Source organism: Centropristis striata, chromosome 14 (assembly GCF_030273125.1).
Source record: "Centropristis striata isolate RG_2023a ecotype Rhode Island chromosome 14, C.striata_1.0, whole genome shotgun sequence".
Classification (NCBI taxonomy): Eukaryota; Metazoa; Chordata; class Actinopteri; order Perciformes; family Serranidae; genus Centropristis; species Centropristis striata.
In genome coordinates, this window is record NC_081530.1 from 10,433,073 (window position 1) to 10,505,161 (window position 72,089).

At 38.3% G+C, this 72,089-nt stretch overlaps 1 protein-coding gene across 1 annotated transcript; it reads left to right on the forward strand.

Moving 5' to 3' along the window:
- The first annotated feature begins 459 nt into the window (after positions 1 to 459).
- Positions 460 to 38,315, forward strand: pkib (protein kinase (cAMP-dependent, catalytic) inhibitor beta). The gene is made up of 3 exons (XM_059349621.1): positions 460 to 836; positions 35,657 to 35,808; positions 38,216 to 38,315. Exons 2-3 carry the CDS (start codon positions 35,667 to 35,669, stop codon positions 38,296 to 38,298), a joined length of 225 nt encoding a protein of 74 aa, XP_059205604.1. The 5' UTR covers positions 460 to 836; positions 35,657 to 35,666; the 3' UTR covers positions 38,299 to 38,315.
- Positions 38,316 to 72,089: the final 33,774 nt, after the last annotated feature.

Here is a 72,089-nt window from a genome sequence, read left to right on the forward strand (position 1 = left end):
CTATAATTAAGTTTTTTGTTGGTATATTTTATTTCTTAATTCATCTCATGCTACCAGCTGTTTTTCCTCCTAGGTCAGGGATGGGCAACTTTAATGCTGGAGGGGGCCACAATTTTTGATCGACACTACCACAGGGCCACATATAGCACTGTGCACTTAACAAGATATGATGAAACTGCACACAAAATATGTTTACAGTGCAGTAACTTAACAAATCCCAAGCTTAAATGCATGTATAACAGTATAAATAGGAATACAAAAGGAAGCAAATAAAAAATAACCACTGACTGTGATTTATTTATTTTTTCAGTGCAAGAACAGCAGACCAACATTAATTGCAAGAAGTAATTTTGTGCATTTTTACTCTGCATTTTTAAGATTTCATGCTCAAATGCATGTAGTTGTACTGAGGGCTACTTCAAGTGAGGGTGTGGGCCCTATGCGGCCCCCGGGCCTCCATTTGCCCACCCCTGTCCTAGGCATATTCAGTCGTTTCCGTCTTCTCTGTTTCCACAGCTGTCGTGCTTTTACTCTGAAGGTCCCATCCCTTCTCTTTCCTGTGTGCTCCGGGCTAAGAGTCGTCGCCTTGACGCTCCTCCCTGTTGCTGCTGGGAATGAGCGCACAGTGAAGTGTTGGTCTGTCCGTGTGTCGTCCACTATGCCACGGGTCCAGCGGTGTCAGCTGTAATGAAGCAGTGTAATGTACCGGACCGGACGGACCCCCTGACACTCCGCACTTATTCCTCTTCGTCCCTGCAGAAGATGGTCGCTGGCGGCTAGTTCCAACTTCGGACTCCGTGGCTTTTTTCCTCGGCGAAGCGCACTGAAATCAGTTGGTGAGTGTCCGTCGTTGCGCACATTCACTGTCACCTGTTCTGCTCCACAGGTAGGACACGGGACTGGCTTATGTCGCTGTGTGCAAAGACCTCGACAAGCCTCCAAAACTGGAGGAGAAGCTAGAAGATAATAGGCATGCAGGGAGGAATGAATGAGCCAGTAGCTGCTCTGAAACTGACAAAACATTTAAATAACAGGAACTGAAACAACATATTATTATCAACGTATCTGCCATCAGCAGACGTATTTGTTCAACTGTAACTCTTTTAGTGTAGCAAACAGGCCCACAGTCCACTCCAGCAGCCTACCTGTCTCCTCCATATGGGCTCAGAGCATTGTGTGGATCAGCTGTTCACATGGAAATGCCACTGGCTCCCCACAGAGAGCTCTATGGCAGCTGGATTATCTGTGTACAAACGGTGACCTTAATGTAGGGCTGGGCGATATGGACCAAAAGTCATATCCCCATATATTTAGGCTGAATATCTATATACGATATATTTCCCGATATCTTTATCAGAAAGTGAGAGCAAATGTTCAAACGTCAAAGTCAAAGCCAAATATGACATGTCAAAAGTAGTTTTACTGAAACTGTTTATTTAAGTGAACATAAATAATGTATAACAGGAGTACATAAAAAAATCAAAGTTCCATAAATTGCACATTTAAATAAAAAAAAATATCTTAAATAAAAATAGCATATGAAATAAAATAGGCCAATCTTTTTCTGAAATAAATATATTTATATGAGAAAAGAATAAAGAAGATTACAAAATAACTAAATATGACAAGCCCTAGTAAGGACAGCATTTACAAATAAAGACTTTTTAAAACTATATCGATATATGCGATATGGTCTAATTCCACATCCTATTTAAAAATATATAAATATATTTTTTATATTGATATATCGCCCAGCCCTAGGTCAAAGGTCCATTGGACAATATTTTGTGCCAGTATTCAGCTATAAATGTGACCACTTTGAATTCCTGAAAATAGACAGTTATCCACTTAGATCATCCTAAAATGCTGAACATGTAAAAACTGCAACGAAAAAACAATTTCATAACCTTACCTATCATAAGACCTAAGGTCATTATTGGCACTTAAAAGAGCTAAACTCCTAAGGAAACTTTCCCTGGGGAAAAACGAAACGAAACAAGGTAAACTGTGTGAGAGTGTTTAAGCCCTTTGTTTTTATGATGATGATACTTTTGTTGTCAAATCTGACATTTTTCACATAACAGCAGCTCTAGCAAAGACAGAAATTCAGTCTAACCTTATTAAATATCCCTGTATCTCCGATTTGATGGTTACAATCCATATTGAGTGTTCAGAACATGGTTGGGATCAGAGATAATGCTGAGTATGTTCTTATGGCTTATTCACATAGTTATCCTTGGAAGAGCATCTATTCCCATTCACATTAGCGTCAGTTCCACGTGTGCAAATTTAAGGCCTGTGAACCAGCCTCAGTTTTTATGCCTTGGTGAAGGAGGAACAGAAGATGTTTCTAAAAAAGCTCAGAATTTAAAACAGTATTAGGGTGTCTGTCTTTGTGTAGCAGTTATAATCCTGGTCTTCTTCAATGTGCTTTTTAGTGAATCATCAGTGTCAAATAAGGGAAATGAAGTCTGAGTCTGCAGGGGAACCAGCTCCTCCTCCCTATTTATAATACTCCCTTTAGCTCCATGGCACTTCCTTCTTAATTTTATGGATTTCACCCTGTGTTAATTACATATCCATGAGGTCATTATTTTAAAAGCAGTCTCACAGCTTGTGCTTGGTTCAGTGGCTGGCTGCTGCTCTGCGGTGCAGTGATCACATGTCAATCAAGCAATGTTGGCAATACTAGGACTTTTATATTTTATTATTTTTCATATATTTCTGTTCAGCCATGCCAGCTCTCAATATTCATGTAACCCCAGCATCATGTTATTTAAAGCTGCATTCAATTATTTTTTTGGTCACTTGGAGGCAGCAGAAGAAGCTGTCAACACAACAGTGATATATTGTTAGCTTGTATAGTTTTAATGGCAAATGTGTTTAATTGTTGTCGACCGATATGGGTTTTTTTAAGGCCAATACCGATTATTTTAACATCAGTCTTAACCGATCCCCGATATGTGCTGCCGATTTTTTTTGGCCGATTCTTGAAGCCGATATTGCCTTTTCTCCCTCCATTTACATAATAAAAATGACACAATGATAACAAAGTCTCAAACACAAGTCTCAATTTAAACAAAAAAAGAAACATTTATTAACAAAACATATTAACAGTTGGATAGCAAACAATGTGTATGTTGTTCTAGGCCTCAAGGTGGTGGCGCCTCAGATGATCCACATATTTGATGTGTTTTTCTTTTTCCGGTATCAGCAGCAGCTCACCAGACAATGGCAGATGTTGCACCGAGCCTTGCCTGGTGTTGGCTCAGTGAAATGGGCTAATTGATCGGCGAACGCACGCACGTATAGGCCGATGCCGATACAAGTAAAAAACGCAAATATCGGCCCCATATATCAGTCGGCCGATATATCGGTCCACCTTCTATATGTTCAGTTAGGACACAGTAAAAAAAAAAAGGGTTTTAAGTTGCTAAATGCTGGTACTGGACATGTAGCAAAGTGGCTTTTTTGTGGTTTGACACTTTTCACAGCAATGTTGAGCATCATCTGTTCATCAAGGAGCACAGTCGGGATTACTAAAACCTTAACAATTTTTTATTGCTGTTTCCAGCTCGAACTGCAGCCACAAGTGCACTTTGTAACACACTTTAAAACCCCTAAAGATAAGTAGGCTAAATAGACTTTTTTAACTTTTTGTTCATTTTTTTACTTTTTAGCTGTTCGAAAGCAAAGGAGGATGTTTTGCTAGCTAGCTAACTTTAGCAGCAAGTTAGCAATTAGCAAGCTAAGGCAAGCTAAGGTGGGCACTGGTCTACTTTTATCCTTTTTTTAACTAACATTTCATCATCATAAGCTCTAGTTTTTTAGCTATTCCCAAACTACTGCATTAAAAAAAATCTTAACAAGTTAGCAGTTAGCTAGCTAAAGAGTGAAACATTTTTTTTTAATTTATTTTACTCAAAGGCTAATGGCAACTTTTAGTTAGTGTTGTTATTGTTTTCTTGCATGTTACTCAATGCATCAGCTGATGTGAATCATTTAACACGCGCCTGAAATGTCAATATGAGACCTTTGACCATTCCATTTATTTTTATTGGCTCTCTTGCATGACATGAACTTTAGTGATGAGAGGATATGTGGACTGCGAATGTTCTTTTTCCTCACTCTTACCTCACACCTATGTCTGCAAATAATCTAAAAGTATAATATAATTTAAAGTAAACCCTGAGGTTGGTTGTTATTGTAAACGTGAATACAGGCAGTCCTAGTCGTATTTAAACTCTCTTAGTTGATAGTTGTCATGGGAAGTGAAGGTACTTTGCTCACACCATCATAGCTGGCAGCCTGCTCTGTTCTGTCACCGTGAATCATCTGACTCCATCTCATCTGTTCTCCTTCCACATCCGGCTCTTTCTCAGAGATCAGGCTTCATGTCACTGTGCGTTAACGCAGAGGATGGCAGAAGGATGATGCCATAGCAGCGGGTGCGCTTTTCCCACCTGTTCTGATTGTGCAGTCCCAGAGGTGGCAGCGTTTATCACTAACGTCCTGCACAGCCTCAGTCAGCCCTACCTTTATCTTTAGCTGGGAACAAAGGCTGCCACTGCTATCAGTAAACAGGTAACTGCTTTACCTATAAAATCTCTTTAATCTCCAGCGGCCTCAGCTATACCAAGCAGCTTATCTTCATCCTGTCCAACTGTGTCCCTCATTAAAGAGCTAAAAGGAACACATTTATTATACAACTTTATTGTGCGTGCAATACAGATATTTTTGGACTGAAGCTGTCAAAGGCTGGTATTTTCAAAAAACAAAAACGCCAAAGCTGGTAACTTTGTATATAGTAATAAGATGATTGAAAAAATAATAAATCATTTTGAAAAAGTATTAGTCATGCAGACAAAAAATGAAACATTTGCTGGTGATAGCCTCTTAACCCTTTGATGCACAACATATTGACACATATTGACCCACATTCATTTCCCATGTTATTTAATGCTTGATGTGTGTTTCTGTGCTCTGTCTTTTGATATCAACTTATTTTATGATTGAATATTCCAAGTATTCTTTAAATATCTTGTTTTTGATAACAACAGATCATTATTTCCATTTTGCTTCTAATACTTTATGAAGAAAAAAGTTTTTGTATTATTACATAGCTAACTACTGGGGTAAGTAGCGTGCTAAATTAACTACTTAGCCAAGAAGTTAGCTAAGTAGTTAGCTTAGCAAGCTACTTAGCTAAGAAGTTAGCTAAGTATTTAGTTTAGCAAGCTACTTAGCTAAATACTTAGCCAAGAAGTTAACTAAGTAGTTAGCTTAACAAGCTACTTAGCTACAATATGGGTCATTTTTGACCCATGTTGTGCATTAGAAGAGTTGTGACACAAAAAGGGATTTTATTCAAAAATAAATAAAGGAAAACATACAATTAGGATGTATGATGATCAAAAACAAACTAATTGAGGAAAACTTGGAATACTGAATGATGAAAATAATTTATTGCAAAGATATAGAACATAAAAACTTTCGGGTCACTTTAGACCCATATTGTGCATCAAAGGGTTAAAGGAGATGCTGCATGTCTTTGTTTTTTTATGATAACTTTTGGACATATGAAAACTAAATCACACAGTTTACTTTTACTGCACTTAACTTCCGTGCATCATGTTTTTACGTAACTATGTCACTTTCAGTAGTCACATCCTTGTAACTACTTCTCTTCTGACATTTACATACATTTATTTACTGTTTAGACTGTCTTTTATAACGCCTTACCAGGAACTTTTTTGTCCTAAACCTAGGTCAGTGGTTTTGCAGCGTAAATTGCAGAAATTAAACTGCAGCCATTTCTTACAACAGCAATTCGTACGTGTAATGACGTGTGCACTATTTTTAGAACGCTCTGCTCTGTGCCACAAAACACTCATGTATGAGTCATTATGGGTGGTATTGACAAATGACCTGTCATTTCGGTTGGAGATCTTCTTGCAGACTTTTGGACTATAAAGACGTTCAGACCATCCGTGTTTATTACTGTGGCTTAGTGTGATTCCTCTTGGTTATTTGTCTCCACATCTCTTTTTCTTTTTTTAATCCTCCTTGTACATACAGCCTCGAGACTAGCACGATTTGTTCCCCCTCAAGTAAATATATTTTCAACACAGTGCACATCCAAATAACTTTTTCCAGGTGCTGGATTAAAAAAACTAATTGAAGGCAGAAGTCAGACAAAAGATCTGCACACTGTACTGATCCCTGGCTGTGACTTTAATTTAACAGAGCAACAAAAAAATCAATGACGACCAACCCAACCAGAGCTATGCAAGCAGAATTATAAACGGTGATGTCATCTTTGTGTGTCAGAGCTGAGAAAAATTGCAACGAAAAAGGGCCTGAAACAGATTGAATGATACCAAGACCTCCTTATCCTGCTGCGGAGGATTTGAGATGAAAAGTGGAAGGACACTTGTTGTTTTTGTCCCCCATAGAATTGCGCAAAGAAAAGAGCTCCTTTGAAGCGTGACTCTCGGGAGCAAGATAAACGACAGCCAAGTGTTGCCTGTCACTTACAACTTTACCACCCGGCGCCAAATTTAATTCCCATTGATTGCGGGCCTTGCCACTCTCAGGATAGAAACAGTAATTTGCCGTGCTAAATTCTAGTCATTCATTATTCCTCTGTATTGACCAGTGACCTATAAGAGTTTAGTCCGAGCCGGTGCTTCTGTAAAGCCCATTGCCCTTTACAGTGACCTATGGCTGGCTGCCATTTGGCTACAACTACTTTTATCTCTTCCATTAAAATATACCAGTCAATTCTTTCCCCACCTGGGTCCGGAAGACGTATATGACAGCAGAGATGAAGGACGGAGGTTGATAATAATAACAGAAGAGACCTGTTTCCTTCGACGATGTGTTACACTGCTCTGACCTCAACCTCTCTGTGCCCATTTTCCCAGCAGCCCATGAGAGGCAGGGGGTGGCAGCATAACTCAATAGATTCCCCCCAGCATGTCTCTGCCAATGGGAAAGGACTGTGGTTCGTCAATGTCATCTCTCCTGCTGCCAGCCTCTCCATACTGATTAGATGGGAAGGGAACAGTAGGTGAGATGAGATGGTTCCTCTGTGGAGACAAAGGGGTCATTGTAATTCCCAAGGCATCCATCCAATCCACAGATCAGTGACCTTTTCAGTGTATCGCACCGCACAATAGAATCAGCTGCTTGGTTTTCCCCCGTAATTACCGCACGGAATTCCGTCTGCCCTAGAAACAGTCACGGCATCTCAACGCGGTTTGTCAGACATCAACCATGTGAAGAGCTCATGCTGTTGATTGGCAAATGGAGTGTCTGTAAGAGGGCGATGAGTGTGGCTGCTGTTTTGAATAGCGTTTCAATGGGCACCATCAAACATGGTTTTCAATGAAGATGCCTGTGTACAGCTGCACCTGGAACCTTGTCTTTCCATTCCTGCCTTTACTTCGGTTTGCTGTCATTTCAGGTGACACTAACTTCTCACCTGTCTTGTGATCTGGTTTTCACCAAAGGTAAAGTGTTGGGCACACAGAAAGAGAAAGGTGCAGTGAGGATAGGGCTGGGCGATTTATCGATATAAAAGATATATCGATATATTTTTAAATGTGATATGGAATTAGACCACATATCGATATGGATAAAGTTTGACCTGTGATCCTTGCTCCAGGCAAGCTGCTTTATATATACATGCTGCCCTTACGAGGGTTTGTCATATTTAGTTATTTTGTAATGTTCATTATTATTTTCTCATATCAATGTATTTATTTCAGAAAAAGATTGGCCTATTTTATTTCATAGGCTATTTTTATTTAAGATATCTTTTTTTAAAATGTGCACTTTATGGAGCTTTGATTTAAAAAAAAAAAAAAAAAAAAAAAAAAAAAGGTACTCATGTTATAGTACTACAGTATTTATATTGACCTAAATAAATGGTTTAAATAAAACTACTTGTGACATGTTATATTTTTATTTGACTTTGAACATTTGCTCTTAAGTTGTGATAAAAGTATCAGGATATATATCATATATCGATATTCAGCCTAAATATATCGGGATATGACTTTTGGTCCATATCGCCCAGCCCTAAGTGAGGACTAGGCACCGGTAGCGGAGTTTCCATTAAAGTCTAATTGAATTTTGAAGCGAAATTAAAGAAAATGCGGATTAGGGACGTTTCCATCACCTGGTTTTGGTCGAATAAACAACACTGCATACATGTACTCTAGCCAGAAGATTTCAGTGTAATGTATTGCTGTAGGCTAATCCGCCAGTAAACAGTAAAAGAAGAAGAAATTGATCAAAAGACATATTTGGCACCCATGAGAGAAAAAATGTCTTCAGGAATTAGATTCAATTGGGCAACCTATAATTGTTCTTTCATGTCAGCTCATCTTGACCGGCAGAGCAGAAACAGCTCACAGTCATGTGAGTAAAATGTTCGCTACGTCAGAACTTATTGGCAAAGAAGCGCTTCCATCTCCTGTTTGGCTCGTTAACTATTTTTCTAAAAAGACAAAAACCACTACAGTCAAGCAAAAAAATGTTTTAAAGCAAATTTTTGAAAGTTTTTTCACACTAGTGCTGTCAACTTTTTTGCTGGATTTAGCAACTTTATGACCCACTTAGCAATTTTATTTCTAAAAAGCTACTCATGACAAATTAAGCAACTTATTCAGACAATCAAGGAAAAGCAACAAATATGTTATATCTTTACTTATTCACATGTATGCTGCTCAGAGTAATCACAGTTTTCTAAGTTGACAGCCGACAACTACTAAACTACTAAACTCTTTGCAAATTAAATGAAATTGTGATGATTTTCTCACTTTTGTAGCTAGTGCTAGCTATTTTGTTATTGGAAAGAGTAACAGCCCTGCTGGGCAGTGTGCTGAGCTGTTGCTCTCGCTACCATAAGCTGCTCAGTTTCAATATTAGGCTAAAAAGTGTGTATGCAGTGCAGTGCTGAATTGCAACCGTGGTGCTCTGTTGGGATTAAGCTATGAGCAGATGAAAGTCTTAAGCTACAGTAGTCAACTGAGGGAAAACACTGTTGTGCTGTCCACCTCTGTCTGGCTGAGTCCTTTAAAGTCATGCTCAGCAACCCCACCATCTGGGTGAGGGTTTGAATCTTTGTTATTGATTACTACTGAAGTTCCAGATATCTCTGGTGCTCAGAGGTCTTGATGATTTGCTACTTTACTTTGTCTTATGTGATAATAATATTGATATCTTCAGTCTTGAAGTGTTGGTCAAACAAGAACAAAACAAGTACTCTGATACTACCAACTTGGGAAATTCTGACGATTCAATTTATTCAATCAAGAAAATACTCACAAAAATCTAAGTTATTGTTAGTTGAAGCTCAAGGTAGGGCTGGGCAATATGGACCAAAAGTCATATCCCGATATATTTAGACTGAATATCGATATACGATATATATCCTGATAATTTTATCACAAAGTGAGAGCAATACAACACAAGCAACACAATTAAAAAAAGATTAAACAAAAAATAGAACAGTAAAATACAATAAGATAAAATACATTAAATTAAAACAAGATGAATAAAATGTACTGCCCGCACAAAATAAAATATGTATGTATACAAATAAAAACGTCAAATATGACATGTAACAAGTAATTTTATTGAATATAAATACTGTAACAACAGGAGGACCTTTTTCTCTTCATTTTAAAAAAAATCAAAGCTCCATAAAGTGCACATTTAAATAAAAAAGAAATCTTAAATAAAAATAGCCTATGAAATAAAATAGGCCAATCTTTTTCCAAAATAAATATATTTATATGAGAAAAGAATAATGAACATTACAAAATAACTAAATATGACGAACCCTAGTAAGAGCAGCATTTATATATACAAAGAAATAAAATTTTTTCGAAGTATATCTATATATCCGATATGGTCTATTTCCATATCACATTTAAAAATATATCTTTATATCGCCCAGCCCTAGCTCAAGGTATGATGAATTCAGAGTGACAGAAGATCTGATGTTGGTAATTTTGGCCCCAGATCATGCAGGTGGGACTATTGTGAAATTTTGCGCCTTGGGATCTTTTTGTATGTTTATCGAAATGGTTGCCAGTCCACATCTGTTAAGCTTGGACCAGTGTAAATGTAGGGATATGTCGGGATGGATAGATGGAGAATCCCAATGTCTCTCCTACTGGAGATGAACTCCTCTTCTGTTGCAGCTCCTCTTTTATCCCTATTGCTTAGTGCAGCTTTAATCACGCACTCTAAGACAACACAAGAGCTTGACACTTGTGCTGATGCAGGGTGGCAGTATGTGTGTTGGCCTTATAGCATTTTTTGTGTGTGTGTGTGTCTTATTTGCCCGGGTGGTTGTCAGAGAGTGCTTGAGGCCCCAGCGTGCAGGAGGTGCACGTGCAGCCGCAGCCACCCAGGCTGCATCGCTGTTGCCACGATGCTCTAGTTCGGAGAGCGCCCGGGGTGGAGGACGGCCTCGGTTACACTCTCCCAAACAACAGGCTCTGTGCTGTAATATTGATGTGACGGCTGCACACACTGTCCTCTCTGTGTCACACGTATCGGACATGTGTAGATTTATTCTCCTGGCCTTACTGCCGCTACAAGGATGCCACTGATATATGGATCCTGAAAGCTAATAGTAGTAGTGCTGGATGGATTATATTCTGAAACAAGTAGCCAGTCAAAAGAAGATTACTTGTCAAAGCTTTGATGATATATACATTTTGGTTGTGATTTGTCACAAAGAAAAGCCAAACATTCTCTGCTTGTAGCTTCTCGATTGTGAATATTCTGCTGTTCTCTGGTAAATTTGTTGGCTTTGTGTTTAAGACTGCAGGTCCGACAGTTAGCACTTTGACGTTTCACCTTGAGCTCATGGAAACTTACATTTTTCAGTTTGAGGGACTGATATTGAACCTCAATGGCTGACACTGAATATCTGGTCAGATTTTTAAGTTAAATTGTTTCTATTGTTGCAAACGGTTCTTTGGTTTTCCATCGCCAAAGAGCCGGCTCCCAGATCCCTTGAATCGTGAACCGCTACCTCAGGGGCTGGGGGCGGGGCTATCTGACCAACAAGACCAACTGGGTGCCGTTTGGAGAGACCAACTAAAATGTGTATCATTCATTTATTTGATTTGTTTAACTGCAATGCGATTGATACGGGCTAGCACTAGCGTGCTAACGTTAGCTGGCGATCGATAGCGTGCTAGTGTTAGCGGGCTAGCAAGACCAAGACCAACTCGGTGACGTTGAGAGAGACCAACCAAAAACGTGTTATCATTAATTTATTTGATTTGTTTAACTGCAATGTGATTGATACGGGTTAGCGTTAGCTTACAGCAAAGTCCAACATCAACATCTTACATTCAGTTTTAATAAGAGTGTATTCGGCGTAGGGCTGGGTGATATGGACCAAAAGTCATATTCCGATATCCGATATATTTAGGCTGAATATAGATTTACGATATATATCCCGATATTTTTATCGCAAAGTGAGAGCAAATGTTCAGTCAAAGTCAAATATGACATGTCACAAGTAGTTTTATTGAAACTGTTTATTTAAGTGAACATAAATACTGTATAACAACAGGAGTACCTTAGTAAAAAAAAAAAAAAAATCAAAGCTCCATTAAGTGCACATTTAAATAAAAAAATATCTTAAATAAAAATAGCCTATTAAATAAATTAGGCCAATCTTTTTCTGGAATAAATATATGTATAAGAGAAAAGAATAACGAACATTGAAAAATAACTTAATATGACAAACCCTAGTAAGGGCAGCATTTATATATAAAAGACAGAAAATTAAAATATATTGATATATGCGATGTGGTCTAATTCCATATCCAATTAAAAAAATATATCGATATATCATTTATATTGGCTCCCGGTTGAAAAACCCTAATAGGGATCAACCCCCCTTTGTAGAGGATCGAGGGTTGAGGGCAGTGGATATTTATCAGCACTGTGTGTCAAGTTGTTCTGGTCAAAAATTTCTTATAAACATGACTTAATTAATCAATTTATTAAACCTATTAAGTGTGTAAGGGTTCAGAATATATATCCATGTCCATGTTTGGCTATGTCCCATTAGTTGTTGCAGCAATTTTTGGGTTGACCATTTATTTCACATATTTGGTGCTGAATTAGGCAATTTTCTTAATACCGAGAATGGGTAAAAATGGTCAACAAAAACCTCCAGAATATTACATCAATATATCAAGACCTTTGGAACAACATAGAAAAATCCATGCTGTGATTTTGTATCAAAAACTTTGGTCATTTGGGAGATTTCAGTGTTTGCAATTGGAAGATGAGCACCTCTGTTCTCTAAATTATATAAAAAAAAACAACCTTATTGTCAATAAACCAAGGAGAGCGCATCCTCTGAATGCTCTAGGTCTCTAGTTTATGGTTTTAAAGTTTCATGAGGCTGTGATTATCCTAGGGGTCAAAGCAGCTCATTTTATGCAGTGAGGTCGAGACTGAAGAAATGCCCTCACTGCAATGAACTGGCTACTACTGATGACTAACATCATCCTACAAAAAGAAAACCTCAGTATAAACAAATATTCAAATTCAGTCGCGAGACATAGCACATTTAAATGCATGAGAAAAAGCTGTGGTATTTGCCTTAAATTGCATGTTATCAGCAAAAAGTAGCCTTGTATGTAAAGAGATTTGACTGAGACTGAGAAAACCCAGAGAGCTTTTTTTCATTCAGATATCATGATGTCAAAGATCACATGACTGCTTTGAAAGTTGCAATTCCAAATCAAAAAGGGATCCTTTAGGTCTTCTAGTTCCATCTGATACCAGTATCCTCAGTATACCGTATTTCCTCAAATAGTAGCCGGAGCTTCTATTAATAAAAAATCAGTTTGGGACCCGGCTAATAATAGGGGCAGGCTATTATTTGAAGGAGGCTTTTATTAAAAAAAGGAAAATCAGAGCAGCTCTGACCGGCACTTTTAAGATTGTTTTACACAGCGCATTGTAGCCAGTTACCCTGATGTCAGCCATATTGGAAGTACTTGGATTTAAAATGTCTAAACTACTAAAAAGCCCAGAAGAACATGAGTAAACGGCTTGACTTTACAGAGAATGACTAGGACAGCGGGAGAAACAACCATATTTACGTACAGTACAAACTTGTGTGGCCAAACTTCAAAATACAGGTGTTGTGTGGAAATCTGTTACCGTCAAATGATGTTTCCTGAATGGTGTTCTCCGTAGCATCACCTCCGCGGTTAGAGGATTTAAGTTTAATGTTAGGCCTTGTAGAGATAACTGTTTGGGGTTCAGGTAAACTTGGGCTCATGTTAACAACTTAAAGGAGGACTGGTTGGGGTCAGGGGTCAGGTTGGTGCAGGTTAAGGTAAGGGGGACACATATCGACGGGGGAACAGACTTTGACATAACACCAGTAAGACACCCGGCTTATAAAAGAGGCCGGCTTTTATTTACTAAAAATAGTTTTTACACCCTGTTACTAAATGAGGCCGGTCATTAATAGGGGCCCGGCTTTAAAATGACGAAATAGGGTATCCATAAAATTGAGTTGAGAAAAACAGCAAAAATTCAGATGTTGGAACACAAGTTCTTGTACAGCTGATAGGGTTTTTACTACAGTTAACATTTGAGAACTTTGTCTTCTTTTTGAAATGGGGGAAAAAGGATTTGATGGAAAGAGAATCAGCTCAGACTAAGCCCTTTTATTTTTTCATCCTAAGAAGCAGTTGTATCCATCACAGCTTTAGTGATGGTAGGTTTGGAGCCAGATGCAGAAGGGTGAAGAGACAGGAATGAAAGTTCAAAGACTTACAAGTAAATAGTCTGAAAACGCATGACACTGTAAACACTGGAAAGCTAAGACTAGGAAAGTCTCAACACTGAGGAGATAAAGACGAACTGACAACAGGCAAACAGACTCAATAAACAAGTGTTAGACACTGGTAAAACAAATTAGGGCAGAACAGACAGTCACAATGGGGGGAAAGCAGACAAGAATTCAAACTGGAAATGAGATGAGGCACATTCTACACTGTAAAAAAAACAACCCTGTTGTTTTTACTGTAAAAAAACAGCAGCTGTGTTTGTCAGAACTTTACCGTAATAAATTCGGTGCAACTTTTTCAAATATTACGGTAAAAGGATATTGGCACTGTTGATTTCACGTTTAAGATTGCCATTTTATTCCATATTTTACCATATAAATAGAAAGTTTTTCCATCAAAAGAAACGTTTTGCCATATAATTGACAAGAAAATATTTATAAATGCTGCATAAATTAAAGATTTTACCACTAAAGATTACAGTATATTTTTGTCAGAGATATGGTGTTTACTAGATTTAACAGTTAGAAAAAAGTATTTTTTACAAAAGATAAATGCTAAAATTACAGTATATATATTACAGTATATGTTTTTTTACAAACATGGTGCCAGTGAATTTTACAGTAGGGTAATGTTTTTGTTTTTTTTAAACTGTAAAAAATACTGTTTTGGCTGATTATATAAATGTACGGTGTTTCATTGTTACTGAAACTGAATTAACCCATTTATCATTTTATGGTCTTTTACTGTCATGGTTTAGCAGTTTTTCACTGTAAAATCTACAGACAGTTTTTACAGTGTACTACAAAATAAAAAAGTGAAATATACTAAATATAATCCGCCACCTAGAAAACAAAAGCCTCAAGATAACAATAAAAAATGAACCCAGAGCCTAGAAAAGCCTACCTGTCCATTTAAAATAATCCCCAACACTATGCAGCAGGGCTGGCGGATAATTCAATATGATAAATTATCATCTTTCAATGAAATTGTAAATAATTTTATCAATATCATTAGAAATGTGCAGGTTATTACATCACACTTTACATTAGCACTCAGTACAATGAGATTAACAAACTGGACTCCAACCTCCATCCTTTCAGCTCCATTACCCAGAATACAACAGTGAATACAGCTCAGGACAGGGTTCTCTGAGGTAAATAATGGTGGAGAATAATGTGTAAAGGTCTAATTGGAACACAAATCTTGGTTGGAATAAACTGTGAATCGTGTTTTCCAGCAGCAGTGTGCAGAACTTTCTTTATTTAGCTTAATCGTTCAACTCATGCGTGCCTAAACCCAGGAACTGCTTACTCTAATACCCTAGTGTAGTTTAATCAAGCTATTGTCTTCATCTGATTACTTTGTATTTGTGTGCATGCATCTAAACACAATCAGTGTATAGCTTTATTCTCTATAATGTCGCTTAAAGCCTTTATGTTCATTTGCACTGAAGTTCTTAATTAGATGAGAAAATACTAATAGTACTTGCATTTGTCAAGTACAGTTATCTCCGAAAATAAATAAAACTCCTGATATATTTAGACTGAATATCCTGAATAAACTTTAACCTAAACAGTAATTCATTCACATAGTAGATAAAAATAGGCTTTATCATGTGGTTATTTTATATAGGATATTTATTCATTGAATTACCAGAAAACATGCTATATCATGATATTTATAATCAGAATATTTATGATCTATATCTTGCTTTATAATAAAGTTTTGGCTAATTGATCTACAATATATTCAGGATTTTCATCACACAAAGTTTGGAATTAAAGACAAGGTTCCCAAGGTTAATTTTTCAGAGGATGGCAAATCTCTCCTGCTTCTAGTACTCTTACTTCTTAGAATCAATGTAGGTTAATTGCTTTCATATAGACAACTGATGGATTCATTAAATAATGAATACAGAATGTAATGACACGAACACACTAACTTAATGTAATGTATGTGTAAGACTTGTAGTTGGAACTTCAGCGAACATTTTATGACTGTTTCATCCATTGTGAAATGAAAGTTACAGTGTAAATGATTGATAGTTGCCATTACTCGGTTATAAAAGAGTGCTAAAGTGATGTAGTATTACACTTCGACAAAGTTAGAGAACTTGCAAGAGACTGATGTGAAATAATGGTCAATGGTCCTCACAGCCTCTAGTTGTGTTTCTCACTGCTCTTGCAAACTCTTTTTAATTGTAAATGATGTAAATAAACAATTTATTAGGCTATGGTTTCACTAGCTTGTCAAAACAGCTGGTTAGCTTGTCGGAGAGCGTCTTTAGGATAACGGCTTTGACGTTCAAGTCATGTTTCTGCTGTGTAGTTCACTATAGCATAACGTTAGCTTTTTACTTCTGTCGGCTGCATTAATGGTTCAACACATCATAACAGTGGTATGACATTATTTTCTCATCTCATCTCACAAACGTGTTTGGCAGAGAGATTATTTTCTGCTAATAAAGCTGGCTATAGGGGGAAAATATCCTCTTTTTGGCCGTATTGCGTCCTTCGGTGTGGTAAACTCTGGAGGTGAGCCTTCTGAATCGGGTATATATTATATTTATATTATATATATTAGGGCGTGGTATTTAAATGACGCTTGTTTCAAGCCACCACTAGGGTTGTCACGATACTAAGATTTTCAACTCGATACCGATACTCAGGAAAATATTCGATACTCGATACCAATTTGGATACCACAAGGATAAAAACAAAGACCCCAAAATTTAACAGAAATATTTTTATTAACAAGAAAAATGCAACATATAAAAATAAACAACCACAGGTTAAATATTTATAATAAAAAACAGTTGTGCAGAAAGAAACTGCAACTATGATAACAAGCTTCAGGTCTGAGGTAGTGTAAAAAATAAATAAATATAACAAACAATAACAATTAGAACAATATTTTGAGGTTGTATGCTGTGCACAATAATAGGCAAACTTGATAAAAAATAAAAATAACTTAACTTAAGTGTTCCTTCATTGGCTATGCTTTACACACATAACAATAAACTATCGGTACTTTTGAATAGGAGTATCGTATCCGGATACAACGTTTAAGTTATAATACTTTTGACAACCCAAGCCGCCACATTTATCAACAGCCGATCATTCTCACTCTGTGATTGGAGAGATACGATCGTTTGATAAATCACACATGAACCCTGTCGTAAGACGAAATATACACTCATATCTGTGCTCGTTTTTACGCTCGTTTGATAAATGAGGGCCAATGTGATTTTCTCTTGTCTGACCTTTAAAATGGGGCCAGTTGGAGGGCCATTTATGTCTGCTCAGGATTAGCTGATAATCAGTTGAATCAGAACATGATAGGCTAAAAGTCATACATCCCCCCAAAACAGCCTGTCCTTGCTCAAAATGTTCTGTTCCTCAGATCATCCTTGAAGTCTTTGCCAGCTCTGCCAGCCAGTCATTCTTTACAGCTCTCTGTCAAGTGTGCTAATTGCTGTAAATAGCTGGGTGCTCCATTGTTGTGATTGACCCTCATGAAAGCTGCTCAATCTGCCTCATATTTGGCAACATGGAGGGCACTTTGTCGGCCTCATTTTGTATAATGGCTTGTTGTTATTGCACATTAAACACAGTTAATTACAAAGAGGGTGGAATGCTTTTAGTTGCTATTTGAAGGACTGTGAAGGGAGGTCCTCTTTGGACCTGTGGACCAGTAAACAATATAGCTGAATGGTATCAGTGAGAGAGTAAAGCTAGATCCAAATTGTATCACTGAACAACAAAACCAATCAGTTGAACTACAAAACCAGATTGAAGCTGAGAGCTGATAATTTAAGGTCATTCAAATAACGCCTTTTTGCACCTTTTCTCTGATAACTATATGATAATTATTACTGTAGGTAGTAAGAGTCATGCTAATGTTTGAAATATGAGCCTATCCATGTTCCCAGGGTCCTATGTTCTCCGGTTTAATATTCGGTTAACACACACTAGCCTATTATGCATATTATGCTTTGGTCAAATTTGAGCCGTTTCAAGTTAAAATATTTCATAAATATTATCAAATGAACCTTAACCCATGCCATATTAAGTGAATACAGAGCTGGGGAACATCTTTTCAGATTTCTGTTGTGTTATGTTACTTTATCTCGTATTAATAGATTCCAAAGAGAGGTATACATTTTTGCTTAAACAGTTTCTCTTAATGTTGCAGCTGCAGTAGCTAAACTGTACGGGTGCAAAAGGGTGTTCGTATAAACAATCTTCCCATCCTGTGAGACCGCTTTTCCTTTTCCTTTATTAATCTTTTATTAATTTTTGGTATCTGTTTGGATGTTGTGTATGGACTCTTAATTGTACTGTACAAGTGTTGTGTCATGTCTTGTGATACATGTTTGTCAGCGTCTATGATTGTATATGTGTTGGGACTGTTTTGAGATTGGGATTGTTGTTGTTGTTGTTGTTGTGTTTGTTTTTGTTTTGTTGATGATCTTGGAGAAGGGACATTTTGACTTAAAGTTTGGACTCCAGGATGAATAGCTATGCTAATGTGCTAGTGCTAATGGAGATCCATTAAATGAAATAAATGTGCCATAGGGAACACGGGAAGCAAAATTACAACCTTAGAAACATCGGACCCTGGAAGGAAACCCATGTAGAATTTGGGAATATAAGAACTGGGAACATAGGACTCGAGGAATATGGGACCTTAGCAACATAGGACCTTTGGAACACAGGGCCCTGTGCCATGTCCCCACTATGTGCCATATAAATCTGGGGAACAACATTTTTTTTGTCCTTGTGTTTTTGCCTTTGGCATGGTTAGAAACACCTCATTTTGCTTTTGCATGTGGAACAATCCAAAGCTTGAAAGACCTGTTGTGTCGTACCTAGTTTACTGTTGCTAAGCTAAGTTTGAACCATTGCTGATCATAGTGATTCCCCAGACTTTAATGCATATTTGTATGGAAAATTCTCTGAAAGATACTTTATACTACCACAGGACACTAAATATAAAAATATAGTCATGGAGATAATTATTAGACAACCCCTGTTTTCTTCAATTTCTTGTTCATATTAACGCCTGGTAAAAGTAAAGGTACATTTGTTTGCACTAATATAATTATAACAACAAAAAAACTCATAAGAGTTTAATTTAAGAGCTGATATCTAGACATTTTCCATGGTTTTCTTTAATGATTTTGTTTATTATCAAAAAAACATGGAAAATGTCTAGATATCAGCTCTTAAATTAAACTTTTATTATTGTTATCATTATATTTGTCGAAACAAATGTACCTTTAGTTGTACCAGGCATTAAAATGAACAAAAAATTTAAGAAAAAGGGTGGTCTAATAATTTTTTCCATGACTGTAAGTTTATTGTTTTATTGTTTATTGTTTTATTTGGATCCCATTCTTCCTGGGGTTCAACATATAAAATACAGTACATACAACTTACATTAAAATAAACTTAGAGTTAACAATGGGAATAGTGAGGGGGAAAAAAAAAAAAATAATAAAACCAAAGAATATAAAAGATAGCAAAACTTCAAAATCAGGATCTTTTATACATTCTTTACATTTTATACATTTACGCTATAGCTATATTCATTATATAGTAGTTAATACACCTTACTAACATATTATTCTATATTTTTAATATAAAATTAATAGTAATAATTTCCATATATATCCGTTTAGGAGAGGTTATTTCATCTTTACTTTTGATATCCATTACTTAAAGCTAGATGTTTTATATAATTAAATACTATATAGCTGTGTTTATTACAGCAGTATTCTGAACCATATTATTCTATATCTTTTATTTATTTATTAATAACAATTTCATAATTAGTATATGTATCCATTTAAGAGATGTTTTTTCAATCATAATTTAAGTCTTTTGTGCTAATGGTATGATTATAATATGAAAATATCCATCCATCAGATGTTTTGAGAAATGGGTGATACTGACTGGTTGATTTCTTCCAAAGACCTGGATAAACCAGGTCTTCTATTTTCATTTCAAAACATTTCACCCTCAAAGAGAATAATCTGGGTTTTACTGTACATGCACAGACCTGTAGCACAACACCTTGACGATTAATCTCTCCAAAGATTCTCCCCTGAGCAAATTATCTACAAAGTAAAACCCTGCACTGATGCGTTTTTGTCTGTGACTCCTGGCTTCTGAAACATGAAAGCAGGCAGCCATAGTGAGAAAAAGGGCTGCACGGATCAGCGGAAAAGACGGGAGGATCTGCCCGGGATGTTTGCGAGATCTGAAGGGAGGCTGTGATCACGCTGTCTCATTAGATCAGTCTCAGCTCCCTGCTTCTCTTTCTCTCTCTACTGCTGCTGCTGCTGCTGCTGCTGCTCAGGAAAAGAAACACAGCTTTTTTAAAAATCAACTGCTGATATCTGAGTCGCACTTCACCTTCCAGCTTTTGTGCATATGCATGACCTTATGTGCACCCTTTAATGTCAATATGATGAGCAAAGCCTATTTTTTTCCCCTTTGAATACTCTGCTGCTGTAGCATAGATCTAATCTCACATTTTTACATCATAGATGCAGCATTTTCCAACAATCTCTTTCTTTCTAACCCGCTTAGTGATTAATAGTACATTCCTACATATAGTTGTTATTGTGTTGCTGCATTGTTTTCTTAAACCTGCAGCAACAATTCCCCAAACTTAATATTAACATCAAATCTGACATTTTCATAACAAAAGACATCTCCGGGAGCAGGAAGGGGGAAAAACAATGCCATTGTATAAATGGCATTGGTATAAAGATAGTCTGCTTCTTTCTTGCCTCCCCTCCTCCACTATATAACTGTCTTTATAGCAATGGTGCAGTTTCCATGGCAGCTAGAGCATGTTAAGCTTTAGGATAACAGTGAAAAAAGTGGGGAGAAGGACAGGGAATAATCACAGGGTATGAGGGACTAAAAATAGCGAGGGACTTAATCCCAGGCATTATTTATTCATCTAAAACGTCTCGTGTCTGCACCGGCTGTGTAAACATCATTTCTTCTGCAGTTCCTCGTTGGGCGGGCGTACTGTTCCCTGACCTAAACCCAGCCTGACTAACTGACTAATGCCATGACTATAGGGACACAACAACACAAAGACGTCACACTCTGCATGGACATATAGGGGTTGGATTTGCTGTCATGACTGGTCCTGGATTATTGCAAGCAATATACTATTCTACTATTCCTACTTAGGGCTGGGCGATATGGACCAAAAGTCATATCCCGATATATTTATGCTGAATATCGATATACGATATATATACCGGTATTTGTATCGCTAAGTGAGAGCAAATGTTCAAAGCCAAATATGACATGTCACAAGTAGTTTTATTGAAACCATTAATTTAAGTGGACATAAATACTGTATAAGAACAGGAGTACCTTTTTTAAAGTCAAAGCTCCATAAAGTGCACATTTAGATAAAAAATATCTGAAATAAAAATAGCCTATGAAATAAAATAGGCCAATCTTTTTCTGAAATAAATATATTTATATGAGAAAAGCATAACAAACATTACTAAAGAACTAAATATGACAAACACTAGTAAGGGCAGCATTTATCTATAAAGAAATACATTTTTTAACTATACCGATATATGTGATATGGTCTAATTCCATATCACATTTAAAAATATATCGATATATCTTTTATATCGATATATCGCCCAGCCCTATTCCTACTTCCTTGTTATTAGATGGAGCATTAGAACAGAGTCTGACTGAAATTACAACTATAGCTTTGTCACTGATGAACATCCACAGTGACAATTTGTAATTGAACATCTCTCAATATGAAAATGTAATCATGTTAATCATGTTAATGTAGGGCTGGGCGATATGGAACAAGTCATATCCCAATATATCTTTATGCTGAATATCGATATATGATATATATCCTGATATTTTTATCGCAAAGTGAGAGCAAATGTTCAGGCAAAGTCAAATAAAAATATTGCATGTCACAAGTAGTTTTATTGAAACTGTTTAAGTGAACATAAATACTGTATAACAACAGGAGGACCTTCTTATAAAGTCAAAGCTCCATAAAGTGCTCATTTAAATATAAAACTAGCCTATGAAATAAAATAGGCCAATCTCTTTCTGAAATGAATATATTTATTTGAGAAAAGAATACCGAACATTACAAAATAACTAAATATGACAAACCCGAGTAAGCAGCATTTATATGTAAAGAAATATTTTTATTGCAAAGTGAGAGCAAATGTTCAGTCAGAGTCAAAGCCAAATATGACATGACACAAGTAGTTTATTGAAACTTTTTATTCAAGAGAACATTATACTAATTCCATATCACATTTAAAAATATATCCATATATCTTTTATATCGATATATCGCCCAGCCCTATTCCTACTTCCTTATTATTAGATGGAGCATAAGAACTAGAGTCCGAGTGAAATTACAGCAAAGCTTTGTCACTGATGAACATCCACAGTGACAATTTGTAATTGAACATCTCTCAATATGAAAATATAATCATGTTAATCATGTTAATGTAATCAATTGCCAGTTCATGTGTTCTGTGCACTGGTTTGTAATGTACAGACCATAGTGAAGCTGTAGTATGTGCGGTGACTGTGGCTGTCACGCTGCGAGTGTGAGACTGATGAGAAGCAGAATAGAGGTCAGCCTCCGGCAGCAGGCAGGGCCAGGCTGCCTGGCTCGGAGAACTGATATCCATCATTGTCTCTTGTTTGGAGAGAAGAAAGCTTTGACTGATATGGCTTTTTAAAGGCCAGCGCCAGTGCTGAAATATCACCACTGAAGCTGTCAATAGCTTTCATTTTGTGCTAGAATTTAAACAATTTATGGCCATCTTAATGCCTAAATCAGAGAAGTGGAAGTATTTTTTTCATTAAAATACCCTTTGAAACAGTATAACAAAGGGGTACATCATTCTTTGAATTATTTTCTCATACTTTGAATACATTTATTGGAAATAACTCTATTATGTTAAGGATAATTACACTGTTCATGAGTTATACCTCCATTGAATTCTTAGTAAGATAAGATAAGAAGTGGGAGTGAAGTGGGAAAATTAAGTCATCACAGAAGCTTAAGATATAGACATATAGATATAGGAACAGAATAAAGAATAAAAAATAAGACGTATACGTACAATATATGCACCTTATGTACATACAATACTTACATGGCTGCTATTTGCCATTTATTATTAATATATTTAATTATTTATCCATCCGTCCATCCATTCTCGTCCTTTTCTCCGGGGCCGGGTCGTGGGGGCGGCAGGCTAAGCAGGGCATTCCAGACACCCCTCTCCCCAGCCACAAATAATAATTAATTATTTATATTAATTAAAATGGCCAGCAGGGGGCGACTCCTCCAGTTGTATAAAAGTATATGAGGAAAAAAAGACCCTACTTCTCACTTGATTTATTACCCTAGTAAACATTTACCTAACAAGTTTTTGGTTTCAAGTCTTCATCAGTACAGCATGATGTTTAGGGCAGGGCTACCTTGTCACTGAAAGGGGACTACCAGAGCTCAATGTGTGTTGAACTTTGTTAACATTTAAGTCTCAAGTCTTCATCAGTACAGCATGATGTTTAGTCTCTAAATTCTGGTCCCATTTAGAGTAAAATAAACACTAAACAGGGAATGACTTAGGGCAGGGCTACCTTGTCACTGAAAGGGTACTATCAGAGCTCAATGTGTGATGAACTTTGTTAACATTTAAGTCATCTAAAAATGTGTTCAGTTGTAGTAAAAGACACTCCAATGAATCAGCCATTAGCCGTGATTTGACTTGGGGGTAAAAGTGGCCACTGGGAAAGTTTCAGGCCACACCCTCTCAAAAGTCCGCTCACTCTGCATGTCTCCATTACAAGTTATCCCCCAGAGGGATTTAGAGACTCTCGAGGTGACGTTTGGTTTTTACCGTCGCTAACTGTGCACAACCTCAGCAGCTGAAAGCAGCATGGCTAATTATGCAGTCTCTGCTGATCATAAACATAGTGATTGTGAAATAACCGGCATCGCTAACTGTGCACAGAGTTTCCGGTGCTTGTTGTAAACAAACAGAGATCGCTAAGTAAACACCTCCTGCAGCAGCAGCACCTACACACTGTACTGCTACAGAGCTAACTGTAGCTAACTGCAGCTAACAGCAGCTGTAATAATGTTACCAAGTTACTTATTGTCTTAGTTTCCCAATCCACCTTCTTGTCCAAATATGGTCGCTACTAGTTTTAAAAATCCAAGATGGCTACGCCCAAAATACGAAACTTCAGGCTTCAAAACTGTAGCCCACAAACCTATCCACTTCTTTTATACACTCTGTGGTTCATAGATGGGAGTTCATACAAGTTCCATTAAATGAAGAAGGTCGTGAGATGCAGCTAAAAGCTTAAAGGGGGAAAATTAGTGAGAGTAGAATATTTTATACAGATATGAATATTCATTATTTTATTGTCCTTTTTGAAGGGTCATCACTTCCTTAAGACAAACTTCAGAGTATGTTCAGCTTTTAAAGGAAGAATTACTTTATAGAACCACAAGTGACAAAAGTTTATGATAAGAATACAATACACAAAGGAGGGGACTATTACACATCCTGTTTTCACAAAGATCTTGTCCTTATTTCAGCCTTTGTGCTCACCTACACGCCAAGGTGTAAGACTTTATGGTTTGATTCTAAACGTTTCACAATCTAATACATTTTCTATCCAGCAAAAACAAGAAGTGCCTGAGATTGTGCATATTATTTCCATTTTCACTCATTCCGCTTTATAAAAAATGTAATTTTTCAGACAGGAGAATCAGACATTGGAGTTTTCCTGACCCACTTAGAGAGTGCTTTTCTCAGCACTTTGTCCTGGTTTATTGCTAAACAACGGCATTTCCAAGTGTCTGCAATCACTCAAAGAAGATGAGAATGCAGCAAACGTGTCACATTTATTCGGACATAACCACTGACTGTAATGGACATGACATTTACAAACAGCTTCCTTTTTGCATTTTTTGCACAGCAGGAGAATCCTTAAAAGCTTCTATTATGCAACTGAACCATCCGTGTGTCAAAAATGAACCATTTATTGAATTATACTTTTGATATTGTACCTTATCACTGATAATATATTTTTCAAGCCTGAAACCAGTAAGCTGACCAGTATTTTCAAAATACTAGACTCTGCACCTAACATTGATTTTTGCTGAAGCTGCTCTAATCAATATTTTTATGTGAATAATGGATCAAATAACTATGGTTTGTGAAAGAGGTCACTCGTAGTAAAAACACATTCAGAATTATTACTCGACTGCCTTTTCCTTCAGCTTTACAGAACCTTTTAGCTTCTTTCAGCTCCTTGTCTAGAAGACTACAAAACATTTTGGGTTCCTAGCTGGGCAATATGACCTATATAACTTCAAATTATAAAAATGGTCTATCGTAATATTTTTCTGTACAATTCCCTATTTTGAAACAGCAGCAATATTTCTGTCATCAAGACAACAAAGCTAGAATTAACCAGTGCGGGGCTGTTTTGCTAACATGGATGTTATGACCCCGACCAAATGCCCCAATAAAGGGGATCTAAAGCCGTGTTTCCTTTAGAGGGAAGAGTGGCCACCGGGAAAGTCTCAAGCCGCACCCTCTCAAAAGTCCACTCACTCTGCGTGTCTCCATTAAAAAGTAGCCCCCAGACGGATTTAGAGACTCCGGAGGTGACGTATGGTTTTCGCCTTCGTTAACTGTGCACAACGTCAGCAGCTGAAAGCAGCATGGCTAATTATGCACAGAGTCTCCGCTGATCATAAACATAGTGATTGTGAATTAACGGCATCACTAACTGTGCACAGAGTGTCTGGTGCTTGTTGTAAACAAACAGAGATCGCTAAGTGAACACCTCCTGTAGCAGCAGCACATACACACTGTACTGCTACAGAGCTAACTGTAGCTAACTGCCACTATCGGCGGCTCTTCTTAACGAGACGGCTTCCAACTCCATAAGGGTGAGTCGCTGGAATTTTTAAAAGAAAATTTTTGTAAAAAAAAATTACACAAAATGAAACGGTTATTTCTCTACATTTTAAATTCAATTCATCATTGGTGTAAGCCTGAATCAATTTGTATTCTTCAGTTGTAAAAATGTGTAGCTTATATATATGTTACATTTTAGTCAACAAAAATGTGCATCTTAGCTTACAAAAGTCTATAGCACGGCACCTTAACCTTTAAAGTTTGCCAACTTCAAGTCCAGTTTTGAGTTTCTAGCTAGGCTAGTTTTCGATTCCAAATCTCCTGAGATATTTTTTTCGGTGCCCAGCCTCTCAGGCTCTCTGCACTTGTATCCTCGCTGCATTCTGACAAAATCGTATTGATAAATGCTTATTATGACTTATTAGTAATTTTGATGGGCTAATTAAGACTAAGTATGCTGTTTTATCTTCATTGTAAGGCTCAAAATAAGGTTTGCGGCTCCATTCTGACTTTTCTTTGGCTGTTGGGGTTCACTGTTGTTGATGTACTATCATTGATTACAATTCTTTTGACTTGTGTACACGTCTTGTGCTCAGCTTTGTGCTTGTTGCTATGTTAATGCTATGCCTAGTTATGCGTTACATTACCACCAAGTCGATGAAGGGAGGAGGATTGGAATCCAGCAGGGAAAGGTTATAGAGGTAAATCCTTTTCTGGGTCGCTCAGGGTTAGTTACTTGGTGCAAACTCGCTCTGTTAGATCACTCTGTGGTCCCAACAATACCAAAAAGTGAGATAAGTTGAGTCAAGTCAAGCGAACCATGCTGTGTAAATATGGCAGTATAAACCATCAAGAACTCTGTGAATTTCAGTGCATTACTGTGTGTTTTGGTGACAGATGTTTGGTGGAATGGCTACAAAATACTAAAATAAGCTAGGGCTGGTCGATATGGACAAAAAGTCATATCCTGATATATTTAGGCTCAATATCGATATACGATATATATCCCGATATTTTTATCACGAAGTGAGAGCAAATGTTCACTCAAAGCCAAATATGACATGTCACAAGTAGTTTTATTGAAACCTTTTATTTAAGTGAACATAAATACTGTATAACAACTACAGGAGTACCTTTTTTTTTTTTTTTTTTTTAAATCAAAGCTCCATAAAGTGCACACTTAAATAAAAAATATCTGAAATAAAAATAGCCTATGAAATAAAATCTTTTTCTGAAATAAATGTATTTATATGAGAAAAGAACAACGAAACATTACAAAATAACGATAAACAACAAACCCTAGTAAGGGAGCATTTATATATAAAGAAAGAAAAAAAATAGAACTATATCGATGAATGCGATATGGTCTAATTCCATATCACATTTAAAAATATATCGATATATTTTTTATATCGATATATCGACCAGCCCTAAATTAAGCCGTAGGGTACAAAGATCTTTTTTGGCATATTGGTTGAATTGCTGAGTAGAAGTGCGGTTCGTGACTGTTTCTGAAAGGCCTTCAGTCATTCATTTCATTCGTCAATACAGATTGAATATTTACTTGCCAGGAACTTGAATAGAGCTTAGTTTTGATATTTTCTTCACATAAACAAGATGAGGCAATAATATACGTTGGTGCTGGTTGCCTGGTTGCATGAAGTCTAAGACATGGAGCTCTCAGCATCTCTTTCTGTTTCTTGCTCTGTCCCTGGTGCTGAAAGCCTCCATTCACTGTCTGAGAAAATGTCTGCTGAGACAAGCTTTCTCTCTCAGGGTCCTTGGACTTGTATTTCCTTTGAAAAAAGCAGGCGCTCTCTTACAAAGCCAGCAATGCTTCGCCTGAATAGGGCTGCTGTCAATGGCGTTGAGAGCATTGTGAGGTTTGATCGGAGACAAAACCCTAGGCTGTTGTGGTCAAAATTACCCTTCAACATTAAATGTGATGGGCGGTAATATACAACATAGGGCTGGGCGATATGGACCAAAAGTCATATCCCGATATATTTAGGCTGAATTTCGATACCCGATATATCCTGGTATTTTTATTGCAAAGTGAGAGCAAATGTTCAGTCAAAGTCAAATATGACATGTCACAAGTAGTTTTATTGAAACCATTTATTTAATTGAACATAAATACTGTATAACAACAGGAGTACCTCTTTTTTTAATCAAAACTCCATAAAGTGCACATTTAATAAAAACAATTTAAACTATATCGATACATGCAATATGGTCTAATTCCATATCACATTTAAAAATATATCGATATCTTTTATATTGATATATTGCCCAGCCCTAATACAACAGACCTGCTCTGTTAAACCCATAGAAGAAGTGAACAGGCTTTCTTCATTTGCACGTGTCCAACTGACAAGTTATGAAACGATAATTTTGGCTGCATAATTATTTACACATGCGGATGTTTCAAGTGCATACTGTATAATTTGTTGCTAAATTATAGACGTCACTGTGTTTAGAAATAACCCAGGTAGCAATTTGCAGCATTAATGAGCTCTTATTTAATTGAAGAGCTGTCACATGCTCACAGTTTTAAAGGAGGCGAGAAAGCCTTTTGTTTTCTTTTTGTCCTCAGCATCTTTGCACCCTCTGTGGAACCAAACCCAGACAATTCTTCAATCAAAAGGCTTTTCTTGCTCCACCTTGTTGCCTAACATACCTATGGCTCATTCCTATGTCTGACTGAGCCTGTGCATACATCACAGTATCTAGGTCAATTTTCTTGACAAGATAATCCTATCTAAACTGTTGTTGGATTAGCAGCTAAAATAAACCTGTTCATATGATGGGTCACTGCCTGTTCAATGATTAATCCGGTGGCTTAATGAAAGTTCCCAAACAGATGTTCTAATTTGGACTTGACTAATGGTGGAGGCTGTTATTGACACGGATAGTTAAAGGCATCCTATGCAGGCGGAAAATAAGTAATTGGATTTTGTATCTAGAATACACAACATAAGTAACTGTGTACTGTTATAGTCACAGTTTAGATTGGTGGTATAGTTACCTTCTCTAAAAATAGATTACTTGAAGGGATTAACCAAAATATATCCTCCACCAAGGAGGTTATGTTTTGGTTTGGTTTGCTTGTTGGTTTGTTTGTCTGTTTGTCAGAAGGATTACAGGAAAACTACTGACCAGATTTTCACAAAACATTGTGGAAGAGTATAGCATGGGCCGATGAAGAACATAATTCGTTTTGGAGCAGATCCAAGTCACGGGATGATGCACAATTTATTTTTCACTTTCATTACTGTGTTGGGCCTTGGCAGAGGTCTGCACTCTCGGACACTGTCATAAATGTGTTTTGGAAATATAAGACCAAGACTACAGAAAAGGAGTAGGGCCACATGTAGGGCTGCACAAGTAATTGAATTTTAATCGTGATCACGATTTTGGCCACCACGATTAAATTAACCTGATCGTCGGCAATATTTCCATTTTAAAATGCTGCTCTCCTGCATATCTAATCAAGCACTTTCTACACCAGTAGTCCACCAACCACCCCCCTGTTTTTCTCCCCTGAAAAAAGCCTGGTTGCTGATTGGATAGATCGCTAAGCAGGATGTGATGTAATACTCAACGCCACAACAACACACGCCATTTGTAAAAGCCGGCGAAGCAGTGTTACTATATTTAGCGACTTTTCAGACCCCCTTAGCGACTATTTTTCAAAAAAGCAACTGGCGTCAAATCCGGCAACGTTTTCTGGTGTTATTGGAGACTCCATCTTACTCTTCTTAATGAGCCGCAGGGGTCAGCGGCTCGTTAAGAACTGGGTATTTCCACCGGGCGTGGAGCGGCTGCAGTGCGGTTTTGCTCCGTCCTCTACCCAGTGTCAATTCCCACCGGGCGCGTAATGACAGTGTAGCAAGCCGACCGTATACACGCCGCCATTCTGCGGATGGTGGAAATCCCCAGTAAGAATGAGTCGAATCGGCACACTCCTCCTGCAGCAGTGTTTCCCAGCTGCAGAGCCGGAGGGGATGTTAACCCCTCAGTGTCCAGTCTGCAAATTGCTAATAGGCTAACAGTTAGCTCTGTAGCTGTACAGTGTATGTGCTACTGCTGTTCACTTAGCGATCTCTGTTTGTTTACAACAAGCACCAGACACTCTGTGCACACACTAAAAACTGTTCCTATTGGTTGTTTAAAAGTAGTGCAATAAAAATACAGATGTTTTCCCTAACATGATGAATAATCGTGATTAATAATCGTGATTACAATATTGATCAAAATACTCGTGATTATCATTTTGGCCATAATCGTGCAGCACTAGTTGGGGTACTAACAAGAACTGATTCACTCTAAATGAGTACCTTATTTCGTACCTGAGAGCACATCAGATTTTTTTTTCTTTTACAGCACGTTAACCGAATGATTGGGGGGAAAAATATGGGTATTATTTGAGCTGGGGAAACATCTTAAGGTGGACTGGGGTATCTTCCCCTCCAGGTTTTACAGATTAAAACCCCTGAAGCTGATAAGGAAAATCCTCCCACATCACACTGGAAAGCTGTCACTTAAACCAAAGGTCAATATATAGAGCTAACATTACAGCTGGTCAATATTTCAACCACAGTCTACTTTTAATTATCCAGATTCACAGATAAATCCTGTGCAGTGATCATCAGTTGTTCAGCTTGACAAGCCTGTCAGACGGACTGGATCAGGAAGGAGAGACGAGTTGTGTGAAGTGTCCTCCTTCCTGCTGCTCGGCTCTGATTAGACTCCTATTGTCAGACTTTCAGTTTAGCTTTGGCCTCTGAACCAGGACAAAGAGCAGCTTTGACACGTGGGGCCACAGAAGGAAAACTGGAACAATGTTCTGGCTTCCCAGGACGCCTACAGTAAGATCCAACTGAAAGGCCAAGTTCAGGCCCGCAGCTACAGAATAGTTCACTGCACTTCAGAGACCTGAACTCAGTGTAGCCATAGCTGTCACTGAGGACAGTGAGGCCATGTCCTTGATATTTCTATGATGATCTGGGGAGTTCAATGAATACTTACCATTTGTATAGCAATTACTCACTTGTGTTACCTTGAATTCTTGGAAAAAAACTTCTCACACGTCTCCATGGTGAAGAACCTGAAAACAGAGGAAATGCTTGATAAGTAAATGAGGTTTGCACAGCAAAAGTATATTAAAAAAAATCACCACCTGTTTATATTTGCAATTCAGTAACAACCTTACCATAATAGTTAGTAGGGCTGGGCGATATATCGATATAAAAGATATATCGATATATTTTTAATTGTGATATGGAATTTGACCATATTGCATATATAGATATAGTTCAAATTTGCACTGTGATCCTGGCTCCAGGCAAGCTGCAGCTTTTATTTAAGACATTTTTTATTTATTTAAATGTGCACTTTATGGAGCTTTGATTTAAAAAAAGGTACTCAGTATTTATGTTCACTTAAATAAACGGTTTCAATAAAACTACTTGTGACATGTCATATTTGGCTTTGACTGAACATTTGTTCTCACTTTGCGATAAAAATATCGGGATATATATCGTGTATCAATAATCAGCCTAAATATATCGGAATAGTTAGTATGACCGAAAAGGATTTAGTATGTCCAAATACATAGTATGTCAAATGCTGTACACCAAAAATTACCAGGATGTACTAGTATATCCTGTGCACAGTTTATATCAGCCAGTCAAAATTCAAGGCACCATATTATGATGGAGTAGTATGTCCAAATTGTATGCAACAGTACAGCCTGGGGTAGATGCTACAAGTCAAAAGAAAAAGCATGTGATTATGAACAAAGCTAATGTTTAAGGTACCAAACAGATGTTCCAATCAGGGCTGGACTAACACTGATAGTTAAAGGCATATTATGTAGAAGAAGATGGAGCCATGATGGAGAGGAGAACATTCTAAACTATGGCTTCATTTCCAGACCGTTTTGGTGAAGAAGGAGCTGAAAGAGAAGGCAAAGCTCTCGATTTGACAGTCCATCTATGTTCAAACCTTCACCTATGGCCATGAGCTTTGGGTAGTGAAGAATGAGATCGTGGATACAATTAGAGTTGTTCCGATTCCAATGCTTGTGTCAAAATCAGAGCACATGGATGTGTTACCAGAGTCCACCACAGAATTTACAAGAAGACAGTCAAAATACGATGCCTTAAATAAAACATAGAATAATCCTTATTCTCCTTTACGATAATTCTCTAAAATATGCAATGATTAATGATGGAATAGTGGCATTAGAATGTGTGAGAGTCACCAAATTTAGGCTTTTAGGGCAAAAATGTTCTCTGGGGGAGTATGCGCCCGGACCCTGAAAATGGCCTGAATCTGCTGTATTTATTCATGTTTTACAAAGGTTTAACCTGAGCCAGGCCTTACCAGAATGATAATCATATCACAGTCATGCAGGTGTAGTATAATATTTTTCTTATAACATACTGGTATCGGATCGGTACTCGGTATCGGCCGATACCCACAGCACAAGTATCGGAATCGGTATCGGGAGGGAAAAAATGGTATCGGAACATTTCTAGATACAATTAGCTGAAATGAATTTCCTCCGTATGGTGGCTGGGCTCAGCCTTAGAGACAGGGTGAGGAGCTCAGACATCCGGAGGGAGCTCAGAGAAGAGCCGCTGCTCCTTTACATCGCAAGGGGCCAATTGAGGAGGTACGGGCATCTGGTAAGGATGGCTCCTGTTAGAGGTGTTTGGGGCGCGTCCAACTGGTAGGAGGCCTTGGGGAAGATCTAGAACACGCTGGAGAGAGTATATCTCACCAGGCCTGGCAACGCCTCAGGGTCCCTTAGGAAGAGCTGGAAAACGTTGCTGGGGAAAGGAACGTCAAGAATACTTTGAAAATGGATGGATGGAATGGATGGACTTCATTCTAAAAGATGGCAATAGTGCTACTTCTAATTTCTGTAAAATGATCATTTTAAGAAAGGACTGAATCACCATGCTGCAAAGTCTGTCTACGCAATGTGGCATTCCAGGAAAACCTTGTTGGCCAATGTTTTTTTCTTCACAGGACATTGATCAGGAATCAATAAAAGACAGATAGGCACCATCGATAATGGTAACAGTATCAATTATAGCTTATGAAATCCCATCCCTTAGTATCTTACATTTCTTTGGTTTCTGGTTAAAATATTCACATTCAATATTTAAATTCAGCCTATGGCCCTGATCAGACTATAGTAAGGGTGTTGAACATTAAATGTGCAACAGCATTTGACATCAATAAATCATGAATGCATTAATTATTAGTATCTTACTGTATGTTCATGATGTACAGTACAGCCAAGATGCTACAGGGGAAGGGTAGACATATAAGCTTTGTGGATGATTTGTAGCATTTATAACACTAACATTAGTTCTGGTGTTAAATAAAGGCTATAAAACATGATGGTAATTGCAGGTGGCACATTTAATTTGATGATTATAGGTTTACAAATTCTACATGTGTCACCCTCAATCAAATGCAAAGGCTGTAATTTATGTTTACCTTGTCTGTTTCTCCCAGCCAAGTGCAGAGACACGGGCTTAGTTATCAACATGTGATTATGTGAAAGTTTTTGGAGGAAATATGTTTACTCATGGAATTGATTTAAAAGAAAAATAGGCCACAATTCACTGCTATGGCTTACATGAGCTCATGGGCGAGGCTACAATAGGGCTTAAGGCTAACAGATGGCCAACCTGTGGCCCTTTTTCGCAAGATCTAGATTGTGTGTGCATGTGTGTGTGTGTGTGTGTGTGTGTGAGTTTATAGCTGCAAGGGCGCATTAACTCACATGTCATTCCTTTGTTGGAAGAGAGGGATTGGAAATGGGATTTTGCTCCACGGAATGGTATGGTTATTTAAAGCGAGGTAACACAACAAAAGAGGGAGACTGGGAAGAGAAAGTGAGATAGTGAGAGAATGGATTTGTGTCATATGATTACCTGCCAGTGGTGCTTTTTCGGTATTGTTGCCATAGCAACTGCGGCTCGCTGTATTTGTGTGTGCGCTGTGCTTGTGTGTGTGTGTGACGAGGGATGTAATTCTGCTTGTCACCAGTGTAGCCTAGAGCTGACTCCCCAGCTGCTGGTTGCCATGAGACCAGACAGACTCATCCTCCGCTTCAATGATAAATCTTTTCTCTTGGCGCTCAAATCACTAAACAGATTAGGTACATTTTGTTTTCTGAGATATGTCGAGATAGATGGCCACTGCTGTGCTCTGTTGATCAAAATGTTACATACCAGCAATTTCCAAAAGCAATGTCATTAGAATTTAATGAACTAAAATGGCATTTATTAAATAAATAATTGGCTAACTGCACTGGGTTTTCATGCAAGACAAATGCACACTGTCAATTAGTTAATGTTACTTTAACAAATATCATTAATAGCTAGCTAAGAATTTACAGTTAAAACTGTGACTTAAGTTGACTTGATGTTACCTTCAGGGGTCATCCCTATGTTCCTCGGGTCCTATGTTCCCCATGTTTTTTCTGGAAAAGGGTCCTATGTTCCCCGCAATCTGTCAATCTTTACAGTAGACTCTCAGCATGGCCAACCTTAGCTCAAGCAGCCCAAAACTTAAATTTGCACAGCAGCTACTTTCTGGTTACTTTGCATTTTTTAATGTCCTCGACTGACATCCAGGAGACCGGGATTCAATCCCCCCGCTGCAAGTCCATTTTGCTTTGGGGAAAAGCGTCTGCTAAATACCTGTCTTTGACCTTTATTTGTTGAGCATCGCTATGCACATAGACGGATTATCATGACCCTGGACACAAACTCGCCACGGGCCCCTTTCTACACACGCAAACAGTGGGCGCTCTTCCCATTACGCACACAACAACACCGGGCAACACACAACATAACTGTCAGTTTAGGTCTGTTTTGTTTGGCACCTGCCAAATACAGGACGATATACACATAGACAGATCATGACCATGAGCCCCTGTCTACACACACATTATGTGCGCGTGCAACGGCGCTCTTTCCATTACGCACGTAACAACACCGGCACACACAACCACACAACATTACTGTCAGTTTAGGTCTGTTTTGTTTGGCACCTGCCATGTACGGGAGAGACAGAAAGCTCAAATAGCCAGCCCTAAGATGCACCTTAATATCCAACATGACTACAAATCTTCCTCTTTCTTTAAGCCATGTCGAGTGAACTAGTTAGCAAGAGCTAGCTAGCTAACAAACTAAGCAATCAAAGCAATAATACTGTAATTGGGCAGCTAATGTTAATTCAGCTAAAATGATGGATGACTTTCAGAATTTACATTGAATAAAGTGAAATGATGTTGAATTATTTTGTTTCCTTCAGGTTAGTTACTTTACTTGACAGTTACATACTTTATGATCCTTTTTGCTGAAAGGGCAAAAGAGCAAGGACACTGTCTAGAAGAGGCTACGACACTAAAAAATCATTTATTTTAGGGGTGTAATATAACAAATGGACATCCTTAATACTTAATTTACATTGTAATAATGCAATATACAGTTTTGTTTATTATATTATTAGTTATCTATGCTGACTCGTTCACAAGAGCTAGCTAACTAACAAACCAAGCAAACAGCTGGATTCTACATGATGTTGCAATCCATGTTAGCAAAAACAAATACTGAATTTATTTTTGAAGTATTATTATTTATAAAGCACCACTCTGTTCCAGGGTGATCTTTTGTGTTACAGAGCTGCTAAGCTAACCAACTCTTTATTTGTTGTTGTAGAGCACGGTTTTCAAGGCCAGGACAACATTTAACATTGTACTCTGTCCTTCTTTTATATCATAAAGTGGTCCTGAGATGACGGAAGTAGAACCAGTGTTGGACTTTGCCTCCTCGGGACGCTCGGGGAGGAGAAATGCCCTGCCTGATATCCTGGGCTCACCAGCAGGCGTAAACCCTGGCGACCTGCCTCTGAAGCTGGCTGAGCTGTCCCTCAAAGGTAAAGAACACATTTTTATCTTTTTCATTGTTAGAATATTAACCCTTGTGTACTCCTCCCGTCGACTATATACCCATCCTCCTAAGGGGGCCAAAAAGGACCCCATGACAAACTGTTTTTTAGGACATGTAGAAAAAAATTATTACCAGCTTTTTTTTTTTACCTTTTAAGGCAACACATGACCAAAAAAATTATATATCATTTCCATATTTTTTTCATTATTATTGGTCAATTTTAGTCAAATATACAAAATCAGGCCTCATTTCAAGAGAAAAAAAAGTAATTAAACCCGAATATTTTTTTTCAATAGTTATAGTGAAATAATAATTTCTTGATGGGAATGCACAGAGTAGGTTATGTCAACTTTTAGTGAAATTTATGTTTTGAAAGCATTGTTCATTTTTGATTGTCAGCAAAAATAACAAAAGAATCACACCCATCCTCCTCATGGGTCAAAAAGGACCCCATGACATTAGACCAGTTTTAGGACATGAAGAAAAAAAATATTAGGGGTCAAAAAGGACCCCAAGAGCACAGGAGGGTTAAGCACAAGGCAAATTCAAACTTTGTAATTCAAGTCCTGATGTTATGCACATGTCATCTGTCAGTTTTACTAGATTCTGAGTAATTTAGCCTTAGAGTTTAAGTCTGACTTTAACAGCCCATATCAGGTTGTTGGGATATACAATAGTTAAAGTCTTTAAAACAAAGAATAGCCTCATTGCACATGATGACACATCACCTCAAATTCAAATTCAGCCTAGGCCTGATGCTGCTAGCTACCAATTTAGTTGAGCTAACTCTGCTGTGACATTTGGTCCTCCAGCCCCAGCTCTGCCATATCCAGCAGCCATATATAGACCAAAGAGTCGGGGTTGAATAAGTAAGAAGCATTCAGGCCATCTTTGGGCTAGGATTGCCACTTGGGAATGGGCTGTAACTGACCAATTCCATACCAGAATTGTCCTAAGTCAGTCGTCATGACTGGCGTGAGTGTCGGTGCCAGGCGTTCAAAATTCGAGAGGGGTCTGGCTGCAGACCTGCACTGTCAGGACCGGAAGTTGCAGACCTGCACTGTGAGGTCTCCTGCACTGTGAGGTCCGGAAGTTGATTTGAAGCCTTTCAAAATAAAAGCAAGTCTACCGAAAGCACGTATTTTTCGTTCCCCATGTGAAGTGTGGAGACCACAAGGTGAGTAAAAGTCAAGTGACAACAACTTTTCGTCATACGAAGAAACAGAAACAGTCTTAATCACTAGAATGTTACGTTGCACACTATACATTGTCCTGTAAGGTATATTAATTTGAAAGAATCGCTTTTTGGACTTTTTTTGAATTACACATAAACATATTTACACATAAAATGTATACATGAAATAAAGACCCAAGAAACAAACACGGGGAAGGAAAAATATGTGCTTCCGGTAGACTCGCTTTTATTTTGAAAGGCTTCAAATCAACTTCCGGTCCTGACAGTGCAGGTCTGCAGCCAGACTCTCTTGCAAAATTCAGACCACTGTTAGGCTGAGTATGGAATATAATGACAGAATTCATCTTGCATGCTCCGATAGTTAATTAAGTACAGTTGTGGTTTTATTCCTTTAGTTTTTCTATCCTTTCAAATCTTTAGTGTGCTTGCTCTGTTGGCCCCTCAGTGCAGAAAGAAGATCTGGGTCATTTTAAGCATGGAAGTTGAACTTTTTTACTTAGTGCAACATTGAGCAATTGTCATAGGAATAAATGGGGCCTGCCTGCAGCAATGTATCCAGTTCTCTTTAAACATTCGTGCTATAGCATTAAATTAATCCCATATGTATGTGAGACACAATATTGATGCTCTTTTATTTATTTTATTTATGTGTCAGGAGGTTACATAAGTAAGACAGGAGGAGACCTGAGACCCTATGCTACTTTTGTGGTTTTGAAACTTGCACACATAAAAAACACAAACACAGCAAGGGCAACAAATGACTCAAATGGAAAAGAATTTCAGCACCCAATGTAACAGTCATGAAGTAAATGGTAAATGGACCTGCACTTATATAGAGCTTTTCTAGTCGCTTTGCGACCACTCAAAGCGCTTTACACTACAGACTGCAGACTACATACTGGTGGCAGAGGCTACCCTAAACGGTCCCACCTGCCACCATTGGTTCGATGAACGCAGCATCGGGAGCAATTTGGGGTTCAGTATTTTGCTCAAGGATACTTCGACATGTAGGCTGCAACGGTCAGGGATCGAACCACCAACCCTTCAGTTGGGGGCCAACCAACTCTACCAACTGAGCCACAGCCGCCCCTAGAATTGGTATTGACCAGCAATAGCTTCGACAATCTAGTTCTGTGTTTCTGCCCTTGAGGGTGACTGCAACATATTTCTTACTGTGTCTTTTCTGGTTTGTGCGCAGATGGTCCGGGAGGGGCCCAGTCACCCACGGCGGAGGGGCCTCCAGCGCCACCGGAGGGCTCAGAAGGGAAAGAGGGATCGTAGGGACTCGTTTATTTACCTCCCCGGGGACCTGCAAAGATAACCTGAGAGACGGGACGAGGGACGAGTTAGAGGGCGACCTGTAGGAGAAAGACTGATTATCTGTGTTGAGTCAGTCTGTTTGTGAAGCAGCTGAGCCACGGAGGGAGAGTGACGGACTGACTGCCCAAGGACTGGATCCAGGCACTCAGCACTATCTGAAAAGAGTCAGATGTCACTTAGTTATGAAGCAGTGAGTGTGTGTTTGTATAGGTGAGTTATACACTCACCGCGGACACTGAGAATCAAAGGGACCATGACAGATTGTATACTGTACACTACTATTTTTGTATGATTTATTTAAAACTAAAGAAAAACAGGAAGTGATGAATAGAACTGTAATATTTACCATTTCCTTGCATTTCCTGCAGATTTTTGTTTTCTAGTGATGTGTGTACTTTGACATTGAAAACAATAGGGGGGACTTTAAGAGAGAATAATGGCTCGAAGCTTTTCAAACCAGCTGGATGCAAAATGGTACACGACATTAGAAAATATTGGATTTAAAAAAACTGGGAGCTGTTTGTGTTGTCTTCTGCTTTTACACTAAATGTGTATGATCTACTGTATGTTTTCAAACCTGAGACTGTTGTACAGTATATCTACATTGTATTGGACAGTTTTAACCCCTCATTGCAGACTGTTTTGATCCTAGCAACACAGACCAGGGATTTGATCTGTTTTTTTAGGTGTCCATATGATGTGAGGTGAAAATGTAGAAGAACCGTCCATATCTTGAGACATTCCTTTAGAGAATAGTGCCCCACTGCCAGAATTATACACACTGCTTCATTCTAGTACTGCAAAAAGTGAAAGATTTCCTTTTGAATTTAGCTCAAAACTGCTTTTTAAAGTCTCATCACTCTCCAAACCTCTGATTATGTGCCTAGTGGCAGTTTGCAACCCAAAAAACGTGTGTTATGTCCTTTTCTCTGTCAAGTACTGTTATCGACTATTCTGGGCTACTGATGTTTCCTCAGTTTTCCTCAGGAGGTATCGTAATGCATCTTTACTGCTTGAACTGTAAATGAAAGATTAAAACACTTTTGTAACATTCTGCAGACCTGCATCTGCAGAGCTTACACTTTGTCAGGAAAAAGCGTTCAGTTAAACTTCAGCAGGGCTTCATCGGCTCCTCGCACATGCTTCTTATAGCGGCAGCAGCATATGCCTGCTGACTGGGCACGAGGAGCAAGCAACACTATCGCCACAATGTGTTTCGAGCGCCGAACATGGCAGCACACTCGCCTTCTGCCTCTCCGCACGGAGAAAAAGTCTGTTCACACTCATCAACACATAAGCAGAGCTGTGAATAGGATGCAAGACGGAGAGCGAGAAACAGCGAGAGTCCACATTTGTCAGCTATCCACTCACTGCTACTGTATATATACTGTATTGTAGTATAACCCCATGTGTGTCATACAAGCTATCTGTATGATTACCAGACTTTATTCACATACTGTACCCACAAAGAAATGGTGTTCTGTAATTGTCTCTATTTGAAGATGTTTTGCCGGTGGCTGTGTCTTTATGTGGATGTGTTTCACAAATGTAACAAGGAAAGCCTGGTGTGCTGCTGCCCAGCCTCTGTTTTTCATGCTGTACTTCTTCTAATGCTGATGAGCAAGTGTTCATGGGGGTTGATGAATCAGAGGTGTATTTTGTAGTGTCCTGATCTCTACGTGGTGCATATATTTTACTTACCTGGATTGAATCCCATGTGTTGATTCTATCTGGTGGTGGAAATTGCCATATTAAACCCACAAGCTTTACATATACAACTGTGTGCTGAAAAGATTCATTTCTATGCAAAGCCCTCAGCCCTGGTACTTGACTTTTACACTCACCGGCCACTTTATATGTACACTTGTTCAACTGCTTGTTCACGCAAATATTGAATCAGCCAGTCATATGGCAGCCACTCATTGCATTTAGGCATGCACTGCAAAAAAATAAAACTTGGCTGAACTCAAAATTTCAAGGCAACAAACTTCCAGAAAATTTTAAGTTGGACAATTAAACTAAGTATTTTAAGTTTTTGCTTTTGAGTTTGCTCAACTCTGAATTCTGATTTTCGTCAACTCAATTGTAAGTTGAACTGACTTATAATTTTATTTTACATTGTATTAACTTTTAATCCTTTCTTGTGCTAACTCTCCTGTAAGTTTTACTAACTTATAATTTTACACTAATAACTTTTAATCCTGACTTCTGCTAACTCTCCTGTAAACTGTACTAAATTATAATTTAAGACATGGTAAAGACGAGCTGCAGAAGTTCAAAGCGAGCATCATAATGAGGAAGAAAGGTGATTTAAGTGACTTTGAACGTGGCATGGTTGTTGGTCTGAGTATTTCACACACTGCTGATCTACTGGGATTTTCACACACAACAATCTCTAGGGTTTACAGAGAATGGTCCGAAAAAGAGAAAATTTCCAGTGAGCCTTGATGCCTCGTTGATGCCAGAGGTCAGACTGGTTCAACAGTAACTCAGAGAAGCACTCATTACACCAGGCGGGAACCTCCTGGTCTGAGCAGGGAGGCAAACCAGGAAGTAATTCTACCGAAAATTCCAGCAGGGGGTGCTGATGGCGGCTGCAGAAGCATTTGGGTCCATTCATTTTAATACAAAATGAGAAAACTTGATTTATTACCTCCGACATTTCTTTAAACACTATGGTCTCAATCTTCTTCAAGATAATTTGATGTTGATAGTGTAAATAATGGCCCCATTTAGAAGAAAATAGAAGATAAAAAATCATATGATTTGGGGCGTTTGATTGACAGGTGGCTAACAAGGCGAGCCGTCATCAGGAGAGAACGGTAGAGAAGAAAAGCAATGCGTATCCATGGCAACGTGTAAATAAAGTTAGAAAAAGAAAAAAGGACGTTTACCGGTTTGGTCTCATAACTTTGACCCTTTCACTGTATTTTCACTTAATGGCAGTTTATTTAAACTTTTTGCTCATTGAAAATGTCTTGTTCAGCGTTTGGTTGGACTAACAGACACTCCAAGGAGTCGCTGTTCATTTTTCTGAGGTAAGTAACGTACATTTTGTATTGTTTGTTGCTAGCCAAAAGGAACATCCCAGTTAATGCTAACATGAATTAGCAGCAACTTCTGTCAGTCAGGTTGCTGGTGTCGTGACATCCCTCTCCCTGCTCCACGTTTCCGAAAACAAGATGGCGACGCAAAATGGCAACGAGTGTAACGCTGAACTTGATGCCTCAAACTGGCAGTCCACAAACCAATGGGTGACGTCACGGTCACTATGTCCATTATTTATACAGTCTATGGTTACAACCAAGTTGTGCAGAAGACCATCTCTGAACACACAACACGTCCGACCTTGAAGTAGATGAAGACCACATGGCCACTTTATTAGGTACACCTCGCAATCAAATAAAGTGGTCGCTGACTGAATGTTTTCATATACATACAATGCACCTTATTTTTGGGCGTGCTACTGTTAAATCCTGGTGAGTTATAAGAAGCAGTAGGCTCGTGCATTTTTGAAATGGGCTTGTATGATGTATTTGACACTGAAGCTGTGGACAGCAGCAGGTACAAAACAGACACCTAAAAAGAGGACCACCTTATAAATCAATATGAGTTGTATGCTACATGGAGATCATTTTTAACCACTATACTTTTCCATCAGAGAGCTCTATCTGATGGGTAACTGAAGCCGTTATATCCGGCTATGCTTTCCTTAAAGCCACCAAAATCGTTTAAAAAAGCAGTAATTTTACTTCAAAGAACACAGCAGTTGCTGATCTACCGTTGCCTTGATTGTATATTTTGTTCCTAACCTTTTTTAAAACACCAGAGTTCAGTTGGTCAGTACACTACTCCAGACTGAAATAGCTCAACTGCTATTGAGTGGGTTGCCATGGAAATTTGCACAGAAACTTGTGTTCCTCAGAGGATAAAGCCTGCTGACATTATTTATCCCCTGGTTTTTCATCTAGACCATCAGTTCAGTGTTCAATGTTTAGTTTTACTAAAAACCTGCAACACTAATGTCCCTGCCATCAGCTGTAGGCCCACTTTGTGTTTCATGCTGAAAAATAACACTAAAGTAAGATGGTAAACATGTTCTGCAGGATGTCAACATGTTATATCATAGTCATAGTGTGCATGTAAATGGGATAGTCCAATTTTTGTTTGGTTTTTATTGGCATTTTAACCTCTATTACAGATGAAAAATAAGGGGCATGGATTATTCTGGCAAATTATTTTTTGTTCACCTATTTTTTGGTGCTATTTGTACTATACTTGTACATACTTTGTGCCCAAAGAATGATGACCAGATGCATTCAAACACAGCGAAATTAAAACGAAAGAAAGGCTTCTGCAGACACTGCTACACAGTTCTAATGTGTCATCAGTGATCATTGGTAGGGATTACTTTTGTATGAGTCTACTCCTTGTTTTTTTAGGTTTTTTTTTTAGGAAAATCCTGCTTAGTGAACCTTCAAGTCATGAACACAAGACAAAACTCAGACTTTTTGTTTGCCATTTGTAATTGTGATTAAAATTATGGCTGCGTATTGGATGACAATGATGCATTTTTTTTTTTTTTGTAATTGTCAGAGTGATCAACATACTGTAGCATATTAGCGTTAACGCAGATCTCATATCGTAATAACACTATGCGAGGCAAACTGGTATTTCCCAAATGAGGATCTCAAAGAAATAAGAATAAAAACAACATACAAACAACAACAAAAAAAAACTAAATAAAATAAAAATAATAGGATATACTAAAATAAACTAATGGGAAAATAAGGGGTGTATGCGTGTTCATGTATCTGTGTGTGTATACATGTGAGTGTAAGTGTTGGGGTGGGGACCATTTAGTTCATCTCCTTAATTTGATTAAATATTTCCAAAGGCAGTGATCAGCCTTTCTTTACAGTATAACTTATTCCAAATATGTATTTGTTCCCTATTTCTAAAAGTCCAGTATTTTGATTGTGGGATTCTGAAGTTTTCACCTAATGCTCTTCTCCACTCTGCTGTTGTTATGTTGATTTTAAAATCTTTTTCCCACTTCTCTTTTATGTTATGTAGGGGAGTTTTTTTTATTTATTATGGAGCTCATGTAGCTATAATACTTGTGCTGTTTGAAGGTGATATATAAAGCCTTTAAAAAATGAAAAAACAAAACAAACTATACACTTTTCTACCTCTCGTCCTCTCTGTCACTGCTAAGTACTACATAGCTCCATTCCATTTGATTACAGCCACCATCTCTGAAAAGCCACTTGATCTGGCACCAATCGTTTTTTACATCTCCTGAAGTGTAAAGTATGAGTGTATAAGGGGCACAAGGCTAGACATGCACTCTTTCTGTTCCTTCTGCTGGACGCAGTATCAAAATTACACACAAAAAAAGACACAAAATGACAGAAAAAGACACAGAATTACTAAAAAAAGACACAAAATGACCAAAAAATACATAGAATTACCAAAAAAAAGACACAAAATGACCAAAAAATACACAGAATGACCAAAAAAAGTAATTAAAGGGACCTTCCACACACAACACGGTAAAGTGCCATTCATATAAAACTCACATTAAACTCATATCAAGGTGGGGGCCACAAAATATCGTCACGAGGGCCGCAATTGGCCCGCGGGCCGCGAGTTTGAAACCCATGCCTTAACCCTTAAAAGGGCACTCATTGAAATACTTGCAAATTCCAAATTTCAACCCTAGAGAATATTACATGCTGCCAGAATGTGTAAATAAAAAAAACATACGAACCCGGGGAGGGGGGTCATATTTTGAGAAATACATTTATGAGATTAAAGTGGCAAATTTACGAGAAAAAATGCGCAGATTTATGAGATTTAAAGTGGTGAATCTGCGAGAAAAAAGCTTTTTTCCTACTTTTTTCTCTTAAATCTGCCACTTTTTTTTCTTTTAATTTGCCACTTTAATCAAGTAAATTTGCAACTTTTTTCTCGAAATATTTTTATTTTTTATTTTGGATATCCGCTGAAGTCACCAAATACGGTTCTTCCCGATAAAGGGTTAAGCCCATGTGTGTTCCAAATAAAACCACTTCTGTTGTGAACTCTGTGAGGTCTGGACCCAAATGCATGACTCAGAAGGCAGGTTACAGGGCAACCAGTGCAGGAGGAATGGGCGGAGGCGAGACATGCACTCTTTCTGTTCCTTCCAGAACCAGCCATGTTAGCACACTCCTGTTACATAATGCAGCAGTTGCTGTGGGTGTGCAGCAGATGGAGACATTCACTAAATTATCATTCACATCATGCTCCCACAGCGACCGGGGAATTTCTTTGTTATGTCTGGCACAAAGAAAATGGCAGAAATGCAATTTTTAACAGCAATATTTACATAAATTACTAAAGTTTCACAAATATGATGGCTAAAATCATGAATTTGAGGTTCCGGTTTCACTTTCCTGCACATGCATTTCAGTTTTAAACCAAGTTTAATCGGACACACCCAGTGTTGTCTCGATGCTCGTGCAAGATGGGGGTTTGATGAACACTTTTTGAGCTAATTTCAATTTAATCGTCTCGTTGCTGCTTCTTACTTGTGGAGGTGGACGTCAACAACGAAAGGGGTGTGTACCAAATGTGTTTGGAGCCATGGTGAACCTTTGTGATCATGCAGACTGGCTGCCTGGCTGCGTCCCAGCATCCCTGCTGACAGGAGATGAGACCATGCACACACGCAAGGGCTCTTTGTCTCTCTGCAGACACAACCACAGCAAGGCACTTGTGTTGTTAGCTGATGCTGTGGTCCATAGATGATGTAACAGCAGCATCATTTATTAAGTAGACAGCAATCGCTCGACTGCATGTCCTACATTTATCCTTATAATTTATTCAAGCAAAATAGAAATGTGTAATCCTTATGAGAATGATTGTTTTTGCTAAAATAGAGCTGTTAGTCTCCACCTCCATGCTCAGACAGCCTCCTCCACTCTGAGGTAGCTCCAGACAGCTGCTACGTAACTTGTTGCTAGGGTAACCTAGCCTTGAGAGAAGCTTGGGCCTTGTTGCATTGTATGCAGTCATGCTTTTTTAGAGCACGAGGGAAGGTGAAGAATTGATTTGAAGGCTAGGTCTGCAAAGAGGACAGGAGGCATATGCATGATGTCAACTGGGTCAGGCAAGGTGGGCTGCCCTGTTAGCCTCAAGTGAGCGCTAATGTGACCTTGTAGGTTTAAATTATGATAAAATGTAGAGAAAAAAAAAGAGAAAATTACAAGAAGTCTACATGGAGGAATTACATCACACAGGCAATACACCACACCCCTTTTGGAGGATAAAAAAAACAAAAGATCCTTTTGTTTTTGAATTCTAATTTTTCTACAAAAAAAAAAAGTCTATTAATGTATTGATTAATTGAAGCCACGTGGAAATCAAATGTCCTGAAGTTGAAAAATAAAACTGGAATAGTCTGAGTAATAGTATATACACATTATAAGACAAGAAAATGGACATTGTGTTTCTGATAGTTTGGAGTCATTCATACATCAGTGCAATTTAACCAATCATAAGACTGAATATATTTGTGTAACTCAACTCAAAATCTTTTAACAATAAAAAAAAAAAAAGAAAAAGAAAGCAGACATTTAAAATCCCACTAATGTCAACATTTACCAGAGAGCATCAGCCCCAGTATTTACACTAGGCATAACACAGGGCTCTTTATAAACACAATCTAAAATAACCCAGATTAAGAAGCTGAATTGGCAGATATCAAAATGTGTGTATACATTAATCTCTTGTTGAACCAACATCTGTTATCCTAGTGCAGTTAGGACAGGTGCAGCATGCTGGTGTCTGCTCCTGCTTGGCAAGGCTTTCCTTCTGCATGTCAGAGTCTGCAATAAAAACTGGATAGCACAGTCAGACAATAAACTCGGAGGTCACCCAGACTACTATTCACTTTCCACAATGGAGGATTTAACTGCTGGTTAAAATCATACTTCAAGTTGTTTACATGGGGTAATTAGAACATTTCATATGTTCAGGTAAAGGTACCTGTTAAGCCCACTAAAATCTATTTGCCATGTGTAATATGTCCTGCCACTATTTAAGTAAGACTATTACAGATTAAACTAGAAAATTTCCTCTTGGGAAATTCTGCAAGGGCCACGGGGGCTACTGTCGTGTGTATACACCATGATGAGATTCTTCAGAGATTTCAAACAATTAATACTAGTAATGTTATACTATGTTATATGGCACATCTGTGCATCCTACGCCCAAATTAGAACTCTGACAGCTTTACCAGAGGATTGTGAGTGAGAAGACTAATTTTCCTACGTTTCTATGTATAAATTATTTCTGTAGAGTGGAATTTGCGGCCTGGAGCGCAGTTTTCAAATTTATTTTTTGACAATTTTTCCCCCTCCCTCTACACTCTGAGCGATGATGTCACACACTGTGACATGAACATTCCATGCAATACACACCCATTATAATCTCAGAATTTCTCCAAAAATGATCATGGTCATTGAACAGGGATTGATTAAAAAAAAAAACTATATGACCAATTGAAACGTGGATTAATACACCGATACACAAGACTTGTGTCTACTGTTTAAAGTTTAAATGGAGTCTCTAGGTGAAATGATGCCGGAGAAGTAGACATTTGAAAATCTCCAATTATTGTTCTTTTTCGCCCGTCCCATTCACTTCAATGCAAATTTTGCGCATTTTGTCGTGGCACTGGTGCGTTGGACCACTGGTCCCTACAGTGATTGCATAGCTGTAGGGACCAGTGCTCGGTGCAAATGACCTATGGCCCTAATGACACAATCTTTTATTTGAAGTTTAGATGTATACCACTTTTAGTGTTTATTATTTAATGTAAAGAGATATGTCTGAAGTCTGGCATGGTTTAAATGGATACCAAATGTATCCCCTAAGCCCATGTATGTTCCAAACAAAACCACTTCAGTTGTGAACTATTTAAGATCTGGACCCAAATGACTCACGACTCAGAAGGCAGGTTACAATGCAACCAGTGCAGGAGGAATGGCTGGAGTGTCTTCCCAGGATCCAGCGGTGGCAGGTGAGGTGACTAGTGCTCAGGAACAGAGAACAAAGTCTTTTGTTTGGCGTCCACCATGAGGTAATGGCGGCGCCGCTTCAGCACGTGAAGAGAATGGGTCCTGCAGAATGGGTGCAGCTTAACTCACACGACCAAAGAAGCACATGGTAGCAAGCAACAGGCAGGCAGGGACACATACAGGCAGGCAATGGAGCATGAGACACAATGATCTGAAGCAATGCAGAAAACATAGAAATAATTAGCACACAAGCTAACAAAGACCAGGAGATAAGAAACACACTAAAGAGGCCAAGGGACGCCACTCTATTACACTGGATGACAAAACAATCTGGCAATAAGAAGAGAAGAGAAGACCTGGGTCTTATACTGTGAGGGTTGATTGCTGGATCAGGTTCACCTGGTCCTGCATGTGAACAAAGCCACGCCCATACACTCCCAGACGGAGGAGACAGGGGAGGAGACACAGGAGGATCAGACAAACAGGGAAAGAGAGCAACAAACAGAAGGGGATGGAGGAGCTGCCAGGCACAGATCCTGACAACTTCATGGTTTATTGATAAATAAATATATATTCATTTGAAATGAAACCATACAAACTTGATCTCTTACCTCTCAATAGCTATTTCCATATTGCCTTAGTTGCTAAGCTGAACTGCCCTATAAAGTCTAACTGCAGTAACTACATTTTTGGTCGAAATTGAGTTATAACTCAAAATGAACCCCTTCATGTCTGTTTTATCTTGTGACAAAGTTTTAGATTTCAACTTTGCTTTATTTCAGAGAAATAATTTTAAAAATCCACTTTTCATTGTGTTTTTGTAGAATCTTTTATTTTCCCTATCAGGTTTTGTATCTCCCTTTTGGAGCGCTTTTAGTTTGTAGGAGTTTTTATTTGATTATTTTCCCCTTGAGAGTTTTCCCCCTTATCTTAGATTAAGATTATTGGTAACGCTTTATATTAAGGTCCTAGTAATAACCATTAATTAACAAGTAATAAGGCCCTTGTAAGTCCTTACAAGATGCTTATTAACATTATTGTGTGTTTATAAGCTTATATAAGTGTTAATAATGGCATTACACACACCCATGACCCACCCATTTTGTCTTTGCCATGCCTTTATTAATCTTATTTTGTTTGCTTATTGATATTAAAATATACTTTATTGCTCATCTATTATAAGTTAACTATGCTTTTTGCAACTACCGGATCTAAAGCGAGAACAATGCCTTATTAGTTGTTAATTAATGGCTATTAAGGACCTTATTATAAAGCGTTACCGGATTATTTATTTAGTTATTTCGTGTTATTTAGCTTTCAGTGTTTTCCTCCTATGGAGCGACTTTTCTTTGTTAGATTTCTACCCAGAGTCAGGAGTTTCATAGCCCTTTCCTTTCACTCTGTGAGGTTTTTCTTTTCTGCATTTTTGAATAAAGAGACTTTTTGTTCGCCTGCACCGCATCTGAGTCCTGACTTGAGGCCGGCCTGACACAAATTGCATTGACATCAATACGATCTTCAGCTTTCTACCCCCCTAAAGTGGGGGTGTCCCTGACTTTTTGCAAAGTAACCGTTTGTGGCATCTGATGTATGCCTAAAAATAGCTTTGGGTGTAGCACATTGCCAGGCCTAAATGCTCCCATTAAGCTCTGTGAATCTGACAGTACATACTTTTACAAATCAAAAATTACAACACAGTGTGTTTCTAATTCCACCAAGCAGAAGAGCAGCAGAGAGGAAAGCTCTCTGTCTTCTTACATAATTGAATAGCATGGTATAAGCGGTTAGCTATTGGCTCTCCTCAAGGAAATTGTCGTGTAATTGCCTCACAGAAATGCACTGTAGTTCCTCTCACAGACAGATAATAGCCAAACGCTCCGTTATCAATCGAAGCTAAGTGAATGAACAGCAGCAGCAGCCTTTAGCTACTCCACCACTCTCTCCTCTTCCATCTCTATCTGTCTCAGCCCTCACGACCAGGCCAGTGAGCGTGTGATCCAGCTGTTCTGGAGGAAACAACGAGCGTTGGAGAGGCGTACAGAGAGAGACAGATAGAGAGGATGGGCGGGAGGGCGGATGATAAGACCGCCGCTGAGGCCGTGGAGACGTGGGTCACAGAGAGGATGCCAGGCAGGCAGCCAGACAGCCCAGCGAATAGAAAAGCCTTCACGTGGAAGTCAACGTGCCATTTCCGACATACAGCAGCCTCAGGAGGAAACATGGAGAGAGGAGGAAAGGATGTGAGACATAACAGGGAGCGAGGGAAAGGGAGAATAGAAACACAAGGAACAAGAGCTGCAGGAACCTCAATTCAACAAAACTCCTAAGTCATGGCAATGTCCCTGCATTTATTAACATTCAAAATATCAAAACATGCTCATATCTATAGTAGGGCTGTAGGTTCTCACCTTTGAATAACCAGTACCAAGTACACTGCAAAAAAAGGTGAGTCTAAAAACAAGATAAAAACACTAAATCTGAATAATTCTGAATCATTTCACTTGACAAGATTTCTTAAATTAAGATGATTAAATCTAGAAATAAGCATGTTGAACGCTTAAAAAAAGAAATTAACTCTTAACCGTTAATAGGGCACTTATTGAAATACTTGCAAATTCCAAATTTTAACCCTAGAGAATATTGGAGGATATTACATACAGCCAGAATGTGTAAAAAAAACAAAACATATGGAAATAATATTTTGAGAAAAAAGTTGACAAGATTAAAGTGGCAAATCTACGAGAAATTTTTTTTGTAGATTTATGAGATTTAAAGTGGTGAATCTGGGAGAAAAAAGTTGCTTTTTGCCCACTTTTTTCCTCGTAAATCTGCAACTTTTTTTCTTGTAGATTTGCCACTTTAATCTAGTAAATTTACAACTTTTTTCTCGAAATATTACCTGAAGTTACAAAATATAGTTCTTTGCCTGATAAAGGGTTAAAACAAGATAAATTATCTAACACTTCTAAATCTAAAGTTATTTTTTATTGTTAATTGAGTAGTGGAGAAGGGGTAGGTTTAAATAAGCACATGCTTCATCCTACTCCTTTTCGGACATGTTGCTTTCACATTATAGCTTTTGTTTTGACTTTTGCTATTTTTGTTTTGATTATTCTGATTGGATTTGTTTGTCTTTGAATTGACTTTGTTGTGTTACTCACACATGTTCGAAATAAAAATGCTGAACTGAAAAAACAAGATAAATTAAAGCTGCAAGCAGCAATGAACTGGCCCGAGCAGAGTGCACTGACAATTATTTGTTTCTTACCAAGATTAAAAAAAAACTTGTGTTAGATAATTGATCTTGAAAAACAAAACAGACAGACAAACAGAATTAATTTCTCTTATTTATAGATTTAATAATCTTAATTTAAGAAATCTTGTCAAGTGAAATAATCTGTCCATGCAGCAAGATCATTTCCCTCAGATTTAGTGTTTTTATCTTGTTTTTAGACACACCTTTTTTGCAGTGTAGTACTGAATCTAGCACATTACTGTACAATTGATGATTCGCCCACTACCATAGCAGCTACAACCCATACAGTCTGCGGTGTATTTGACAGAGTTGGCAGCTCAGCATGTGGTGTATTCATGTAGAAATCATTTGAATGGGGAGGAGAGTTGGAGGCATTTCATGCAACTGAATGCTTCCATTCACACGATGGGTATTGAATGAAATAGAGAGAAAAAGGTAGGCTATCAAATGAAGTACTCTACAGGAACTGGTATGAATTTGAGGTACTTTAAAACGATACCCAGCTCAAACAGCCAGTGGCACTCAGTGGTCTCAGTAATGACCTGAAATAGCCGTAGTCTTTAATGAACATAACTCACATTTTTTTTTTTGCATTTTTGGGGGATTATTTTTTGCTGTGGATTAATACACATTTGCTTTGCCAGTGAGTATTTCAGGAAGAACATTGTACATAGGATTAAGTCAATGTATCTACAGCAGGGGTCTCAAACTCAAATTACCTGGGGCCGCTGGAGGCAGTATCAAAATGACCAAAACATGACACAAAATGACAGAAAAAAAGACACAAAATTACAAAAAAGACACAAAACGACTGAAAAAACACTAAATTACTTTGAAAAGACACAAAATGACCAAAAAATACACAGAATTACCAAAAAAGACACAAAATATTTTTTTAAAAAGACACAGAATTAACAAAAAAACACACAAAATTACAAAAAAACACACAAAATTACAAAAAATGACACAATATTACAAAAACGACACAGAATTACCAAAAAAGACATAAAATGACTGAAAACACACTAAATTACTTTAAAAAGACACAAAATGACCAAAAAATACATAAGAAAGAAACAAAATTACAAAAAAAAGGACACAAAATACCCAAAAAATGTATTCATATAAAACTCACATTAAACTTTCATATCAGGGTGGGGGCCACAAAATATCATCACGAGGGCCACAATTGGCCTACAGGCCGCAAGTTTGAGACCCATGATCTACAGTGTCCATGCTCATCATGGCTCATTTGTGTGTATTTGAGGAACATGTACAGTCTGTGAAGCCCTTTTATGCAAATCTGTGATTTGTGATTTTGGGCTATATAAATAAAATTGACTTGACTTGACTTGGCAATATTCTATATTTTATATACCAATTCAGGGTATCCTACAAACAAGTCTTATCCATGTATTCAAAGCCTCATATATGTTCTTCATCTGTGCCATACAGTTCTATTGCTGTCCATAAGTTACTAAACATCAGTGGGCCACACTGCACTGGCTGGCATGTTCCTTCTTTACAATCAACACATATACTGTAGTTTATTTGGAGCCAGTACACCAACTGGTCTCTCATAATTGTGTTTTTATATGCTGCTGAAAACAGTCTCTGACAAATACACCATTTTCTCCTGTTTGAGTTATCTTTGCTAAAAACTACATTGCTCAGCTGTTCGCGAAATCACTGAGCCTTTAAAAAAAGGAAACTATTTATTTGTCACATATCTCTAGCAGGAACAAATAGCCTGAGCTGGAAGGAAAATAAAGTGTTTTCAGTGGATTTAATGACTAAAAAAGTGCTTTCAGAGCTTTGCAGGAGATTCTCAACACCTGACAGAGATCTGAAATGTGACTGTCCTGAACTCTTCTCAGAAAACAAGCATTTAAAAGTTCTTTGCTTGTCATCTTGCAGACAGACTTCAGACTTTTTACAAATCGGCATCATGTTGTAGTTATTTTTGGCTTATTTTGATGCATTTATTGCAAATATATCTCAGCAAAATCTGTTTATTTTGGGTTCATACCACTGTATTAGTGCTGTACCAGTTTTCATCCAGACGCAATTTCTAGAGATGGTGATGAAAAACACAGAGCTGTGTGCACCTGTGGATGATAATATTAATTCAGAAAAATTCAGGGTGTTTAGTTTTCTGACATATTGGGACTTCCACAACTGGTACAAAGCAGCAATAATAGTTATTTTGGCCACAGTATGATGGAAATAAACATTAAATGTTGTTTATGTTAGCATGTCCTACCCCTACAGGCCAGAAGACTGATGGGTCAACAGTCAATGAACATTTAAAAAAATCAATAAAAAAAAGGTTTTTCAAAAATAGTGAATGACTCAACCATGAGAGGCACTTCAGCAGACATGTGAATGTGCAAAAAAAAGTAGTCGCTTGATCTACACTGTAAAAAATGTCTGTAGATTTTACGGTGAAAAACTGCTAAACCATGACAGTAAAAGACCATAAAATGATAAATGGGTTAATTCAGTTTCAGTAACAATGAAACATATATACATATATATATATACTTTGATATATATACCATAAGCCATCATTTTTGCATTTACTTTTTGTAAAAATACTTTTTCTCACTGTTGAATGTACTAAACACCATATCTCTAACAGAAATATACTGTAATATTTAATGGTAAAATCTTTTATTTAGCATTTAGTGTTAGTATTTTCTTGTCAATTATATGGCAGAGCATTTCTTTTGATGGAAAAACTTTATTTTTATGGGAAAATATGGAATAAAATGGCAATCTTAAATGTGAAATCAACAGTGCTAATATCATTTTACCGTAATATTACAAAAAAGTTGCACCAAATTTATTACAGTAAAATTTTGGCAACCACCGTTTTACCGTAAAAACAAAAGGTTTTTATTTTTATTTTTATTTTTACAGTGTAGCAGAATGAGAGTTTAGCTGTGGACACACATGATCCTCTCCAAACTTACACCTGGACATAATAATAGCAGACTTATTCTTTGATAAACTGAACTGTAAGGTGGAAAACATCAACTCAAAGCATTGGGTGTCTGGCAATTAAGCAGATTGACAGTAAATGATTCCTTGCTGTGTAATCTATGAGCAGGCTGCTGAGCAGAAGCCAAACATCAATCAAGTTAAGTAAGTGTAACCAAAACACTGTAATCCTCTGTCCTCAATGTATGGGAGATACCAAGACAAGTCAAGGAACGAGGGGGGTTGAAACTGATCAAACCTCATGTGCTAAAAAACTAGGTCAACTTGTTAACTTCCACATCTAGAACATAATTTTTCAAAATTTTCCTCCCCTTTTCCTTCCTTCCTTCCTTCCTTCCTTGCGCTGCTTCAAAGCTTGGCAGTGGCTTCGTTCTTTGTCCAGTGATGGATCACAAGGCTGTAAGCACACACTTGCTCTCACACAGAAAACATATGACATCATCCAAGCAGTGACGGGGCGGAGACTGGCAGCGTAAGCCTGGCATCACACACACACACACACACACACATGCACAGGCACACACTCACAGACACAGTGGGATAGCACAACTCCTCTCCCTCCATAAGCTCTGTCAGACAGCTCAGCTTGGCATCACTTTCTCCGAATAAGATGAAACGAGCATTAGCCTGACCTCGTTCTCACGGAGACCGAATCACTTTGCACAAACATTATGTGGTGCTATCTTTGCGCTCTGGCATGTCTGGTCTCTCTAATATCCCATCTTGGTCCTTTTCCCCAGAATATTTTTGATTAAAAAAATGATACTCAGATGAAAGTGGCAGACTTCCTGACCTCAGCCTCATCTTTCAGCTGAAGTCTAATTGGTTATCTATCCAACAGCAGCCGCTGAGAGGACTGCCCTGTCCCTGTTCAATCTCATCAATATTCTCTGTGCACAGTCATAGGTCAGTGTTAGCAATACTTTGCAGACTGCCTTTTATAGGCTTTTAGCACACTGAGCCATGAGCCCTTATTGTTGTATTTTATGTCCTAGCTGTTAGACTCCTGGCCACATTACCCTCTTCAAGGAACAAAAACACTCCATTCAGGGCATCAACAATCTGTGATGGCCAACATACCCCAGCAGCTAATTTTGGGATGATGGAATTCAATTTTCTCTTGACTTTCATAGCCTACATGGCCAGTGGCGGACAAGGGCAGGGGCGAAACAATAAAAAGGGCATATTCTACAACAAGTAGAACAACATGGAGCCCCCACCAGCGTGTAAAAAGCTATGATGCATCATGTATGATGAAATAATCCTCATCCTTGATTACGATTAGCATTAAGTTAAAAGGCATCCAGATCAAAGTAAGTATTGATATGCTACTGACAATTAAAACCATTAAACCGATCCATGTAGGGGGTCCAGGGGCACGCCTCCCCGAGATAAAATTTGTACATTTTTAAGTAAAATGCATTAATCTTGTGCACTTTGAGAGCCAAATGAGAGCAAACACCTCCGTTCAACATAACTTCCTCTGTTTTTCACCATCTAGAGGGCACATTAGCAACACTTTTTCAACCATGGAGGTACCAGAGGGGCACTAAAAGGGCACTCAAAATCAAATTTTCTTGCTCTAGAGGGCACATCATCAGCCAATAAGGCACTTTCTCTTGTTTTCACCACTCTTGAGTCTGAGTCCGCCACTGTACATGACCATGGCCATGTTGTTGTTTTTTGCAATTGCTACACACGCAGAACAAATTGGGAGTCAAAATTATGCTACGTCATCAGCTAGCATTAGCTCTAGCTAGCTAGCTTGGTTAGCAAGGGACAATGGATCTTTGAAATGAACAGCTGACTATTTAAGAGTATCTAGGAGTCCAACTGAAAATTGAACAAGACATTTTTAACGACCAACATGTTACAGTAAAAGTTTATGAAGTGAAAACTCACTGTGAAAGAGTCAAAGTTCTAAGATGAAAATATTTTAGATGGAAATCACCAGGGGCCCCACTTGGGTCACGATACGATATTTTGCATTTTGTGTCCAAAAAATGTAATTAATTAAATAATTGTTTTTTTGTATAAGAGTAAATTCTCAGTGTGTTCATCTCACTTCAGTCTTTTTATTTCTCCACGATAAGATGTATGGACAACAATCGCAGAATTTTCACAAACTTTCCTCAACTTTAAGCATCACTGCCAATTTTTTTGAATGAAACATAAAAAAAAGTCTAACTTTGCAGTGTTATTTCGACAACTTCCCTTCGTGATATCCTAACGCACACGGTCCCTATAGATACCTTAGATCTTCTAGTTTCATGTGAAAAACTGCGAAAATATCAAAACTTGGTGGCTATGAATCAATATAATATTGCCACGCAAAAGATTGTGATACTATGCTGTGTCAATTTTTCCCCCAACATCTAGAAAACACACAGTGCACTGTTGTATCTCAGTCACTCGCTTTATTATCCATTTTACTCTAAAATATACCATAATTTACAACAAAAAAACATGCTGTATTGAAAAAGGCTTGAAACTATTGCTTGTGACCATAAACTCATTATGAAAATGTTTACTGAAGTTTTAAATCAAGTGAGAAAAGACTAATTTTCCTATTGACTTACATACAATCGGACTTCTTTCTGCAACTGGGGGTGTCACCTCCTGCTGGCCATTAGAAAGAATGCAGGTTTGAGGTACTTCTGCATTGACCTCACTGCTCAGGCCAAGAGGTTGCTGCTTGTCCCAGACATGACCGAGCATGTCCAATGGGAGTTCCTGGATAGAGATGAGCAGATGCATCCAGCTCTACATCTCTGTCATGAATTTATGCATGACTCCTGACAGCACTGGAAATATGTCCTACTTACAGTTTGACTAGTTATCTACCAAAGTAAGAACAAGAGTAAACGTCGACCATATCAGAAGGCAAACTTGTTTATATCACTTTTATGCACCAACCTATGGTGGAAATGAAATTATATGTATGTAAAGAAAAGTACAAAATACAGTGTGTCAATTACAAACACCATAATATAACCAAATATAATGCAGAGAGGTATCTTTAAAATATTTATTCTCCTGTAAATCAGCTTTTCTCTTTAATGTTATCCCTGCTGAGTTAACATTCATATAGGCATGGTTTACTCTCCTCTCCTTCTTGTGTTTTGCTTTCATAAGAAACCTTTTTAAATGCGTATGTGGCACCTGTTCCTGTCAATGATAAATGAGTAAATTTTAATTCATTTATAAACCCCTGCTCGTTAATAGATCATTAGATTTCTCCTCATGTTTAAAACTTTCTGCATATACAAAACATCCCACATATCTGCCTTCAGTGAGGATTCAATAATTAAGTCATAATACTTTTATTTTTATGCTAGTTCTTTAAAGTTGGAAAAGTGTAAAGAGTGAGTTATTCGACCATCCAACAAGAAGTTTTGATGGAGTGTGTCTACTGACACCTGTACAGGTGTGAATGCACCCAAAAAGCATTGAAAGTGTATTGAGACTTAATTGCTCAGACCACATTCAGATGAGGTTTTAGTCGCAAACGACCACATTCTTTTAACAGGGTGTATGTGAGTTTGTCCTGGGCCACACTGGATGTCAAGAACTTGACTCAGGGACAGGGACTCAGAAGCAAAACTCAGAAGCCGGCAGTATGGTTAACAAAAATGTTTAACTAGAAAAGATCAAACAAAAGACGCTCTCATGGAGGATACAAAAATACAACAAAATACCATCAGTATAAGGACACAAAACCTGGTTATTCCTGGAGCATGGCAAAACACATGGGACACAAGACAAAGGGAGACAAGGACTATTTAGACATGAGGGAGGGGAACTCAGGTGAGACGAATCAGGGACCGGGGAGACAATCACAGTGGAGGGAAAATCACACAATGGAAGGAAGTCAAGAGCCTGAAACGAGAGGGGAAAGGTGAGAACTAAATTAAACAGGAAGTGAACGACAAGACTAGACATGAGCGATTTCAACTTGACATTAAAGTGCTCAACAGAATTAACAAACTTTGCATGACCCGACGCTGGAGCACCGTCCACTCAAATGACATCGCGCTTTACTCAGCAGAGTCTCACTGCACTCTGATGACTGATGTCAGAACTGGATATAGTGTTGGAGGTGGGCCCCATTCATTCCTATGAAAGTTGCTCCGTGGTGCCAAAAAGTTTAACTTCCATGTGTAAAATTACCCTAATCTTGATTGTGGTCTTTGGGAAAAAGCAGGGAAGGAACTGCACCCCCCTTTATATTAACAGTCTCCTCAGTGGAGAGAGTGGACAACTTAATGTCATGCCGAGCTCAAGTCAGGACTCAGATGCAGAGCAGGTGAACTTAAAATCTCTTTATTAAAAAATGCAGCAAGGAAAACACAGAGAACAAGATAACTGGCTGGTATGGTGACAGGGTCAAACACACTGGACCAAGACAAGGGAAACACAGACTATTGGAACACATGGAGGGAAGGGAGCACCAGGTGAACACAGACTATTGGAACACATGGAGGGAAGGAAGCACCAGGTGAACACAGACTATTGGAACACATGGAGGGAAGGGAGCACCAGGTGAACACAGACTATTGGAACACATGGAGGGAAGGGAGCACCAGGTGAACACAGACTATTGGAACACATGGAGGGAAGGGAGCACCAGGTGAACACAGACTATTGGAACACATGGAGGGAAGGGAGCACCAGGTGAACACAGACTATTGGAACACATGGAGGGAAGGGAGCACCAGGTGAACACAAACGGTAATTAGGGGAGACAATCGGACAGATGACACACGGGGAAGGACAAGTGACCTGAAACAAGAGGAGAGTTACTATTTCAAAATAAAACAGGAAATAACAAGACCAGAACACAAAATAAAACACCACCTCACCGCAGTGTGACACTTAAAGTGTTTCCATATCATGTCTGTGAGAAGGGCAGATGTTAGCTAATGTTAGCCGGATACAATCTGTTCTCTCACAACTCCATAGCTAGCCAACATTAGCCTGGTAACGATTGATAAAACAAAATAACCCAATCGATAGAATATCAATAATTGGTATTGTAACGTTCCATTTCTGCAAACCATGGATACGCTGAAACCCTAAAAGTTTAGTTACGTTTTCAGTGTTAAACATTTTCGTGTGATTTAATGCTGCATTAAATGGTAGATGGTAGATGGTAGAAATAGATTCCTTAGATCTTCTAGTTTCATGTGAAAAATGGCGAAAATAAAAATACTTGGTGGCTATCAATCGATATAATATTGCAGCGCAAAAGATCGTGAAACTATGCTGTGTTGATTTTTTCCTCAACATCTAGAAAACACACAGTGCACTGTTGTATCTCAGTCACTCACGTTATTATCCATTTTACTCTAAATTGTATCATAATTTACAAAATGAAGACCACGCTGTATTGAAAAAGACTTGAAACTAGTGATTGTGACCATAAACTCGACGAGATTTTACACCAGGAAAGGTCCTCTTCATGTTTGAAATCGTGATGTGTAGACCTAATTTTGTAACTAAATGTAATTACTGCAGGAGGCCACCCTGGGGGGGAGGGTGTCGACGCCCTATCTCTGGTGAGCAAAGGGCTGTGACCCATACCCTAGGGGGGTTCCCCAGGCATAAATTGCACAGTTTTCCCTTAATTCAGGGTCTTTTTTCACTTTGACTGCTCGTGTGTTGATTGACCTTTTCTTTGCAAAGAAAATAAAAACCTTGAAGTTTCTATTTCATTCTTCACCAGCAGCAGAGAAAGACATTTTCACTACAGTGATCTGTTGAGATAACTTCGTCTTGTTTCTTCCATCGGTTCCAGACAGAATCAGAATCACTTTATTAGTCCCTTGAAGGGAGATTACTTTGCAGCAGGACACACAAGACAAGGTACACAAGGATACAAGACAAGGTACACAACCATAATAGAATAAGACCCAATGAAAGTCACAGTCAAAGAAACGCCATACGCATATATAAAATCACTGACACATGTTCATTACAGAGCTTATACCCCTAAATGGAAAGTTAATACCTGGTATAGGCGAGAAGTGCAATGTGCAGATGTGCAAAAAGCAGACTTGTGAAGATGAGCAATTTGAGGGCTAATTTCTATTAGTTAAATAAATGGCAGTCGGTATAAACGAGACCTGGAGTCTTTTAGTCCTCCACCTAGGGGCCCTAAGATGACGGCCTGAGGGCAAGAGCTCAAATTCATTCCGAAGAGGGTGATCAGGACAATCCATAATGGCATTAGCCTTCCTCAGGACCTGTCTGTTATACATACATAGACATAACACCCATAACGACAGCTTTATGGGATCTCACAACATGGCTAAAGAGATCAGTGTCGTGTCTAAGAGCTGAGAGCTACGGGCGACTAAAACTCTCGGACAGTCTGAGATAATACTGAGCCTCACATGCAGACATCTGGCTTGTATGAGTGGATGTTGCTACGATTATATCAGGATAACACTAATCGCTCAGATTGGGATTATGATTATCAGTCACCAGGACACAAACAGAGTCCCCTCCATATGTACCTCAGGCCTAATCTAAACATGACACTTCACAGGGCTAAAGCATTCGCCAACCAGAAACATGTACATGTAAATAAATGTCATTAAGCCAATCAGTGTCATTTAAAAGAAACCAATGACAAGTATCGTTCTTATAATGAAACTAATTTCATTATGGGGGACCAAAATCTGATTTGCAGCTCTCTAATACAATACATGTGTGCGTGCAGCATTCAGCAGCCATCTGTGGATCATCTCTCCTTTGTCAAACCCCCTGTGGTTTCCCCTCTCCACCTCCATCTCCCTCTCTTCCTTCTCATCCTTTTGTTTGCCTCACCTCCCGTCTCTCTGTCCCGGGGCTGACATCACAGTCCCAGAGGAGCCCTGTGACGGTAACGAGCCCTGATTCAGCACCAAGTAGTCCCATCTATGCCCCCACCCTGCATCACTTCTCAGGCTGGTTGGTTGCTCCCTATCTCTACACTGTAAAAAAAAAAAAAAACCCTGTTGTTTTTACGGTAAAAAAATGGCAGCTGTTGTTGCCAGAACTTTACTGTAGTAAATACGGTAGAACTTTTTAAAATATTACGGTAAAAAGACATTGGCACTGTTGATTTCACTTTTAAGATTGCAATTTTATTCCATTTTTTACTGTATAGATAAAAGTTTTTTCCATCAAAAGAAACATATTGACAATAAAATACTTATATAATACTGCAAATACTTATAGAATAAAAATACTGAATAAATTAAAGATTTTAACATGAAATATTACAGTATATTTTTGTTAGAGATATGATGTTTAGTACATTTAACAGTGAGAAAAAGTATTTTTTACAAAAGATAAATGCAAAAATTACAGTGATGGCTTGTATATATATAACATTAACCCTTTGATGCACAACATGGGTCCAAAGTGACCCGACAGAGTTTTCATGTTCTATATCTTTGCAATAAATTATTTTCACCATTCAGTATTCCAAGTTTTCCTCAATTAATTTGTTTTTGATCATCATACATCCTAATTTTTAGGTTTTCCTTTATTAATTTTTGAATAAAATCCCTTTTTTGTGTCACTACTATTCTAATGCACAACATGCTAAGTAGCTTGTTAAGATAAATACTTAGCTAACTTCCTGGCTAAGTAATTAGCCAAGTAACTTGTTAAGCTAACCACTTAGCTAACTTCTTGGCTTCGTAATTGGCTAAGTAGCTTGCTAAGCTAACTCCTTGGCTAAGTAGTTAGCTTAGCAAGCTACTTAGCCAAGTAGTTAGCTATGTAACAATACAAAAACTTCTGAGATTTATGAGAGGCAAAATGGAAATAATGATCTGTTGTTATCAAAAACAAGACATTTAAAGAAAACTTGGAATATTCAATCAAAAAATATGTTGACATCAGAAGATAGAACACAGAAACACACAGCAAGCATTAAATAACATGGGAAATGAATGCGGGTCATTTTTGACCCATGTTGTGCATTAGAAGGGATTTCAATATGTTGTGCATCATAGGGTTAAATACATATTTCAGTGTATTTTACAGTGAAGAAATGTATTTTTCAAAAAACAAAACTGTAAAAAAATACTGTTTTGGTTGATATACTGATATATATATACTGAAACTGAATTTAGTGAATTAACCCTTTTATCATTTTATGGTCTTTTACTGTTGTGGTTTAACAGTTTTTCACCGTAAAATCTACAGACATTTTTACAGTGTATAGCACCCATCGCCTCATCTTTCTTTTTATCCTCCGAACCCTCCTCCTTACCACAGACCCACCCCACCCATCACCCCGCCCCACCGGGCCTTGAGCAGGCTCCAGGGCTCACACTGCTTTCACCGTCCTGAAAACAAGCTCTCCCATGTGGGCAGGGCTCTAATTTCACCATAGGCTGAACCTGGGACGGCTGCAGTACATTACAGAAAAACATCAGGGTAACACCAAAATGAAATATTTATCTAAAGCATGAATATGGAGGAGGACATCAAAGAAGTACCTCTTACATTTCGCCTTCTTTTAGACTAGATAGCGTCCCATTTTCAAGTAAGATTATTCGGGTCTCACTCACAGCAAGGAAATGTCATCCAAAAAGAAACTCAAAGTGGTTTCAGGGCTTGAGTTGAATTTTTAAAAATGCTGCTTAAAAGTAATATTAAAATGAGAAAGAAAACAGCATTGCTGGGCAAAAAAGGGCTTCAACCTGGCAAACACAAACAGGTTTATTCAATGTGACATGATGGAAAAGATAAAACAAGTCTCAGCAACATCTACATTTCAGTACAGTTACAGACAAAGAAATTAATAGTATGAAAAGTAGACCAGACTACTGTGTTGTGTTGTTTTAATACTGTAAGTCTTGATTAATGAACCTATTTCACAGATCTAAACTTGACATTTTAGTTTCACTTTCTTATGTTAGATGAAAGAATCAATGTTTGTGTTAAGTACGAAGCCCAGGCCTGATGTGATTAGCCTAGCTTAGCATAAAGACTGTAATGTGTGGATTCGTAGTCATTGCAAGGCATTATCTTTATAAACAGACATCTACATATGCATGCAAAATATGTAGCCAACAGGATGAGATTTCAAGCATTTTGGTTTCCATTTGTAGTCCCTTTCTTATCGGAGTAGTATTCTACAAAGCCTAATTGCAGTAACTACATTTTTCGTAGAAATTGAGTTAGAACTAAAAATGAACTCCTTGATGTCTGTTTTATCTTGTGACAAAGTTTTAGATTTCAATTTTGCTTTATTTCAGAGAAATAATGATTTTAAAAAATTGCAGTAACTACAAAATCCAACTCAAAACCAAAGCAGACCACATTAAGTGAACTTACTGTGTTCTGCTTCGACTGTGATACAATGTAGTCTTGTATTTCTTCATTGTGTTGAATAGTGAAGACAAGAATAATAAACACTATAAGTTTATTTGATAGGGAAATTATTATCTAGATAGTGATGAAGAAAAAAAGTGAGTAAGAATTAAATTAAGACTAAAATATAGTGTTACTTTAAAATATTAAGTCTATAATATGCAGATCTTTAGAGTTGTTAAAAACTTTTAAATACACTTATAACAAACTCAATTTGATAATGTTTATTCACTGAAAACAAAAACATAAAAGCTGAAAGAAGACAACAACAATGTAGTTACTGCACTCTGTTTTCTCATTACAATTAGAACAGCAAAACCAGAGTGCAGTAATTACGTTTTTGGGGTCAAAGGTCAAATAAATCATCATGATTTTTTAGCATAAATATTACATCATCAATACATGTAGAAATAAGTGTCATATTACTGACGTACCTATAACCCATTTGGCTGGCTAGTTAAAAAACACTAAAAAACTTTAAAGCAGTTTTTCTCAGTTTTAGCCCTTGCGTAGTTACTGCAGTTAGACAGTAGGACAGTATTGACCAATCACGTTTGAGATGGCTTTCACTGCATGCAGGTAAACAGTCCATCTGGAGAGCAAAAGAGGTGGAATGTATTGGCTGAAATGCAATCTCAGCCCATCTGGCATCGCCTGATGATGATTTAGCTTTTCATTAGCTTTAAAAAAAAAATGTATCTGCATTCATTTACAGAGAAACAATCTAATAATAGATTTCATCTCTCGACTCCATTCTGCCTTCTCAAATTGCTCTTGAGAATGTAAACAATGACTGGTGCACCGAAGAGGCAGTCTTGGCCTGGCTACACCAAAAAAGGCGTGTCTAAAAAGAAAGATACAAACACTAAATCTGAGGGAAATGATCTTGCTGCATGGACAGATAATTTCACCTGACAAGATTTCTTAAATTAAAATGTCTAAAAATAAGCATGTTGTACACTTAAAATAAGAAATGAACTCTTAAAACAAGAAAAATATCTAACACTTCTACATCTAAAGTTTTTTTTTATCTTGGTAAGAAACAAGTGTTAGATATTTTTGTTTGTTTTAAAAGTCAATTTCTTATTTTAAGCGTACAACATGCTTATTTCTAGATTTAACAATCTTAATTTAAGAAATCTTGTCAAGTGAAATTATCTGTTCATGCAGCAAGATCATTTCCCTCAGATTTAATGTTTTTATCTTGTTTTTAGACACACCTTTTTTGCAGTGTATCCATTATCAGGATATTCACTGGTTATATGGAAACACCAGAAACATTGGCCGTTGACCACAGACGCTGAATCATCATTATGCTGATAGCAGATAGATTTTAAGATTGGCATGCTATTAATGCAGAAGTATGAATGAAGCAGTAGCTCTTTAAAAATGACAATTTGCTGCTTGACGTGACATTGTACTGCACTGTGCCTGTACAGAGACTATACTAATACCTGGGCTCACTGACATTTACATTTTACATGTAGAGTATTTTATTAGCTTTGCTTTACACTTTGCTTTATTTACACAGGAGGAACTGCAGTCCTTATATAAGCTATGGAAGTATGTGGGACCAATTCAGAGTTTATATTGTCTTGTTTACATTGTCACTAATGCCACTTGAATATTCTTGTGTGCTTTGCTGTACTGTTGGCTGGACAGTATGTTCTGTATAAGCTACAGGATATCTGAATTTCCCTCAGGATAAATAAAGTTTCTATCTTTCTATCTATCTAGTTGCTGGTCTATCACTGCCTTGATCTTATTAGGTACTTATTGATGGCAATAAGTACCTTTTTTTTAATTATTATTATTGTCTCTGCACCTTAATCTTTTCTTTTAGTCTTTTGTTTATTTTGTTTCTGGTTTCTGTAGCACTTTGAGATTTCTTTATGAAAAGTGCTTTACAAATAAAATGTATTATTATTATTATTATTATTATTATTCACACAGCCCCACTTCTGGCAGTCTAAACTATCCTGTTACACACACCATGAGAGTAATTAAACAGGTAGACTAAATCTTATTAATTAACTAATTTACCTCTCTTGAGCACAAAGTGAACAGTATAACCTTTGTAGAGGTAGAATTTACAGCAGGACTATTGTATGGGACTAACTAGAAACTGAGAGTACATTTCATTCAAATGTTCACCAAAAAATTGGATTACATTTGATGACTCATAAGTGAAAACAATCAATAGTTATCTTAATGTCTACTGTCAAAAAGTGCTGATGAGACAAAGGCAACCCAGCCGTTATCCTCCATGCTGCTGCCATGCATTATTAATACAGTCATTTAAAGCTAATATCAACCACCGCTCAATGTTTTGTTCCTGCTCGATGTTTTTCTCTCACGAACTGTACAAACTGCAGTACAGTGACATGCACTACTGTTCCCCGTGGGCCAGTGCAACAAAAAGGTTTATCACTCCTCACGGCCCTGTCTGCTGTTTTAGTGGGTGTGAGTCCCATCTCTTGGGCCTCATTAAGGAGAAAACCCAAAACAGGACTATTGTGTGCTGAATAAGGTGACAGGACAGCAGGAGGTTGACCACAAGGTGGAGGGGCGGGTGGGGTAATGCAGAGACTAAAGGATTGGCTAATGGGACACTGAAGAATGGCTGGTATCTGAGGTTTGGGATCTGCATCCTGACAGGGGCAATTGCTTTGACCTCAAGGGTCAGCAGGTGGTTGCATTATGTGTCTGCACATAATCAGTATGAAAATGTATATTGTGTGTTATTTAATAAGGAAAATCTACTCTCTTCTTATTCATATATTTTGAGCAACACAATCAATCCAAACAATATCTCCATCGTCTTTTTTATACAACTTTATGTTTGTTTTCTTGGCTCTGGTGCACAGGTTATCCATCCATCCATCCATCCATCCATCCATCCATCCATCCATCCATCCATCCATCCATCCATCCATCCATCCATCCATCCATCCATCCATCCATCCGACTAAGAAAAAATATCCAAGATGTTTTCCAGCTCTTCCTGGGGAACCTTAAGGCATTCTTATACCAGATGAGATGTAGAATCTCTCAGGCTTATCTGCTGTTACTCAGACATAAATGCAACAAGCAACTGGAGCTGTGACATCAGAGAGTGGTGACCGCAGGGCCGGTTATTCCTACAGGCCACCAAGGCGGCTGCCTAGGGCGCCAAATTGGCAGGGGGCGCCCCTTGTGGCGCCCTTAAGCATACATCTTTGTTTTAACAACATTGATTAACGAAACATTTTTTAAAATGCATGGGCCATAAAACCCTCATTGAATTAAATGAACATGCCCCAACCCATATTTCGAATGAAAATGTAATATTATATTATATAAAATATGATATTTTTTCTTATTTATTTATTCGTATTTTCAATTCAGTTGTTGTTGGTAAAGGTCCAAAGTTTCTAAAAATAAAAATGTTCTGAGACCATTACCTTGCTTGTAGTTCATGTATCAAATATTAGTGTACAGCATAATACATATAACATAGTGTACCTATATCAGAATGAATACATGGAATGGATGTGGTTCGGGGGGGGGGGGGCGCAAAATCTCAATATCGCCTAGGGCAGCCAATGGGCTAGAACCGGCCCTGGGTGACCGAGTATTGGGTATAATGAGGCACACAGCAAGTAAGTGCTAATTTTGAGTTTAAATGCAGAGCTGCACATCAAATACATCACTTTTCACTTGGACTTGTGAGTTTGAAGTGTCTGGAGCTCCTTCTGACTCTGACTAACAATCTTTTCTCCACTTGGTTTAAGATACTAAAAGAAAAAAAGAAACCTACCCCATCCGTCCGTCCGTCCATCTGTCCGTCCATCCGTCCGTCCATCCGTCCGTCCGTCCGTCTATCCATCCATCCATCCATCCATCCATCCATCCATCCATCCATCCATCCATCCGACTAAGAAAAAATATCCAAGATGTTTTCCAGCTCTTCCTGGGGAGCCTTAAGGCATTCTTATACCAGATGAGATGTAGAATCTCTCCACTGTGTTCTGGTTCTACCTCGGGTCCTTTGGACGTGCCAATGGGAGGCACCCAGGAAACTTCCTGATCAGATACCTGAACCACCTCAACTGGCCCTCCAAATGGTTTTGTTTTGGATTAAATAATTTGAAATTGGAAAGTGACATCAGGAATACGAATGATGAATAGTTCAATATTATTTGGCTAGTCACAGTGTTCCCCAATATTATATTTTCAAAGATTTTTGCCATCCACTTTCAGCAAAGGTCACAATTGATGCCTTTGTTTTGAGTCAACGACACAACAATACACGCACCATCCATCCATCCATCCATCCATCCATCCCAGCTACCTTCTTGCACTGACAATCTCACTATTTATACTACATCAGCTGACTTCTGGGGCACTTCTCTGAACAATATGAGTAAGTAAGAGAGTAAATGGCATGAGATCAGACACATAAAGCAAAGTCAAGACAAGACAAGTTCGTCATATACCATTTGGTGTTCCCCAATATCATAATTTCAAAGACTTTTGCCATCCACTTTCGACAAAGGTCACAATTGTCGCCTTTGTTTTGACTCAACGACACAACAATATGTTCTGCATGTGAGGACATACACACACTTATGCACACTCACACACACACACACAAAGTACACACAAGCAGAACAAATGGAGGGGTGGGGGTGGGGACGCTGAAACCACTTCTAGACAGCCTGCAGCCTCCCAGAGAGGAGAGCAGCTGAGATGTTGATTATGTAACAAACAGTTACATAAAAATTATCACTACACTTAAACATGACTGCCCTATAGAATTAGCGTCATGGTAACAGAGGACATACTGTATCATCTTGCATGCAATATTTACGAAAGGGCTTTTGTGTTCTGTGTGAGTTCCATTACTCAGAGGATCTCAGCTGAACCTTATCAGTGTTCATCACAAACAGCAAATGTCACTGTTTTTTTTTAATCTATGCTTATGTGCGGTATGTGCATATGTTACAGTCTCCTTTCTGCATGCCAAAGAGAGAAACATTATGCCTGCCAGGCTTCCTATCTGGACAATAACAGCACCAACTGATAAAGGAGCAGCTTACTATTGGATCCCACTGTTTCTGTGGATGGGGCTGTGTGTGTGTGTGTGTGTGTGTGTGTGTGTGTGTGTGTGTGTGTGTGTGTGTGTGTGCGGGGAGGGTGTCGTGTTTGTGTGGACTGAAAATGGGTCAGGCTTCCAGCTCCAGCCACAGCAGCACACACCAGCATGGCTGAGTGCTTCTGAAAGGAGGGTCCCACTCCTCCGCCCATCTCAGGAGGAATGCTCCCTGCGGATCAGCTGCCGGTGTGTGTGTGTGACACAGTGGCAGCCCAGTAGGAGATGCATAGATTAATAATAACCCCCCGTGTTTCCCATCATGCAACCACTTGTCCTCTCTTTTATCACAAATCGCCATGCGGTTAACCCTGCGGACCGCTCAGCGGACAGCATCCAGCATCAGCGAGAAAATGTTTTCCAATACTTTTACAACTCCTCAGGAAACAGCTTGAATCAATCTAATTCAAACTGTTTGTATATACAAGCTGGACCTTAATATTTGAAAAATAACCTATCGAGAAGCAGATTTAACTCCCTGATCATTTAATTGGACCATGAATCATTTCTGCCCAGCTGCTTTTGGAAAAATTTAGGCACAGAAGCAGTTTGGGTTTTGTTGTTGAAAACTCATCGAAAAATGCAAATGAGTAAGCAAATTTCCTAATTCAAAGCAATGACCTGAATACCAACACCGACTTTTTCAATCTTAGCCCGAGGTTGAATGTATGAAAAGATAATCAGCGACACAAACACACACACATACAAAACCTCGTTCCCTCAGACACAGTCGATACTTCACCAAGACCCAAATCCTCTTCACACACACACACACACACACACACACTCACACATCTGCAAATGTTGGCTGGTGCTGCCACTGGACTGTGCTGACAGACAGACAGCCCCCCTGTGCCCTCCCCAGCTCTCTGCCTCTGACTCTCATTCGCCCGTCTTTGTCCCGTGAAGCACCACAGATCCAGAAAGAGGGGGAGACTGATGCTGGCAGGCCGTGGACGCCATCTGCTCCTCTTCACTTGGACAGAGCAGCTCAGCCACACTGAACTGAGCTCACAGGACACTACAGGCTGCTACTGATAGGTGAACAAGACTAGGTCAAAACCTACTATATCACTGACTGCTTCTGGTTATTGCAATTTTACGATTTTATGGGCAATGGTTTCAGGAATAGTCTATGATGTGAATATTTTGGATATTAGTAGTTAGTGTGCTTTTGTCCCAGTAAGACATATCATAAACCCCTTGTCAGACAATTGTCTCACAAATCAAATCAATTTTATTTCTATTATATATGTCAATCCACACTGATCAAATCAAATCATATCAAAATTACTCTATTTTTCCCCAAAGGGAAATTCATTTAGTCTGGTAGAATCTCTGTTAGAATGAGACAGCCTGATGGCTGTAGGAGAGAAGGATCTCTCTTCATCCTGCAATGGAGAGAGAGGAGCCGTCCACTGCTGTTTTTTTGGTCCATAAAGGTTTTGTGTAGCGGATGATCTGGGTATTTCAGGATGGCCTCGAACATCTTGACAGTGCATGTCTCCACCACCTCCTCCAGTGTGTCCAACCTGGCTCCAACCACACAGCCAGCTCTTTAGACCAGTCTGTCCAACCGCCTTGCATCTCTGTGTGTGATGCTGCCTCCCCAGCAGACTGCAGCATAAAACAACACACTACCACCACAGACTGATAAAACATCTGCAGCATCTTACTACAGATGTCAAGAGATCTGAGCTTCCTTAAAAAAAAGAGGCGGCTCTGCCCCTTTTTGTAGAGAGCGTCAGTGTTTAGGGACCAGTCCAACTTATTATCCAGGTATACACCTAGATACTTAGAACTTGGCACCACCTCCATGTCCACCCCACAGGTATTCACTGGCTGAAGAGGAGGCTTCAACCTGCGGAAATCTCTGATCATCTCCTTAGTCTTTGAGGTGTTCAATAGGAGATAGTTCTTGTGACTCCAGTCACTGAAGGCTTTTATCAGATCCCTATATTCAGATTCCTGTCCATTCCTGATATACACCACAATAGCAGTGTTGGCTGAGTACTTCTGGATTTGGCAGGACTCAGAGTTGTATTTGAAGTCCGCTGTGTACAGTGTGAACAGGAATGGAGCCAGAACAGTGCCTTGTGGAGCTCCTGTGCTGCTCATTAATGTCCCAGAAACACAGTTCTCCAACCTGACATACTGTGGTCTTCCTGTCAGGTAATCTGTGATCCAGGAGATGAAGGAAAGATCCACTCCCATCTCTGTGAGCTTGTTTTTGAGTATGTTGGGTTGGATGGTGTTGGATGGTGTTGATTCACAGAAAATCCCCTTGCATTTTTCTCAGCATATACTAACTCAGTTAGTGAAGTGTCCCTGCAGCTGCTGTTCTATTAGAGAGCAAACTAAATGACGTTCAACCCGGAAGTAGCATCACCACGGAGGTCTATTGAGATTTCGACTATGGGATTTTTGTATTGCAGGAAATAAGTTCTGTGGCAAACACACATTTCTGATGCTTGTTCAGCAGGATAATCGTCACAAAAATCACCACTTTTATAATGGTTGAAGCCTTAATGCAGCTGAGGAAAGTAAAAAGCTAATGCTAAATGCTATAGCGAACTACACCACAGTTACATGACTTCTACATCACAGCCGTTTTGTTTTAGACGGTCTCTGACAAGCTAACCAGCGGTTTTGACAAGCCAATGAATCCGTAGCCTACAAAATTGTTGAGAGTCGTCGGTTCGAATCCCAGGACTGACAGGTCAAGGACTGAAATGCCCTTGAGCAGGGCAACCCAACTCCCCTAGACAGCTCCCCGGCTGCAGAAATGTGCTGCCCATTGCTCCTTGCAAGGTGATAATAGTTTTGGATTTTTTTATTCGTTTTAGTTTTAATTTCGTTGTGAATTTTTGTTTTCGAATTCAGTTAGTTTTAGTTTAGTTTAGAGTGAGTTTGTTAGTTTTAGTTTAGTTTTTATTAGTTTTAGTGTTAGTTTTAGTTTTTTTGTAATGGGCTATGTGTGGGGTGCAAGATTCAAAGAGGTCATAGTAAATTTAGCCTTTATTTTATTTGGTTTATCCATCTTAGCACCAATAAGGTTATTAGCTCTTCCGGGTGTTTATGATTCGTGAATTTTGGTTCGTGTGTAGTGGTTGGTTTGGTTGTGTTTTAGTTAGTTTTGTAACCACACAATACAGTTTCAGTTAGTTATTGTTTTTTTTTTATTTTTAAATACTCTTGTTTTTATTTTTATTTCAGTTAACGTAAATGTTTTTTCAATTCTAGTTTTCTTTATTTTGTTAGTTTTCGTTAACGATAATAACCTTGGCTCCTTGTATGCTGTGTTCACTAGTGTGTAAAAAAGGATGAGTTAAATGCAGAGGTTAAATTTCCCCATTGTGGGATTATTAAAGTAATTAATCTTAATTTTAATCTTAAAAATTTGCAAGAGCTCTAAAAAACTTGACTAGAGGCTGTGAGGAGGACTAGTGACAGAATCCCGACAACCACTGTAGTCTCATTTAGCCATTTGTTAGCAAGCACCTTTTTAAGGACATTTAAAAACTTTAAAATTCACAAATTGGGGAATTTAATAACATGTTTTATGTTGTACAACAAAACGTGAACATCTTCGGTCTTAATCTCCAGGTGATGTGGTTCACTTTGACACTGTGATTGGTAGAATTAAGCTTCTATCTTTATGTTTTTCTATCTTTTCGCTGCTGAGCCAGTCTTACATTGTGGATGTCTATAGTTTCTATCGATAGTCTTTCAGAGGCATGTTGTAGACCACACTGTCTGCTTTTCTCTATTTCCTTTTCCCCAGAATGTGATAATATGTGTTCAGGGAGTGCAGTTTGTGCGGGGTCCATGCTTGCAACAGCAGTTCACAAAAAGGGGCGGGGCTTAGCAAAGGATGAAATCCATCTGCTACTTCAGCACCATGGACAGCACCATG

What these genes read in the sequence shown, in the direction of transcription:
- pkib (XM_059349621.1), top strand. Translation starts at nt 35,667, where the DNA reads ATGACGGAAGTAGAACCAGTGTTGGACTTTGCCTCCTCGGGACGCTCG. An exon ending in GGCTGAGCTGTCCCTCAAAG is followed by an intron (nt 35,809 to 38,215) that starts GTAAAGAACACA and finishes GTTTGTGCGCAG; the next exon opens with ATGGTCCGGGAGGGGCCCAG.